Genomic DNA, 72,089 nt, shown 5'->3' with positions numbered 1-72,089 from the left:
ATCCCGACATGGGTACAATGTGTGAAGCCCATTTATGGTGTCCCCCGCCGTGATATTGCTGGAATATTGCTAAAAGCGGCGTAAAACTATACTCACTCACTCAATGTTTCTGACGGTGGACAGAAGTCCCCGAGTTCCACTCTAAAATCAGTGTTATGTATCAATTATACGAGTCAACAACAGAAGAAATGTTTTCCTTTACATATAAGCAGCACAACTGCTGTATTTGCACACAAAATTGACATATCGTTTTTAGTTTCAATAAATTAGTAGGATGCGTTATCATGTGACTCGAGTTCTGGTCCATCACTTGATTGTCTGGTATGTTTTCAGAAAAAGAAGAACAAAATGGAGTGAGTGAGTATGGTTTTACTCCGCTTTTAGAAATATTCAAGCATACATGTCTGTCACGGCGGGGGACACCAGAAATCGGTTTTACAAGTTGTACCCATGTGGGGAATCGAACCCGGGTCTTCGGCGTGACTCGCCAAGGCTTTGTCCAATGGACTACCCCATCGCCGAAGAAAAAGAAGATTAAGAAGAAGAAGAAGAAGAAGAAGAAGAAGAAGAAGTATGTCTATTTTTGTGTCACACACTACAATTTGGTTTGAACTTAAAACAGTATTAAATACACGTATGCAAAGAGGCTTATGAGACACACAAAAACGTTTATCATCCAGTAAAGTATAATAGTTATACATTACAGAGTATCCGTACAGTAATGGATTGAAGCAGTCATAAAATGCTCAGCCTTTAAATGATCACTATCAGGTGAGGTGAGGTGAAACGGGGTTTAACGTTGCGTTCAAGATTTTTGCACATATATAACGACGTGCGTGCACGTGTGTGTATGTCTACTTGTACTAGTCCGGACTAATGCTGATTTTATAGTTCTAGGTCACTGAGATACCATACCGCACATGTAGTTTAACATGAATATCCCCTTAATTAATGCAGAACGCCAGGCAGAGTAACAAGTACCATCCTTTTATGTCTGTGTAGACATGTGATTACAAATGCACTTTGTGGTCCAGCTACCTGCCGTCAGCATGCCCTCATTGTGTAACAACTAGGATCTACAATTCAATATACATGTTATGTAGGTTTTTCGGAGTTATTACGAGAGTCAGATGAAACAGATGTTCCTTTAATCCATTATGCATTTATTCTTTCCTCAATTTCCAACTATCATGATTCTACCACTTTATCATGTATCTCCTCGACATATACATCAGACTATACATATTTTATTGTGTGCGATCCTAATATGATATAATTCGTCATATAGTCAAACTATTTACATAATTGTACGGATTTATAGGCAACTTGTATGCATTTGTGTATTCGTGTTGTGAAAGTTATCCTGACAAAACCATGAATGAGTCCATTGTACGATTCCGACTATGTCAAATGCATGTGTTTATGAATCACTATCACATAGTGATGACATCAGGTGTTGGCGAATAAGCGTGCGTATCCTGCCCAACCGATGGCACCAGTCACAAACATGCAAAAGCAAGCCAATTTTGAACTTGAAGAAGCACGGGAAAATATGGTTCAAGTCAAAATAGGGAAGTGCATCAAACATTATTATTGTCACTAATGCCTCAAATTTGGAAATGTCCTCTATATGACTACAAGCAAACGTTTTGAAAGTTTAACTTTCGCCTTGAATGTTTTAACCTTGATCAAACAACGTTTAAGCAGAAGTCGTATGACGCCTTTGAAATCTTCGAAGGAAGCGCATGCTTGATTGTACCTCAAACGTTGTGACATATAGACACCAAATTCAAGCTCGACATAGAGTGAAAGTGGACCTTTGGAAAATTGAAGTCATCCCTTTTGCCATACAGAGTTGTGGAGAGATTTTTGTCACGCTGGATCTTTATGAATAGTTCTAAATATGAAACAGGCTAGGCGGTCCACAGACTACGACAGATATGGTATTAAACCATCGCAACTGTGTATGTTGAGCTGCGATTTTAACTTACGACGCAAGACTTGGTCAGTGCTTAGGCTTTCATTGTGCCATTTGAAAAACAAATCTCTTTGCAATTGGATGACGTTGAAACCATGATGCTGAATTAGAAAGTAGATAAGTAGACACGAGTTCTAAAGCATGTCAGACCTGTTTTGACTGACCTTCAAAGAGCAAAGTATTCCAATGGCAACAATCACTTTTGTCTTCTCGACACCATAACTAACCTTGATTAACTCTTTGATCTGCAAAAAAGCATGATGATCCTTTGTTTGTTTTCTACTTATTGAACAAATCGTGCGCAGTATATTTTCATTCAGAACGAATTTTCAGGCACAAACATGATGGCCGATAGTGGTCGTTGCTATGATCATGTCTCACCACAAGCTTTAAAAAGAGAGCGTTTAACAAACACGATATAGAGGGAGTGTGTGAGTGATGAGCATTGATATTATGACCGTATCAAAGAAAATCTCAAAATGGCACTTGCTGTTATAACCAGCGCCAGTAAGTTGTGGTATGTGGTTTATGTACGACCAGAGAAAGCGACATGGCTCAAAACACACAGGGCGCCGAAAGAGTGGTGTCTCACAAAACAGAACTCCTTTTATAATTTGAGACAGAACATTATTTACACCATTTCCCTTGATGCAATATTCACCTAATACTTAGCAGACAGTGCACCACGGTGCAAAAAGACATGCAAATAACCTACAACATGGATTCAACAATGATGTAGAAGACGTCCAACAACGGACCTTAAAGTGAGAAATCTTGAACTTATGCTTGGTCGAATAGCCAACTATTGCCCAATAATATCTGGAATTACAGTGATTAAAAACTCCACATCATTGGTGAGCATTTGGCAATCCATAAGGTTACATTTTGGATTTCAATCATCAGGAGGTCATATTATGATTTTGACGATATTCAGCTCCGACCAGACAGAGACCTTAGGATTTATACAAGAGAGTAAGTCCTTCTCAGACTTGAAGGGGGTATTTCACACCACAGTGAAGCTATGGAAAAAGAAGATGAGGAAGTTTCACCATTCCTGGAAAACATAATTATCTTGACAAAGCTTCGTCTACTACACAAGGACGTACCAAACCTTGTGAAACACCGCTATGGCACAAAGCGTCGGTCGCACACACAACCCGCAATCAAAACTGAAATTTCCCAAACCCTGAAATCTTTGTTGGAGGAGATTACGTCTGCAGAGGATGCTAGGATTTTGTGTACTAATACTTGCCAATACACGCCAGGTACTCAACCACCGGTAAGACATGCCCCATCTGCAAAACAGTGGTATGAACAAACGTCCAACATTTCTCATGTGGTTGTAATCACCTACCCAAAAGCGACTGCAAATATATGATGAAAGCACTCCATATTGCAGGAATAGTTGATGACCCAATGAGTGACAAAGAGCCAAACTTCGACTCTCACTCCATCAGCGACACAGGAGCCATCTTAGTTGGAAAAAACGCGTCGGCCCTGAGAGTTCTATAGTTACCAAAGCACCATTCTTTGATACATTTTACAAACACCATCCAGTCAGATTCACCTTGGACAGTTGAGGCACTGGCAACATGACTGCATGCTGAGCATCCACAGCCCTAGGTGTAAACATAACAAAAACCTCCCAGTCATCCTACCAAGCTAGAGGGCGTCAGCGCTGCAGGTCACTGGTGACACGCGATTCACTGTAAACTGGTCGCAGCTTTTATTTTGAGGGCTTAGTCATAGAATCACTTGATGTCGACGTACTGACAGGCATACCATTCCAGGAACTTCATATCATCACTATTCGCCAAACCAGAAAACAGATCATATGCTGATATACAGCAAAGGTTCCAGTGACATTGAATAAGATTTAATGCAATGTTATTTTTTTACCAAATCTGAAACAATTTCGGTTTGCAACAGATAAAAGACTCATGTAAGTGTTCGAATGGTTTAATTTGCCATACTGCCTTTTTAGAAAATGCGTGATTTCATAAAAAAAACATGAACATGCCAAAATGTCAATTTACAAATCAATAGCGAGTGTGTCCACCTCTGGTTGCGATGCAAGCAACACATCTTCGTCTCACGGAATGGACCAGGCGTCGCACAAAGTCCTGTGGGATATCTGTCCATATCTTCTGGAGCATGTTTCGAACTTCCTGGCCATGGAGTGTCTGTGGAACACGTGCTTGACGTCAAAGGCGCCGATCCATCTCATCCCACATGCGCTCGATTGGTGAGAGATCAGGGGAGCGAGCCGGCCAGGGGATGACATTCACGTTATTTAGTTGAAGAGAATCCTGAACAAGTCGAGAAATATGAGGCCAGGCGTTGTCATGTTGAAAGGTAATGCCTGGGCCATGACGACGCACCAACAGGGCCGATGATCTCGTCGCGGTAGCGCTGTCCATTTAGATTTCCCTCTACCACTATCAAACGAGCGCTCTGTCTTGCTGTAATCCCACCCCATACCATAACTCTGCCGCCCCGAACCAACCTTCTTCAATGACACAATGATTGACGTAACGTTCACCTCGACGTCGGTACACTCGATTCCGTCCATCGCTGTGGCTGAGGTGAAAACGAAGACACTGTCTGCACCACTGAAGACGTGCTTGTCGGTGGTTTCCTGTCGAAATGGGACGTCTGGCGGGTCTTATGGCGACAATCCCTGCACATCTGAGGCGGCGACGTACGGTTTGTGAAGATATTCGTCCAAGGCCAGTGATGCTTCTTGCAGCCACTGTTGCTTGCTGGAATCGATTTCGTAGGTGTGTTGTTCGAATCCAGTTGTCTTGTCGATTATTGGATACGCATGGCCTGCCACACCGAGGATGGTCTCTGACTGCATTCTTCTGTTGCCAACGTTGCCATAAACACCAAATGGTGTTTCTGTGGACGTTGAATTGTCTTGCAACATCACGCTGACCTGATCCTGCTTCAAGCATACCAATGGCTTGCAGACGCTCATTTTCGGACAGGCGTGGCATTTCATAATGTTGAATTATTGCGTAATTTTGTTGTTTTTCTGAGTGGTTATTGTCAGCACGATGCTCAACAATGCATATGGAATCCCGTTAACGCACATGTTTTTATACCCATTCTTGGGTAGTGAAATGCATGGGGCCTGCATAAAAGTTAATTTTTGCATGGAATGCATGCTGTTCTGTAGCAGTTGCGTTTTTGTGACTTGATCCCATACATGTACTACTATATTGAAAACCAAACTTTACTTGTTTGAAAAATACACTAAAATATTGGAGTCACAGGAACTTTTGTTGTTGAGTATATATACATACAACAGTGCTTCATCATTAGCAAAATCATGTCATTCAGTGACACACATTGTTCATTGTTTACATTGATGTGTGCACAACCGGGTTGTGTTGACATGGTCATGTAATTAATTCAGTGACACACATTGTCATTGTTTATATTCATTGGTATACAACCAGGGTGTGTAGCTCACATGTACTATAGATATATAACATATTTTTTCAATATATCATTGGTTGTATTAATCAACATGGCTCAAGGTGTTGAAGATTGGGAGGTCAAGTCTGAAGTTTTATCTGATGAAGATGAATTTAAGATGTTAGCCTACTTGAAGAGCACTGGTAAATATAACATGCATCAAGTTACAACCCAACCAAAACAGCAACATCTGTTCACACCCAACCCAAGCCAGGAACACATGTTCACACCAATCAAACCAGGTTATTCTCCTTTCACTCCCGGTCCAGCAGTAAGTGCGAACCCTTGGTTTTATCCAAAACCTTTCTCGACTTCTCCTTGGCCTATATATCAGCAACCACTTAGGATATCTACCTTTTCAGGTGAAGATCCAGGTAGTAAGGGAGATACATCCTTTGAGATGTGGAAGTTCGAGATCCGATGCATGATTAGAGACGACACTTATCCTACAGCCACTCTGACTCAGGCAGTTAGGAAGTCACTTAAAGGTGATGCTGCTCGTATTCTCCTTTCCTTGGGTGAAGACGCTACAGTAACTGATATTATAAACAGGCTTGAGGGTCCGTATGGTACAGTTGTCACTGCTGAAAATCTATGGCAAGAATTCCACCAAGCTATGCAAGGAGATACAGAGTCAGTAGCGTCTTGGGCTATTCGTCTTGAGGATTTACTTGAGCGAGCACTGGATAGAGGAACATACACAGATAAAGCAGCTAGCACTGCTATGCTAAGGAACCGCTTCTGGACTGGACTTAGGAGTACACATCTGAAGGATGCTACAAGACTTGCATTTTATTCCAACATGGACTTCAGTACACTTATGCAGACTGTTAGAATTATTGAGTAAGAGCTCACTTCCAATTCTCAAGTCAAGCCAAAGTCCACTCGAACACAACACCAGCCACAGAACGTGGATTCATCAACCACCTATTCCAGCAAGGTGACTGAACAGTCATCAGAAGTTATTAGTAGACAGGAGAAACTAGAGAGCTCAGAGGAAACCAACGACCGATAATACGATACTCCAGCAGATCTTGGACAGATTAACGGCGTTGGAATCTCGCCCACCTCCAGAGTATAACCTGAGACGCACCAGGTCTAGAGGTAGAGGCTGAGGTGGAGGAAGAGGCGGGGGGCGGGGGGGGGGGGGGGGGGGGGGTTGGTAATCATGGCCAATCGTTAAACTGTTTTAAGCTACAGCTGTCGGTCGGGCAAGTGGAGGCTGAACACAGTACTAGCCCCTCATTGGACTTACATCAGAGAATTGTCGGCAAGGCGAATATAGGCCCTATCAACATTGATGGTTCCGACTGTTCAGCACTAATAGATGCAGGATCCATGGTTACCACAGTTTCAGAGGGATATTACCTATCCAGTCTTAGTCATCTTCAACTGAAGGACCTCACAGACTTTGAATTGAAACTGGCAGGTGATTATGTGCTTCCATATTCAGGGTACATCGAGGCTAGGATCGACATCCCCTTTGTCAATACAGAGTATCTTGTACCTATACTCGTTACCACCGACACTGAGTTCAACAAGGATGTACCACTCGTACTTGGAACCAACGTAATTGATTTAGTTGAGATGCAAATGAAACCACCAGACACCGACATCCCAGCACCATGGACAACAGCACTGCGCTCTCAAGCTGTGTGAGGAATACTTGGCCAAGTCAAGTCAACCAACAAAGCTCCTATCCGCATTTTTCCCAACCAGATGATGACCATCTGTGGCCTTGTCAGACACGCTCCAGGGAGATCCATGGCTGTCACAGAACATTATGACTTGGACACAGTCTTACAGACTGGATTATCTGTGTGCCCAAGACTGGTATAGATTGGTAAGAGAGGTAGACCAGTCAGAATCTGTAATCTATCAGCTCGAGTCATCATCATTCCTGCCAAAGCAAAACTATGTCAACTTCATCAAGTACATGTGCTCAGCCAGGTACCAATCGATGCACTGCCCATGAGGACTCATCACAAAGAAGATGTCACTCCAGCTCCAACTGTTAACATTGACCTTTGTCACACAGCTCTCACTTTGCTCCAGAAGTGGGATTGTATATATGTCAAAGAGCCTTTTGGACTTCAGACACAGTACTACCATCCGACATGGGATCAAGCTTAGTGATGATACCCCCTTCAAGCAGCCTCACAGACGAATACCTCCTGGGATGTTTGAGGAAGTTAGAGAGCATCTTCATGAAATGATAGCCTGTGGAGCCATTAGGGAATCCCACAGTCCATATTCATCAAACGTTGTCCTTGTGAGGAAAAAGGATAGGTCTCTGACATTCTGTCTAGATTTTCGCCGCTTAGATGAATGGACCATAAAAGATGCCTACGCCATCCAAAGGACAGAAGACACTCTGGATTGTCTTTCTGGTTCTTCCTTGTTCTCAAATTTGAAGTGGAGATGAAGGAAGAGGATAAGCAAAAGACCACAACCACACTTGGATTCTACGAGTGTAATCGGATGCCATTTGGACTGACAAACGCTCCAAACGCTCTTAATCAGAAGGAATGTCTAATATACCTGGACGACATCTTCTCAAGGACTTTTGAAGAACATTTGCAACGTCTGGAAACTGTATTTCAACGTTTGAAAGATAATGGATTGAAGGTAAAACCTTCCAAATGTGAATTTTTCAAGGACTGAGTAAAGTATTTGGGACATGTGGTATCTGTAAACGGAATTGAAACAGACCCGGACAAGATTGCTGCACTCAAGGATTGGCCAATTCCCAAGGATGTTAATGATATCAGAAAATTCCTCAGATTCACTGGGTATTACCGCCGCTTTGTCAAGAATTTTGCCAGAGTTTCTCGACCCTTAAATGATCTTCTGAATGGACAGCCAAAAAAGAAAAAAAAGAATGCTAAGCCAGATCTAAATTGGAAGTGGGAACAAGAACACCAACAAGCCTTTGACAAGCCTTTTTGCACTCAATTAGGCAGTCAACGACAAGTTTCATGAGTACCTTTATGGGAACAAGTTTGAAGTTAAGACTGACAACAATCCTCTGACATTTGTCTTAACCTCTGCGAAACTTGATGCTACAGTACACAGATGGCTTGCTGCTCTCTCAGCATATGATTTTATCATCACCTACCGTGCCGGAAACAATAACAAGGATGCTCATGGATTGTCAAGGCGGCCAGATTATTCAGAGAACAGACAGGAGATAAAACAATCAGTCATCGAGGCCATCTGTCAAATTCACCAGACCTCATGTGTTGCTGCTGAGAGTCTCTCCTGTGATGTGGATGTTGTGTGCCCAGATGAAGTATTCCCACTGGCTCCATCATTGTCTTGGAAGCAAGAGCAACTAAGTGATAAGTTGATCCAGCGGGTATTACACTTCTACTACCTTGGACACAGACCAACAGCTCGTTAGTGCTCTTTGGAGGATCCAACAGTCAGAAGGTATCTTCATGAGTGGGACAAGTTGGTTGTAAAGAAGGACATCTTGTATCGACGGCTGCAGAGTCCAGATGGGACAGGGATCCAACTACTATTGCCAAAAGAGAGAATACCAATGATTCTTAGGTCTCTTCACAATGACTCTTCACAATGACTCTGGACACCAAGGACCGGATCAACCTCAATCTTATTCGATCAAGATTCTTCTGGTCTGGAATATCCGACGACGTGGGGAAGTATGTGAAGAGCTGTGGAAACTGCATTAGTCGCAAATCTAAGACCACTGTGAAAGCTGCTGGACTCGTGAATATCCAATCAGCACAGTCATTGGAACTTGTGTGTCTAGACTACCTAAAGCTCGAGGAATCCAAGGGAGGTTGTGAAAACATCCCTGTCATAACAGACCACTTTACCCGTTATGCCATTGCCATCCCAACTCGCAACCAATCAGCCAAGACCAAAGCAAGAGTACTATTTGACAATTTCCTAATACACTACGGATTCCCAGCTAAACTATAGCGACCAAGGAAGAAACGTTGAGGGGAATATCATCAAAGAGTTGTGCCAACTAACTGGAATCAAGAAGACAAGACCGACGCCATATAATCCCCAAGGAAATGGTATGACGGAACGTTTCAATCAGACTCTAATGAACATGTTGGGCACTCTGGATGAAGAAAAGAAATCAGAGTCTCGACTCTTGTACACTCGTACAATGCAACCCGGCATGAGACCACATGATTCACCCAATTCTATCTAATGTTTGGACGACATCCACGTCTCCCTATAGATGCTTTCCTGGGAACCATAGTGGGAGAAGGACTAGTGAATCACACCCAGTATGCTCAGAATCTAAGGAAACGACTGCGATTCGCCTACAACATTGCCCCCAAGGAAGCTCGGAAAGGAGGCCATCGCCACAAGCACCAGTATGACAAGAAGGCCAAGGAGTCCTGTCTTCAATCTGGTGACAGAGTGTTAATACGACTGGTTGGACTGACAGGAAGGAACAAACTCTTTGAAAATGGGCCAGGGATTTTTACACGATTGTGAAACAGCCACATTTGGATATCCCTGTCTACGGTGTGAAGCAAGAGAGTGGACAAGGGACAATGAAAACTCTTCATCACAATATGCTTCTGCCACTTCACTTTGTTTCCCCTCCAGCAGTCCAACCAGGAACCACCCACAACAGAACTCTAGACGCAGCCTAAAGTCAACTTCCCTTCAAGTGAAGGAATACCTTGCTGCTGAAGGAGCTTGTACTGAAATTGTACTGTTACCAAGACTTAGGAGTGAAGCAAGATCTAGAGCCCAGTCTGACATACACGTGTCAGGCAACGATCACACTTCCAGTGATCATCCCACTGAGCACATTTCTTCCTACAGTCTCACCAAGGATTCTCTTGCGTCCCCAGTGTCGGGTGGATCCACAGAGGACCATCAGACCCAGCCAAAGATTCAAGACTCGGGTCCCTTGTACTCATCACCCGATGTTTTGCAAGATCCATCAGTAGCAGCTATACACCTGATAGCATTTCTCATACAGGTTCTGCTCCAGATGATTCGACCTACCAGTCGTATCCTAGTACATCTGAAGAACCTGTGGATGTTGCGGCCTCTCCTGTTAACATTGTTGGATCTCCTCCAGCTCCATCCACAACTGACAGTCCAAAGTCGGGGAGGCCTACCCGATGGAGAACATGTCCTGCCTGGATGAGGAGCGAAGAGTGGGTTACCAACTTTGTGATAACAACGAACAAGCCAGTCACAACAGACGAAGTCTTTGTATAGCATCATTTGTAAGATGGTATATAGTTGTATTCAGCAGTTGTAGTTTGTATGCGTTGCTCAAGTTCTGTGTTTTGCCTGTGTTTTCATTCAATTGGAATAGCATCATTCAAACCAATGTTGTTCACTGTGTAAGTTAGTGTGCATCAGTTCCTCCGATGACTTCTCGTCTTCGGATCATTACCTAGCAACCCTTTTCCCAATGACTTCTTCTCATTGGTTCATTCTTTTCAATCTTGGGGACAACATTTTCTAAAAGGGGGAAATATGTCGCCGGCAGCCTTATTTCTACTTTTATCCACCGTAAGGCCGCTCCTCAACTGTCTGCATGTAATGAGTTGTGCGTGCTTGCCGTACCTGGCTTAACGCCTAATTCACGGGCTTCTACCTGTGACGTCACGGCAATTGGAACGCACATTTAATTGTCATCTGTCAGCCTGGTAGGATTGGCCGACAGTACTCAACACTTTTCTCATCAAGTCGACGTTTCATGTTACAGACAAATAAATACATTTTAAAGGAAACTCTCTCTTCAATATTTGTCTGGGACGACTGTAAGCCTGAACCTACTACTCCAAATATTGTCCAGTATTTGAAAGAGAATGCACAATTATCCAAATAACGTGTACCAACAACATTTTTTTTCTGATGCCAAGACATTAGCTCCTAATACTCCTTCCTCTTAGTGGTACTCTGTTGCAGTTTCTTCTCCAATACAAAAGGTGAATAGTGCATGTCAAACAGCAATTGGCTGGGTCAAAGATCAACAAACAATGCTCTTCTCTCTTTCTGAGATGACTGAAACCTCTGAAACACAGACTGACATACCATCTACCCCCATCTACCCCTCAGTCTCGTCTAGCTGACCTTACAACACCAGACCCCGAGCCAGATACTGAACCTGTGCTAGATGTTAACACTGATCACAACATTGAAACGGAAAGAATGTATGTTTTACCAAAAAAGAAAGAAAACAGCAAAAACGAAAAGCTAATGCCCATAAGCATATTGAGAAGTCTTTACCAATCCCTGTAGATGTTCATAACAGTTTTGAACCTCTCGATAATAGGGAAATCTCTAAATCGCTGCCATTCCCCTCATTCGCGATCTCCAATTGAGCCTCCATGAGTTGCTCTCACAATTTAATACAAAGGAACTGCAGAGGACTTCTTTGGAATTTTAATGAGATACAAGTATTAGTTCAAGATTTTAAGCCATCAGCTATATATCTCCAAGAGATATATCTCTTAAACATACAGATACATCTGACCTGAGGCAGTATTATTGTCATCATTCTTTTTCTCCTCCAGGTGACAAGGTCACTGGAGGCTCTACTATTTCAGTCATGCAGGACATCATTCATAGTGCTGTTTCTTTAAATACTAATCCTCAAGCTGTTGCTATCCGTCTTACCTTGCATTTACTCTGTGCTCCTAGTATATTCCACCTTTATCTGCACTTCGACAGTCTGATTTTCAGCATTTATATGATCAGCTCCCAGCCATGCATCATCATCGGCGAATTAAATGGGCATAACCCTCTATGGGGAAGTACAACTACAAACAATAAGGGGAAGGTTAGTGAAGATTTTATTTCTTATAATATACTCTTCAAAAAAAGAAACTTGACAGATGTGAAACCACTTTTTGCCAATATCTAAAATAGTTACATTAAATGAGAACCAAATAAGTCAAACAGAAAGATGATGTGTCTATAATTCGCGAAAACACATGCAAAGCACATAAACGTAGCGTTTGGGGATCAATTTTACAGCTTCATCCAAACGCAACCGCCTGTAAAAAACGTGCAGCAAAGGATCCTGCATTTAGGCATGCAGGCCCCCCGCTGAATGGGTATAAAAATCCACATCAACGGCTGTTCATACAGTCCTTTTAACGGCAGTAGAGGCGGTGACAGAATGCCAAGACTGAATGCAGCTCAACGGAACAACGCTATTGGGAGATTACAAGCTGGAGCAACTCAGCAAGAAGTGGCCAGGCACTTTGGCGTATCCAGACAGACAATCTCCGCACTGTGGACCCGATACAACAACACCAACAGAGTTGACGACAGACCAAGGTCAGGAAGACCAAGGGTGACAACCCAAGCACAAGACCGATACATCCGGCTGCGACACCTCCGAGACCGCACTACCACAGCCACGTCTACAACCACACAGATCCCTGGGGTACGCAGAATATCAAATCAAACGGTACGCAACAAACTGAGGGAGGCTGGACTTTTTGCACGAAGACCTGTTCGACGTCATGTATTGACCCCACGTCATCTGGCGGACCGTCTGCTGTGGTGCCAACAGAGGGTTAGATGGGCACGTGCAAGGTGGAGAAATGTACTGTTCACTGACGAGTCCCGTTTACTACTCACACGTGCTGATGGGCGCGCACGTGTCTACAGACGTCGGGGTGAACGTCACGCCCCCAACTGTGTGCAGCAGGTTGTCCCATTTGACGGCGGGAGTGTCATGGTATGGGCCGGAATTCATCATGGTGGTAGGACGCCTCCCGTGCATGTGGCAGGTGCATTGACAGGTGTGCGTCACAGATACTTGATCCTACAGCCTTACGTTCTTCCTCACGTCAACGTTCATGGCGGACAGTTCCAGCAGGATAACGCTCGACCGCATATTGCACGTGTTTGTCAGGACTTCTTACAGCACAACAACATCCAGACATTACCTTGGCCAGCCCGGTCACCAGATTTGTCCCCGATTGAGCATCTGTGGGACGAGTTGGATCGACGCGTTCGCAGAACGAATCCACCGCCCCAAACACTTCCGGCGCGTCTTGATGCATTTCAGCGTGAATGGCAGCACATCCAACAGCGTGTTATTGACAAGTTGATTGCATCTATGGGTCGTCGGTGTCAAGCGGTGATTGATGCACGTGGTGGGCACAACCGATACTGACATTTTCTGTACCCCTTGACATTAACTGTATCGTGTACGTGTGTCTGTCTAGGTGACACGATTAATGTTTTGAACATTGTGTACATTGATCTTCAAACAGTGTTTCAATGGTTTCTGTTTCCTATTTTGAAACACTCGCATAATATTACATTTTGAAAGTCAGTGTCAAGTTTCTTTTTTGAAGAGTATATTTTTTGTAAACTAATGTCCAAAAGAAACGATACCAAGTGTTCGAAAGGTTATGGAAGAAAAACAAAACCATACAGAAAATTTATATTGGTATATTTCATTAGAGCAATCTTTTAAAATCATGTGTACAAAAGTTCATTTTAATCATATTTTAACATGCAAACGTTTGTGTTGGTGTTGTGTTCCTAACGTGTCGGGTCAACAGTTTTAACAGTAGATCTGCACGTGGATTTCGTGCTACGGCACATGACATCGTTTTTGCAAAGTGTACGTTTTTACACAAATTGTCAAATTTTCCCGCTTTTCCCACCGATCACATTTGGCTTGGTACGTGGGGTATGTTTAAATATGTTTTCATATAAAGTAAATCACTTATAACTCAAAATGAATTAAAAATAGTTGGTATCGTTATTTTTGGACATTAGTTTATATTTAATAATAATGACGATTCAAGCACCTAATTATATTCTGCCACAGTAACTTACTCTGCACACTATTTATCCCTCACTGATTCTAATATTTACAATGAGTTTGTACATGAAGAACTTTTTGGAAGTGATCACTTCCCAACTGTCCTAAAATCTATGAAACCGAAAGATGACCCACCTTCATCACGCTGGAATTTTAACAAGGCCAACTGGTCCTTGCATGAAATATTATGTGCTGAAAAATTAAAACCTGACATTTAAAAAATTGTACACGATCCCATCCAGTTGTGTTCGAGTGAACTCAATGATATTACTGACCAAACAATTCCTAAGTCAACTGCAAATCCTCATATTCGTAAACCATGGTTTTCTAATGACTGCAAAGTGAAAGAAGAAAGCGGAAAACTATTTCCGCAAACATCCTACAGTTGACAACTTGAATATTGTCAAAATTACTCGTGCCATGGCACGACGTGCTTATAAACATAATAAGCGTCAATCATGGAGGAACTATGTCTCCAAATTTAATTCACGCACACTCATGTCCAAGGTGTGGAACATGATTAGCTAAATAAAAGGTAAAGGTTACAAATAATCTGTACACCATCTTAAAGACGGTGACAAATTAATATCCTATAAATCTGCCATTGCAAATAAACTTGCTGAAATTCTTGCCAAACATTCTTCATCGTCAAATTATGTTTTCGAGTTTCAGAGATATCACAAACAACAGGAAAACACAACAGCAAATTTTGATTAACAAAATGGTAAAGATTACAATGAAGTATTTCATTGCATGAGCTACATACCACTCTTTAGCAAGCTCATGATACTGCAGCAGGTGATGATAATATCCATTATCAGCTACTCAAGCAATTGCCTGAATCATGTCTTGAGATACTTTTAGATATATTTGACCAAATATTGACATCGGGGAATTTTTCTCCTTCATAGCGTAACGCCGTTGTAGTCCCCATACCAAAACCTGGACAGGACCATACATATCCCTCAAATTATCGCCCTATATCGTTAACCAGTTGTGTTTGCAAAACCATGGAACGAATAGCAAAAAATGGATTAGTATGTTTTCTGGAAACCAACAATCTTCTTACGAATATTCAATGTGGTTTCCGGAAAAATAGTAGAACTATTGATTATTTAGTACGATTAGAATCCTCTGTCAAAAATGAGGAAAAAATAAGCTGCATAAAGACCCTGAATTATTTTTGAATGTTTTGAATGGCCTCAATGTCTGAAGGCACTCGATTTATTGAAAGTGGTTTCTAATTCTCAGAGGGGAGGGAATCAGACAACCCTCTTACACTTGTACAGATCACTGATCCGTTCCAAACTTGATTACAAGCTCCATCGTATATGGTGGAGCAGGTGAAAGTAATTTACAAATACAAGATACTATCCATCATCAGAGGCTTTGCCTTGGACCCTCTTTCCTGGCTGTTCTCATCAGCGGCATAAGTACTTCTCTGCACTGGTTCACCTCATCTGGAAATTGCACCACAACACTGAATGGCTTATCTCGCAACTCTTTCCCCACACCTGCATGCTTCCTTGTGGTAAAACGAAATTTGGCAATTATAGGGTGAGGTGAGGTGAAATGGGGTTTAACGTCGCGTCCAAAATTATTGCACTTATATGGCGACGTGCATGCACGTGTATGTGTGTGTGTGTGTGGCTGCTTGTACTAGCCCAGACTGATACCAATTTATAGTGCTAGCACACTGAGATACCATGCCGCAGTTTAACATGAATACCCCACTCAGACACAGTATACTGACTCCAAGCCGACCAGTCCTTGTTTTAGCCCCTAAGTGTCGAGCGCCAGACTTTAAACGTCTTTTGGTATGACGCGGCTTGGGATCGAACGGGGCGGGCGGACGCTCTACCATGAGACCACGGAGGCGGTCGGCAATTATAGGGCGTAGCCTCGCAACATCTTGAACCTTTGAACGAAAACGTTTTCTACCTATCTTGTGGACTCTTTTAAACTGGATTTAACAACAGTCGGTGTTTATTTCTCTGGATATGATACCTCGGAGTCCTTGTTCACTATCTCTATTCACATTTCCCAGAAACTTGATTAGTGGTAGCAGACGATATCTCTTGAATATAAGTAAATATCAGACTGCTACTCATTGATCGTCATGTCTGATCAATCACTGACCCTCAAAAGCTCAGAGATTCACACTTCCGATCTAAACCATTTCCCATTAGAGAAATTCGAATCATTGTTCTATGCTATGTGTTGTTAAAATGTTAAAACATGTTGAACGTCAAATAATGGCAAATGAATGTATAACACAATATGTATTTCTACGTTTCGAAATAATTATCATTATCATTGTATTGACCTTACTGGAAGCACGAGTACCTAACCAGAGATCGCGACAACTCACTAAAGTAACCGTTTGTTAAAAGTCAAATGTTCACAGTTTCGGGGTTTGAACATGTGCACTGTCTGACATTCAAGCAATCTACGCAAGTAAAGGCAAATTAATTAGATTAATATAACAATATGTATTTTGCGTTGTTGGAAGGTGTTGCAAAATAGGCACAAGGAATGTTTTTAATTGTTGAGTATAAGTGTGTAGAATATGTTCTATAATATATCGGTAAACGCCAATTTAATGGGTTCCATTGGACATGGTTCAATGCAGAGCTCATTTACTTGTCCAAGTTTTAAAAAATGTATACTGAACCACAAAAGAAACGTCACCCCAAGTAACATTGCATAAAAAGTTGTCTTTTAAATATCCGGGTATTTTTTGTCAAAGTTACTAAAATTTAACTTTACCTTGTCCGATAAAATAAAATTTGATGATAAAAAACCCAAAGCAGATGACAATAAAACCGATCGCCCAAACGCATCATGACAACGGCCATGGTAACCCGATGCACGTGAGTTCCGTGCAAATTGAAATGCACATGCTTTCCCACATTTTTTGCCCTATAAAAATCCACCCATATCGGATAACATTCATTCGTTATTGAATTGCTACCACATGCCAAGATTGACAAGAAATCAGCGACACCAAACCCTTGGACGATTGCAAGCTGGATAAGCCGCCCGGCAAGTAGCCAATGCATTTCAAGTCCACGTAAGGACCATATACAGGCTCCAGCAACGGTACCAGACCACCAACACTACATATGACCGACCATGTAGTGGAGGACCAAGGGTCACCACCCGACGTCAGGATCGTCAGATTGTGTGACAGCATCTTCAAGATCGCTTTGTTATTGCTGCGGAAACTGCTCGACAGACCATGTTGACACACACGCGACACATTAGTGCGGACACCGTGCGTCGACGATTGACGAGCAGACACCTCCACTGTCACAGGCCACGCCGAGGACCAATCCTGACACCACCTCATCGCCGGGACCGGGCAACACAGCACCAGCATTGGCGCCACCAGCAGTGGAGAAGAGTCCTCTTCTCAGACGAGAGCCGTTACTGTGTCTCAACAGCAGATGGCAGAGAAAAGGGACTCTGGCGACGCCGTGGGGAACGTTATTCGGATGCTTATGTTGTTGAGAGAGACTCTTGTGGTGGTCCGAGCATCATGGTATGGGGTGGAATTGATCTTGCACAGAGGGTCGGCCCTGTTGTCTTCTGGAACATTGGTCCAGGGAGAGGCAATGGTGTCACAGCAGCTCGGTACATTGATCAAGCCTAGAGACCACACGCCATTCCTCATTTGGCACGTCGCCGCAACCACGAATTTCAGCATGATAACGCCCGTGCCCACACTGCGAGAGCACCAAGAGACTTCCACCAGCAGAATGGCATCAGAGCCATGCAGTGGCCTGCTCCCTGTCCCGATTTAAATCCCCTTTAGAACCTGTGGGACGAGAATCAAAGACGGCTGAATGACTTCCGACCAAGGCCGACAACTGCAGCTGAACTGCGTCAGGCGTTCCTCAGAGTGTGGGCTCAAGTGCCTATGGCCTTCATCGACCGCATCATCCATTAAAGTATACACGAATTGTTTATCAGGGCTCCAGTAACTTAAACTAAATGTCTGACGACGAATGTCATACGGGTCAACAGGATAACTCCAAATTTTGCTTGGTTTGTTGTTTTACGCAGCTAAATGACGGCGGTCTGTAAATAATCGAGTCTGGACCAGATAATCCAGTGATTAATATCATGAGCATCGATTGACGCAATTGGGATCGATGACATGCTTCAAGCAAGTTAGCGAGCCTGACATCCCAATCCCAGAACTAGTATGGATTTACGTCATATTGCTTTTTGGTTTAGGGAAAATGTATCTCATTATCATGACTTCGGTGATCGCCATATGACGCTTTGGTCGGGTTTACAGAATTTTGGGCCATGGTGGGGCTTTCAGAAGGTTATATGGTGGACATGAGGACGACGTTTCCAGATTTCACATATCAGTGACCAAAATGTTGTCCGATGCAATGCCCTAATTTGACTTGTACCGTGTTTCCCCCCGTTTCAGGTGAACATTTGGCTTACCTTTGCTTGTGTATATCGCGAGTTCTATCGATGGGGCGAGCACCTGTAGACGTCACTGGATAGTGATTCATAAAGGAACAAACGACTTTGCTTTGAGCAGCGATGTTTTATGAATCTGGAAAGGGTTTTGTTGCTTTTAAAAAAATTGCGGTAGTCGACTTCTATCCCAAGGATACTCTTGTTCTTGGGAGTATGAATTTCCAAAATAGCCCCCACTTTGGCCTGTTCATGCCCTGCCACGTGACCTAGGTAGGTTTATCGGAGATATCTTTGTTCATCAAGCGTTGGAATAATTAGCCTCGTCCAAGTGTTCACCTCTTCCTTGACTAATTGCAACTTTCTCCCAGTCTGTCGCACACCTCTAACTTTCCAATCCTTTCTCAACCCACCCATTGGTGGATTATATATGATATGAGCTTGCAGATAGTTCCGTCTCTCGAAACAGCGATATTCAAACTGTACAAGCTCCAATTTGCAACTGTCAAATTGATCTGCCCTTTCAATTTGACTCTCAGTCTCTTGACTTGAAAATAGCTATCTTACTTTTTTTTGTCAAATATTTCTTTCTGATTGCACTTGAATTTGTTTTGCGAAGTTTTAAGGAAACCCCAGGACAAATTTGCCGGACATGTTGTGTTTGTTAACTCTGTATTGACATATGAGTGATCTTGATGTGTACTATTTACCTGTTCCAGCTCTTTTATGAATTGGTTTGAAACTTTAATGTTTCTACACTTGGAATTATATCTTTATTAACGACAAGTCTTATACATTTTTTTACGACCGACAAATACAGCACATGGTGACAGACAGATATAATTTCATAGTGTCCTATTTAGCATATAAGCAATCAAGAAAACACGATTATCGCATTATTTTATTGAATCAATACTTACATACATAGGTATCTAACACCATGATACCATGATGAGTACCATTCTTCTTGAACACATCACTTCTGCGAGTTGTCTTAAATATGCCTGCAAAAACATGAAGTTAAGCGATCTGCCATCATGTTTCCAACACTTCAAATGACCATTGAGTCTTTTTTTAAGTCAAGCTATGAAAAAAAAACTTGAGACAAAAGACATTTTCTATCGGGCATTTTATTAACACGAATCGCTGATACATAGCCTTCAGTATTGTAAAAAATGTAGATCTGTTCGTGTGTATGCATACACGATTTAAAACATTGAATGTATTTATGTATAACAGTTATCGGCGTTACGAACAAAATACATCATGTGTACACTGCATGTCATTTCATATTTAGTAGTTTTTCTATTATATGTAATATTTGTACCATTTAGAAACATTCATTTTGCCTCACATAAACATCACTAAACCAAATTGTCAGTTGCGATTCTGTGTCTGCGCACCATAACCGTGCTTGTGGATTTTACCTTGTTGTGTGACAAACGTAGTGGAACCTGCAGCACTTTGGGCTTTCCCCTTCATAAAAAGTTGACTCGGCATGAGACAACCAACATGATATTGAAGACGGTGATCATGAATACTCATCAACTCAGTTCAATATTATTACATGTAGAGTGAGTGTAGATTCTTGAATATGTTATTTCCTTATGATTTGGACTTTGTTTGGTGGTAGATATGTAACTTATTTGGACCACCAGTATCTCGCCAAAACAACTGTCTAATATGAAACAACGGTGATAGGGACTATAATTTCTAGTGACATCGTCTAGATTAACGTGTTTCCGGAGAAACGTATAGTCACAAACACGCGCTCTTATATGTAAACAGGGGACCCCGGTAAAGACCGCCAATATGTACATGTGCAGCTTGATTCTACAGAAACGATCTAGGAAAATATCTAACCGTGTGTCACTGTAATTCAAAGTTGTCCATCTGTCAATGCACGAAGTTAAAGAGCTTTCTCGTTCAATTCTCTGATTACAATGAAATGGTGATGTGGTCCGCTCCCTCATTGATATAACAGGAGCCCATAGCGCCTGCATTCAGCGAAACACAATATTGAGTACAGAAATTTGTCAAATCTCCAATGAGCTTTTTCTAACAGTCTTCTCTTCACTGACTTCTTCAACATCTTTATCAAGTGTGTAATCTCTTCTCGAAATCTCTACTGTCGTGTCCGCCAGCGGGGTTTTATTTGTCTCGGGCAACAATACTGTTAACAGTGTACAGACTGCCATGGTCGATCCGACAATAACAAAAGGGGGTAATAGATCTTCACCTCCCTGAAAAGTCAATCAAATGTTAACATTTCAGGAGAGAAACATGTATCTCATATTACCACCTGTAGAAATGTTTTGAGAGTGGGTTATTTAAAGGGTCGGTGGACTGTTTCATATACCACCAGAACAGAATCGTGCTTTGGGACAAATCGAGAATTAACATCAATAACCATATTATACATACAACAACCAATACACGTACAGTTGCGATATCGATTTTGAAAATCCTCATTGAGAGACGAAGAGAAACTTGCAATACAGCAAAGCACAGGGGCGTGAGTAGGAAGAATGTCATCCGTAGCATCGAGGCTGTAAATACGATGTACTACTTACAACGGATATCCATATTAATCTATTTTATTTATAACTGCGCAGCCTCCTGTTTCACACATAGGGGCAACGGAGTCTCGTGTACATTTCACTTTGTTTGGGACACAGAAAACATAATGATTCCTCAAGTTACATTGTGTCCATTCTTAGTGCCCGCAGGCATGAAAGCATTCAACTCCCTCGATCTTGGTACCCACTCACCATGGCAAATGCATAAGGAGACACGATACTCCCTACACGGGCAGCAGTGTTGGCAGCACCATAACCCAGATTCCTGGAAGATGAAAACACTGATATTCCATTTCTAACTGAGAGCTACATTATGGTTACTATCATGATACTGGCATGTTACAGTTACTTAGAAGGGACACTGGGACCCATGAGTCAAACACGCCATATAGACATCGCCTCTTAGCCGTCCAATGGTTGTCTTGTCATGGTATGAGCCCAAGAATTGACGGATTATTATCATTGTTCTGTCAGAGCCATACCCGTGATCATGGGTTACACCCGACCATCAAAACTTTAGGTTACATTAAGCTCTCAATCTGTGAAATAATAAAATCCCTCTTACTCAAAGGGGGTACGGGTGGCCCAGTCGTCTAAGGCGCCGCGATTCGCTGTGCAGAGTTGCGTCACTTAGGCCTATGAAACCTATGATTGTGGGTTCGAATCCCGGTTCGCCCCGATTATGTTTCTATGTTTGCCAGCACCATACCCGTGCTCGTGGGTTTCACCGAAGTTTTAAACGTCTGAGACCTGCATCACTTCGGGCTTTCCTCCCACATTAAACTGACACGCCGTGATATGACTGGAATACTGTTAAAAGCGACGTAAAACCCAACTCACTCACTCACTCCCCTCTTACTCAAACGGAAGTCACTCACTTAGGAGATAAACATACTGTGTTTTCAATGTAGGGCTGGGTTACCTGTAGATTTAACCGCGCTAAATTGAATTTGGAACCGAACGCGCAGCAGTATGTTTATCTCCATTCTACCATGACTAAATAAAACGCGTACTCTTTGGTGTTAGCAAATATACTGAGTGAAGCGGCATGGGTCCAGTGTTTTGAGTTGGTTATCGATCTGAATTACGGAATCACCGAACAAAATATGGCGTTGTAAAAACTCAAGCAGTTTGTTTACACCGTTATACTTCACTCGAACATATGACAGGCATTTTAATCATATAAGCACGGCAACTTGTAAGCTAACATGAGGTGGGAATCCCTACAGAAAACAAAGCAAGCTTTGCAAGGCTTTCGCTCGACATCGCACGTCACCATTATGACATTATATCGCTCATTGTGACGTCATATATGCACGAAATGTATTGCCACACATCCTTTGAATATTGTAGTAACCGCATCTGTGCATTTTGTAACCTGTAATTGTAGATATAATTATTTAAATATGACTACCGACAATGACTGAAAATAGTACTATTCTATGACTATTAGCTTTCGCGGTGATGCGGCCGTCAAACTAGCTGTTTCAATCAGAGGGGGTTTATTGTGATTTAATAGCCTCTGATTGACCAATCAGAATCGAATAAATTCCAAATTCATGGTAGAATTCTAGGTATACCTAGTACCTGATAACTGTTGGGTATTGCTCACTGGTGGTCGTCTGAAAAGAGTTCCAAGCGGACCCTACTCCAAACCTACAGATCAGAGCCATCGTCGTTGTTGCTGGTCCACGGATGCTTTCACTGGAAACTACATTTCGCATTCATGGCGCCTTACAATTCGGTTTAAAAGATTCATGTAGTTAATATGTTCCCAAATTACAATGATAACCTTCGATCTCAAGAAATAGTAACAACGGAGCTCTAAACATCTATCTTTGTCCACTGTCAGGAAATGGTTATAACATAAAAAGTGTTAAGTATTCATATATATGCGCATTTGTATTAAGGGTAGAAATCCTGTAGTTACTCCTGTGGATATTCATTGACAGAAAAAACCGGGCCAAACAAATACATAGTTAACGACGACAAGAATGTAACTTGCCAATTCTATTGCAAATGATCTAATGTGAGATACACTTCAAATATAGAATGCATACCGACTCTGGATACAATAACCACGCCAAATGCCCCAATGGTAGCCACAGAGAAAAAGATGAATGTTGTCCATCTCCTTCCGATTCTGAAAGATAAAGAATTGCATCCTGTGTAAACAGTTGATATTTTAAAGAAAAAGTGGTGTTTTGTGTTCGTACATTTATATTCGGTTTGTCGTTAACGTCACACTCAGCAACAATCCAGATTTGCCACCGAGCCTGACCATCCCATGCATAGTCGTCTCTTACAACATATATACATGTAGGTTGCTGGGAAACTCTTTTCTTAGCCGGAATCACCACGGATCTGGTATGTGTATGACAGAATTATTAACATTTAATACTTTATAAAGAAACAATACATTTTCCTGCATTTTCATAAACACTTTTGCTTTAAGTTTATAAAATGTTTATATATTTACATCATATACAGGTAAAGCTTTGTCGGAGTTCAATAATTTTAAATGTTGAAAACTCCAAAGGTATTATTTTTTACAACAATTTTCCTTCAAGTGTTTGACATAAATTCAAACCAGCATTTATTTACGACATGGCATATAGTAAATGTACATACAAACCTGCTACTTAGAAAGAATACCATCGTTGTTCCGGGTAATGCTATGATAGAAACAAGGAACATGTTGAGGTAGAGGTTCCCCGCCAAGTTTCCAACGCCGAATGAAATTCCATAATACGAAAAGGACATGCACATCCTGTGGGGAAGAATGAACATGAAAATACATTCGTGCTGTATTATATGCCTAAGGTAAGAATGCGTACTTTTCTAAATGTTAACTTACCAGATCACCTGAATAACCAGAGATTTCCAACAGATATCCCAGTGACGATAAATGTCACGATAGTTGTATTTGTGATCGGAATTTCTCCTTTTCTTCTCCTCTTCTGACAGTTTCTTCAGGAGAATGGCAGTGTTGGCTGGCTTCTTTCTTTTGTTGTAGCGAGCCATCTGATCCACCACATTCTCTGCCTCCTCCAGCTTACCATGAACTGCCAGCCACCGCAAACTTTCTGGCGCAACACTGTGCAAGGTTAAATTTATTGACAACCAATTCACAAATAGTTTCGTTTGTAGATGGACGATCAAAACCTATGTCAACTTGTAGCATTTCAAACATATATATTTTGATCAATGATCGCATCTCCCTGTTTCTACAGTACAATCATATTTATTTTTAACAATTACCGATCATATACTAGAGAGTATATATTTAAACCAACGGATATAACTCACAACCAACAAGCCAAGAAAGGGATATGTAGGGCAGCTAGTATGATATGTTGATCAGACCAATCCGGGCGCAGCCAACACGACATGGCAAACAGGGCTGATCCAAATTGCCAGAACGTAATTGCAGATGTGATCTGACGCCAACCCTTTCCTATGAACTCCATGGTGTAGGGAAAACTAACCACTAAGTGTGAACCAACCATAGCTCCAATAAGAAACCTGTAAAATATAATACCTGTTAGTGTAATAAAATACAGATTGTATCATATCATGTTCGTAGCCAAACAACAAAAAGCACAAACCAAATGTGTCTTACAACGTAAACTTGTTTACTCGTTTCGTTTATTTGTGTATTATAATGTAAACTGGTTATATTCTGTTTATAGCCTACCTTAGCACTATAAACATCTGCCATGACACTGAAAACGCAGCCACCAAGTTCAGTCCTCCATGTAACAATAGAGCGATAAATAATGTCTTCTTTCTGCCAATAACGTCAGCAGACTGGCCACTGAAGAGGGCTCCTATCAAAACACCTCCCATTTGTACCGATGTGATTAACAGCCTGATTCCTGCCCTGTCACAGACAAAGTCCCACTGAAACGGAAGTTTGAATAGCATTATGGAGCAAACTCTTATTTCATAGAATATGGTTCAATAATATTAGTCATACTTACAACATCAATTCACAGAATGTGTATAACTTATAAAATCGTATCCCTAGTCTAATGAATAGGGCGCCTGCTCAGTCTGTGGTTCGATATCCTGGTCGCGTCATACTCCGTGACAAAAGATCGCTCTTGTCTTAATTCAATCTTTATTTCACGTACTGAAGAGGCCACAGGCATATAGTACAATTTGAAGAATATAAAATTTTATACAATTTATGTACATATCTCACCAAATCACCTCACGTCATTCCACATCGCATCCCAACACAGTCACATAATTTCACACATACATGGCTCTTGTTGTTACCCTGCCTGACGTTCGGCATTACGGGGATAAAAGTTTGGGTAGACACGGCATATCGGTGGGCTAGCACTCCAGACAAGTACAATCAGCCACACGCACTCTTGCATGCACATCGTTATGTAACCACAATGATCTTGAATGTGACGTTTAATCTCACCTCACATCACTGACACTTCTCGACAATCTATGACCTAAATCTATTACCCACGTGGTACTACGTAAACAGGCAACACAAACAAACTCCTATATTATACGCCTACCATGCCCCTTGTGAGGAATTGGAATAGCTGAATGCGGACTTTTCCTGTGCTAATTTTGTTTTTTTTCTTTTACTTATTCGTAAGTTTGATTAATCATGAATATGGATACCAAAAGATTACAAATACCTATGATTTCCTCACATGTAATTCAGCGGTCTCTATACGTGGTTCCCATGAGTGTGATGTAATGAACCTCTATGTTAACCTTTTTGCACACGTATTCATACGCACTTTTCTCTCAGGGTATACATTTGTCAATATCTAGTATGTCAACAAATAGGATACAAAACCCTTGAAATATTTTTTCTGAGGTAAGTAATATTATAATCGGACCATAACTACCATTACTGTTGGAACAAAACTTTAAAAATGATAATGTAATGTTCTCACCTCATTTACAACAGTACTTTTCTCCGTGCTGTACACAAAGGCACACGTGGTGCTATTGTCCCCAACTGAGCACTGTTTCAATCCTGTGTTATTACTGGCGTCGTTGTTAATTACATTAACACACCACCATAGTTGTGGCGTCACCCCCGCGAAAGACATCATCAACATTCCCCAAGACGTAATCAGCTTCGGCCCATTAAACACAAATATTACCAAGGCCTGGAACTTGGACATTCCTCCCACTCCATCTATAATCTCATCAGAATACATGTTCACATGTGCTGCTCAAACTGAAACAAAGAAACATGCATAGAATTATGCATTTATCGTCCATTGTCTACCGTCGTGTCCACACTATTGTTATTAGTGATACATTAGATTCACAAACTTAAGCATTAACAGGAGAATCTGTATCACATTCAGTTGATATACAGTTTACTACTGGCAAGTTATGCCATAAAATTTAGAAAGAAACTTATATATCTGTACCACAGTAAGGTCACATACAGTTTGGGGCGGTCGGGTAGACGAGCGGTTAAAGCGTTCGCTCGACACGCCGAAGACCCGGGTTCGATTCCCGACATGGGTACAATGTGTGAAGCCCATTTTTGGTGCCCCCCGCCGTGATGTTGCTGGAATATTGCTTAAATCGGCGTAAAACCACACTAACACACTCATATTCAGTTTACTACTGAAGAATTAAGCCAGAAAATGAGACACATTTTAGATAAGCGCCCTAAACTGTTCACATATCCAATACAATAGTGTATGTAAGAGCCAGTCTGTTAATGCGACATTATATACTTACGCGTCCACTGAGAAAGTTATCAATGATCATTTAATCAACGTGTTATCGGATAATCCTGTTGATCACTGATTAAGCAGCACGTACACGTCACGCATGGCCACGTCACACCAATGGCGCTGTAATACTGTAACGTACGTATATACAGTTACAGTACGACTGTGTCAGTTGACATGACTTTAATCGAACGGAAAGTCTAAAGGGAAAGCTCTTTATTATGTCCAAAATAGCTCAAAATGTATATGACTTCTTCATTACTACGTATACGTAATAAATCACTGAAAAAGATGCCTTTTGAAACAAGTTGTCCAAAACCTTATTCCAATAGTAACAATGGTTGTGAAAGTTTTGTATATTGTTGTGTGATGTTAAACCGTTCGCACCTATGCAAATAATTATATATAATGTGCACGTGGAAGAGTTTCAAGGTTGGTAAAGTGCTGAATAGCATATAAACTTTAATCAGTTGCAACGCAACTGACCGTTCCACTCTTGCTGATGTATTTCATTCACAACAATACACCTGGATGTAAAACCCAAAATGGATTGAAAAGTTACCCTGGCAACTTGAATGATTTGGGGAATTTCTACAAACGATGCGACACGTGTCAGACAGCGTTGAAGATGCCACAGCCTACACTATTAAACCACATTAAATGGAAAATGGCCGTCAATGTCAATGTGTTCAGTCTGTTCAGAGCGTGTGTGTGTGTGTGTGTGTGTGTGTGTGTGTGTGTGTGTGTGTGTTTTCATTGTTTATCGTAATTCTATATGCAAAAAAATAATATCAAGTTCATTCAAATATTTGTATGACATGTTTCCACAAAAACTGGAGTGAGACATGTCTTTTACCTACAGCCATTTCTTGTACGGGATCGTTGAGAAAACTTTCGTGAAATATACCACTTCCTACAACATGTGATATATTTATACGACCAATTTTACGATTTTGTGAAATTATTTGGCAATGTTGGCATTCATTGATTTGAAGTGTAACGTTGACTGGACATCACTTTTACAGTGTGAATATATTATTTTAAATTTTTGTCATATAAATGATGTGATGTGAATCATTTAAAAAAAAAACTCGAATAGGTGACGTGAATGTATCCATTTCGGAAGGTCCTTTATAAGAAGCGGGCGTTGTTGTATATCAAATATGTGTCGATATTGCTTCAAATGTATGCCTTCGATGTCTCTTTGATCCGTTGCATTGGTTGAACAAGCGTTTATTCTAAAATTACTGTATGTCATAGAAAGGTAGCTAGGTACGCTGTCATAGCATAGCGTGAAACCTTGTATAAACACCAGAGAAGTACACGTGTTTTTATACATTTAGGATGCTCTAATGTATACATTTCTAGGGTATGTCGACATTATGGTATATTTGCAGATTATAACACACAATAAGCTGTTCAGAAAGTAATTGTGAAATTTTGCATACAGATCAGACAAGTGCTAAATTGGTACCTTTCGCTTTTCAAATTTTGTTTACATTTTGCCTTTCCATGGCAACATGACTGGACTTCGTGCAAATATAGGTAAGGTTCCTTTCAGGAACATTACTCATTACTTTGTATATACGTTAGACATCTACTGCATGCTTTATCATGTTTTTACAACACCCGTGGTGTGCACTGCTCAATCGAGACGCCAGTCGATACATTTATGATATGTTCAAAAACAAAGAATCGAAATGTCATTGGTAACGACGTCGTGATCTTTGCAGAGACAAAGACCCAGGCCACCTGCTTATCAGGGACGAATGAAAAACGCTTATGATGTCAATCACTGGATTATCTCGTCCAGACAATTATTTACTGACCGCCATTAGAATATTGCTGAATGCGGCCTTAAACAAAGTAAAGAAAATCGCTAAATGGCAAATCACAATAATATTTCCCAGAGCAATGTTTCACTTCACAACGTCTCAAACCAGTGAACACATTACATCTCATAAACACTTCAAACGATTTAGCGCAATTAATTTCTTTTTGTTCGCTGTTCAAATTTTGTTATTTTTACATTTTGCCTTTCCATGGCAACAAGACTGAAATGTCATTGATAACGACGTCGTGATCTTTGCAGAGACAAAGACCCAGGCCACCTGCTTATCAGGGACGAATGAAAAACGCCAGTAACATGAACGCTCGCCTCATTTATGTTAGTGACTATTCCAATTGCATATATCGATGCTTATGATGTCACTCACTGAATTATCACGTCCAGACAATTAATTACTGTCCGCCACTGGAATATTACTGAATGCGGCGTTAAACAAAGAAAAAAAATCGCTTCTGCAAATCACAAGAATATTTCCAAGAGCAATGTTTCTGTGAACAACGTCACAAACCAGTTAACACATTACATCTCACAAACACTTCAAACGATTTAGCGCAATTGATTCTATTTCCTTTCACTGATTGTAATAACAAAGAACCAAAATAAGACATATTAGACTCCTAGTAACAAGAAGCAAGCAATATAAACACATAACGAAGCGCTTCATTACCTGTTTGTGGTAAACTTGAATTCCGAATCTTGACTAAACTGGATGTTACATTCTGTTTGTGCAACGAAAGAACCCAATTCTCTTAACGGAATGATATATCAGGGTTATAACAGGACACCTCCTCACTCAACTCCTCCAATTGAAGAAGGCTATATATGCGAAGGAGGTCATGAGAAGGGTACAAGAGAGTGAGTACACATTGCCGGATCATGTTGCACGGAATCATACCGACAACACACACAGGATAGGTTACATTACTGGGACGGACCCTTCACTGTAAGGTGCTGACTCACCCAAATAATTTAGAGTTGATATTTGAACTATAGAAAACATACAACTCAATCCGGTCTGCCACATCCCCCGCACGATTCTAACTGTTGCTGATCACGTGACACAGAATACTCTACCCGGTTGGAGACATCGCCGCCCGTCTGCGCAAACAAACCGCTCGACTCCCTGTTTTCTGTCAGTAGCCAGCTTGTGATCGTATACTTCAAAATATTTACCACGATATGCTTGTATAGGAAACTTTAGGTTGTCTCATATTATCAAATATTGTACACGTGTCCCAATAAAGGTACTTTATAACCTGTCCTATTAATGGAAAATATAAAACACCAATGCCAGAGAATAACCAGACCTCGATTATCCGACGAGACGAAACGAAACTGATTCCATTTAGTGTAAAATGCAAAACAGCCGTGACAATCAGAAGAATGGACCACTGAAAATCAGTGATGACACCAGGTGTTTGAAAACACTTTCGTTCTGTAGAGACGTGTTATTAATACACGAACATCGCTATGAAGAAGAATATAGGCGATGGGATACTGTGTTTCAATTCTATCATGTACACTGTGTTGCCACTTGTTTGTTTTATTGACGTTCTTGTACAAACCTTTGAACATTTATGCTGATATGTTTCGTCTCTCCATCGTTATTTGCTTTTCGCACAAGGCTCTTCTTTTTTGTTGACATGAAATAGATTTGCTTTCAGAAGCATGTTCATGCGACATTGGACGTTATAATTATTACCTTACATGTACTCTCGATCATACACTCTGTTATACATGTAATTCTAGACCGGTGTGAAGGGAAATGATACGTAGGACTCAGATGGAGAAGTACATATAAACGTAGTATAACTTTAGTTGTACCCATCTACAAGAAACACTTTTTGACCCAGCAAACAATTCTACGTTGTGACAACGTTGACTTTTCGTTGCCACAACGTTGTGATGTTACGTTGTCACAACGTAAATCTGTAGACTCCCAGATTGGTTGCTACTACGTTGTGCGTAAACCAAAATACAACCAAATCAAGACGTTGTCACAACGTCCATTTTTTACATTGCTACAACTTTTGATCAAAACGTCGCGACAACGTGTCTCGCATACATATGGGCGATACTACAACCAATGCAGGACGTTGTTGCAATGTCCTGGTAGATTAACGCCTGTTTTATTCTTCAATACCTCCCAGGCAGCCTGAAATGTTGGTACCAATCTAGTTAAAACATCAGGTACCAAGCAGTACATTCTGCAATCTGAATTCCCTTTAACCCTATCCATGAAACAGCAAGTCAATGAAATGCACTCTCTTTTGGCAGAGTACATCGGCATAGTTTGAAAAACGGCCACGAAAAAAACCTAAATGTTTTTAATGACATGTACAATTTGGTTGTATAATTTATTTTCCAAAACAATTTTCAAGGCTATGTGCAAATTGTTCACAAATGTTTCAACACAGTTAAAAGACATTTGATTTTCCCACGTATTTGCAAAATTTTAATTAAAAACCATCAGACAATAAGCCCTGCACAAATTGAAACATTTATATTTTCTTGGCCTTACCCATACATTCAGCATTGAGAGCAACACTGAGGCAAGCTGAATTGTCTTTGTATCTGATGTCTTTAGATCCATTTCTTTGATCCATTACAAAATATGATGACAGCAACGAAATGACAACAGAATCCTGGTTGAGGTCACCTTTATTTATTTGTTAAATGACAAGTCAGAACTTGGGCTTAGTAGCTGAGGAGCCTTTTCAGTCCTCAAATGAAGAGTCAGAAGAACTTATCACAAGGATGATCATCAAGTGTATCCTTTGTCTCTCCTTATGCCTTGGTAACTGTATAAAACAATGACACAAATGTAATAAAATGACAAGGCAAGGGACATATTTTTGACATAGATATCAAACAAAATAATGGGTCAATAATGGTTGCATTCCCCCAAATAATATTTTGATGTCTGATGTCAGTCATTAAACTGTTAAAAACTTCTGAAAGTGCGAAGAAGACATTGACAGTAATACCATGATGCTCTTGGATCATACATAGGCGGAAAAACTTTTAGCATTGAATTGAACAAGGCAAAATGTGAGCACAGTTCACTAATACCCCAACTCCATCCACTCAAAAGGCAATATTTTCTCAGATAATCCACTTATCGAAATCACACTTTGCACTGTACCTCTCCTAATAGTATAGAAAGGGTTCCTTAAATTTGAAAAATAATCCATACAGTAGTTCTCAAGTTATAGGTCGCACAAATGTTGAATTAAAAAATATTTTAAGTTCAAAACATGAACAAAAGCTATATTTTCTCATAAAATACGCTGATCGAAATCAAACTTGTTTGTATATATTATTGCACCATACATACCTTTCTGTCAGTGATGTACTTCAAATAAATATGCTTCCTCAATACTGTTTATTACACCTGAAAGAAAAACAGAAATCACAATGTATCACATTCTCAATAAACCAGTACTGTATAGATAAATCCAATTAACTAACAGTACTAGTATGATGTAACTGGTGTTAATATTGGCAAATAGTTTTATCAGTCAATAGATCAACTGTAATTATTCAAAAGCAGTAACTTTACCTTTCTTCTGTACATCAAAAACTAGTGATTCCAGTGACACTGAATATGTTGGCCAATTTTCTAAAAAAACTTATTTGAAAAATATATAGATAGATCTAAATGATAAATATATATATTGCCAAATGAAATAAATAGTTCCCATATTTGAAGCATGGATGTTGAATATGAATAATGAGAATTGACCCACCAAATAGTGATAGAAGTGTTAACTCTTCAGGTTTTTTATCCAAATTAAAATTGTGAAATTTTTTTTTTTAATACTGACATTAATATTTGCTATATTAATATGCCAGGATATTTATATAGATTCTATGTTCTAACATTTACAAAGATAGTAACATTGGAAAATTAACAAAATACAATAGCTTAGACAATACCAGACGAAGTTGAAACAGCTCTGTAAATATTTATTGAAATAAATTATTCACAATCGGACATGATTTCATGACCATATCGTACCCAATCTAATCCAATACGTACCCTTAGTTTTAACCATAACTCCCCGCAGTAGTTGATAATTCCTATATATACACAAATAAATAAGAGGCTATGTCATCATCTATCCCTCTTTACAACAAAAAATATAATCCCACGGCCACTGTTTGGTGATCGAAAACTGAACTCGCGATGTTGCCGACAACAGTGAAAAGCACTGAACATCGATCAGCAGGAATCAGCATACGCTTATTATATCATGTACACGGAATCTTTAGAGTTTCGGAAAGGTTCGTTCTGAATTATTCCGTTTGGTTGATATTTTTTACCATAAAATTGCCACAAGCGAAAACGAAGTTGATCTTTTCAGTTGAGTTTCCATTTTCAGCCATACACGAGAATAGAAACAATCAGTATTCATTTACAAATACGACAGTCAGATTTTTTTAAGGTATTCATGTGGTCACTCGCTGTCCGGTGACCTCCCAACTGTTGGAACTATCTAAGATGGACACCGCACCTTATGCGATACGGTGCACATTACTCTGCACTAACTTTTCCTCACGATCACTACAAACTTTATGATACGGACTATCTCGACACTTCTTTGGATGCCACTAATAGTATGCTAGTATATTATGGTTATGCAAGCAATCAGAGTGACATATTATGAAGTTAGTGTACATGGTGTTTTTAATTTCTGAAAAATAATTACTCGTGTTGATTTTTCTGAATGAACAATGGTTGTTTCTTCTCTGGTACTGTTTGAACATAATAATAAGACATTAATTAAACACTTACCTCTATATATTCTAGGAAAACAGAACTCCGATGACTGAGTGAGTGAGTGAGTGAATTTGGTTTTACGCCGCTTTTAGCAATATTCCAGCAATTTCACGGCGGGGAACACCAGAAATGGACTTCACACATTGTACACATGTCGGGATTCGAACCCGGGTCTTCGGCGTGACGAGCGAACGCTTTAACCACTAGGATATCCCACTGCCCCCATCCATCGATGTGGAGTTATCTCAGTTGATATTTGTACTGGTGTAAACTACACATATGGAAATACATACTAATTAGTGTGGCCACATAGTCAACACTAGGCTACCCGACCGCCCATCCGATGACTGAGCTTCTGCTTGATTAATATTTACCACAGTAACGTAAAACGTTGTTATGGGGGGGGGGGGGGGGGGCAATTGCTTTCAGGTAGTTTTATAATATGGATTAAAATCCTTATGTCGAATATATAGAATAGTAATGATTTGTTTTTCTGACAAAATCAAGTTGATTTTGATGAAAGATTCCAATTTCTATGACCATCGCGCCCAAACTGTATGACGTCGCAACAACGTTCTAGAAACGTAGTTACTAAAACGTTGTGTGATATCACATACACAACGTTTACACAACGTAAATATGCAACGTTTGTACTGCGTTGTGAAATAATGTTAAACAGAGACGTAATAATAACGTTGTGACAACGTTATATCACAACGTTACCAATCTAAAACCTTACCACAACGTTGTGAAGACGTAGTGTGTTAGCTGGGGAGGTACCATATGTGCCCATACGGATATACAGGAGATAAACAACATATGATTTCACAATTATTTTTAAAGAATGCCACAAGTACAAGATGAAAATGACAACATTAACTGGGCTGCTCATGTTAGAATGCTTCTGTTTTTGTATATGCATACCTACCACAGGGTCATTGTATGCATCTAATTAGGAGCAGGTGTGTTAATATTGATTTACAAAACTGGAACGAAAACACAAGCAAATCTGTAATTTTAAGTCACTATGCGTCTAACAAATTATTATTGGAAACTGAAGTTTACGGAGTCGTACATTGTGTCTTTGGATAAGGATCTTGTCAGAGTACTGGATAAATTCCGTTGCCTGATACATGGTTCTAAAACAGCATTTTAACAAACATGTTGATCCATTACGAGGGCTAGTAGAAAAGTTCTAAGTCTGACTAACTTTCGACTGTCAGACAAAACAAAGTGAAAATGGAAAAGAACGAGTACCGAACACTCATCAGGCTTCTGACTAAAGAGAAAATAACTTCCCAAGAAATTCATGACCGCCTGTCACAAGCGTATGGGGATAAGTGCTCTAGCTATTACATTGTTAAACGTTCATCAGGTATGTTTAAGGCTGGGAGAACAAGCCTTGATGTTGACCCTAGGTCTGGACTTCCCCAAACTTCCGTCAATGAAGATTCAACCAAGAAGAACTGCATTGACATGAAAAAATCCTATGTGAGAGAGGTTCTAATTTATAAAGATGGTAACTATGCGAAGTTAAATGAACTGATTGAATCAAGTGATTGGATGTGCATGTTAAATAGCTGCGAGTCTATTGATGAAATATGTGATATTTTTCTGTCCACATTTAAAAATTATATAAGCTTATGCATACCAAGCCGTGCTGTCACAATAACGCTAAAAGATAAACCATGGTTTGATAGTGAACTAAGATTTATCTAAATATAGAAAACAGAGAAATAAAGTTAACAATTTGAAGAAAGCTGCCAAGGAAAACTTTTATCTTAACTTAGATGAATTATTATCTACACAAATCAAGGAAATCAGTTCTAATTATTGGAACTTTTACGTCACTTGATCAAAGAGTCTGGAGCCAGCACCGTGATCCCACCTCTGGTCACTAACAACAACACTGTACCTGAAGCATTTTCTGATTTTGATAAAGCTGAAGCTCTCAACGATTATTTTACGTCAGTTTCCAATGTTGACGATGAAGGCCCCTCACTACCACCATTTGTTAAACTATGTGAACATGAATTGGATTATACCGTTATTGAAAGTCAAGAAATAACAGATCTCATAAAGTCCCTACCGGTAAATAAAGCAAGCGGTCCCGACAACCTGAAGCACAGATTACTTAATATATATCACTATCCATAGCTAATCCTTTACGCTTGTTATTTAATTTGTCTCTTGAACATATAATAATAGCACATTCCCATCACAGTGGAAACTTGCTAATGTAATGCCTTTGTACAAAAAAGGGAGATAAATCCAACCCTTCCAACTACAGGCCTATTTCACTGTTATCTTGTCTTGGGAAATTATTTGAAAGACTCATTTTTAAAAGAATGTATAATTACTTTCTGGAGAATAAACTACTTTCCAAATATCAATCGGGATTCATGCCAAACAATTGTACTACATATCATTAATTGAAATTTACCGTCACATTTGTAATTTACTTGATGATCATAAATATTTTTGTATGATATTCTGTGATATATCTAAGGCATTCGACAGGGTATGGCACAAAGGTATATTGCATAAACTTCAACAATATGGTATAACTGGTAAATTGTTAGCTTGGTGTCGTAGTTATCTGTGAGCCCGTTGCCAAAGAGTATTTATTAATGGTAGTTTATCAAGTAAAAAAATCACTAAAGCAGTTGTCCCACAGGGCTCTGTACTGGGGCCGTTCCTATTTCTAGTTTACATAAATTATATTACTGATCAGCTTCAAAATATTACAAGGTTATTCGCCGACGATACATGTATCTACTGATATGGTCGTAATTGAAGACAGACTAAATCAAGACCTTCTCTCTCACCACCAGTGGGCAAGCACATGGCTTGTAAACTTTAATCCACCCAAGACAAAATACATGCTTTTATAGTCACAAACAGGTACAGGATTATTCAACTATTTGCTATGCTAACAGTGCCATTGAACATGTTGAAACCCACAAAGATCTGGGGGTCACGTTTTCTAAAGATACGAAATGGACTGCACATGTTTCAATTATTGCTAGGACAACAGCGAAAATGGTTTCAGCCATGCGTAAACTTAAATATAAATTAAATAGATATTATCTGTCAAAAGTCTATCTGACATTTATAAGATCTATTCTGGAATACTCATCGGAAGTATGGGACAACTGTTCTGCTTATAACGAAAATAAACTTGAATTAATACAACTTGACGCTGCCAGAATTGTGACAGGCTTGACCAAATTTGCCTTGAGAGAAAGTTTATATTTCGAAACCGGTTGGCTACCACTAAGTGAGAGACGAAAAATTAAAAAAACTTTCGACAGTGCACAACATAATAATAAATGAATGTCCCTCATATCTAAATGATTTGTTACCCCACAATAGATCAGCTGCTTCAAATTATAACCTACGTAACAAACAGAACATGACTGTACCTTTTGCCAGAACAAGTACATTTCACAAATCATTTATAATAGACTCTTTAAAACAATGGAATTCACAAAATAAAAATATTAAAAATAGTATCTCTGTAGCTGAATTAAAAACTAAAATTTATTCAATTGTTATTAAATCTCCAAATTATTTGAGTTATGGAAAGCGTCAAATTAATATTATCCACACAAGACTTAGACATAGATGTAGCAATCTAAATGATGATTTGTTTAGGGTTAATTTGTCAGACACTATTTCTTGCCTTTGCGGTTCCCCATGCGAAAATGCTTTTCACTATTTTCTTGAATATAAAAATATTCTTTATTAAGACAATCTTTGTTTATCAACATTAGGAATATAGGGACTCAGCCAAATTTAGAAACAATTCTTTGTGGTAAGAAAAATCTATCTGAAGAACAAAATAACTTAATTTTTAAATATGTCCATAAATTTATTGTAGAAACAAACAGGTATGAAATTGTATCCTAATACAACAAGAATTATAACAAGAATTATATTTCATGAGCTACTTTCAAATTATCTGGATTTTACAAGTGACTGGCACATATAATACATGGTTGTTTCAACACTCCGATTTTGATGTAAAACAAAAGCATTCCCTGTAACTATCACAGCTTAGTTACATTCTAGATTAATTTTCCTGCCCTTCATATAAATTTAAAATGTCTATTACATGTAGTTTATTAACTACTGTGTTATTTTATAAATATATCATGTACCATTGTATACCAAAAATGTAAATTCATCATATGTATATATGTAGATGTATGTGTGAGTGTATGTAGGTATATGTGTTTGTGTGTAATACTGTATATATGAATATGTGTGTTATTATATGTTCTCATTACTTGTAATTCCTATGCAATGTACATTTATTCTGCACCATAGAATTCACATACCACAATGTAATGAAATGTATATAGGAGAAGGCCTCGTAGGTGTGTCAATTTTGCCTAATCCATTTGGTTTTCCGCAATTAAATATGTTTAAATCAAAACCAAGATGAGAGAAACACTTACACTGTCAGATAGATGTATTACCATTGCTAAACTTGAAGAAGACACAGGTCTAAGCCAAGGATTCATTGAAACTAATATTCGTGAACGTTTTCGGATGAATAAGATATCTGCTCGTTGGGTGTTTAAGTTCTGATCTTTAGGAAAAAAGAACTGACATTGCCAGAGAAAATTTAGAGCTAATTGAGAAGGATTTCGTCAAATTAAAAAAAGAGATACGTAACCGCTATGATCCCGAGTCAAAACATCAATTCATGAAATGACACCATTCCAGTTCTCCGGCACCAAAGACATTCAAATCTTCAAGATATGTGAAAAAAAATATTTATGGACACTGTATTCTGGGATGCAAAGGGTGTGATCCTTGCTGATTACCGGTGCAGGATGATTACCGGTGCCTTCTATGCTGACTCGCTTCATCGCCTAAGAGATTCTATCAAAGAAAAGCGGCGAGGAATACTGACTGCTGGAGTTCTATTACTACTTCTAGACAATGCCTCTTCTCACACCTCTCAACTTGCAAAGGCTGCTATGCGACAATGTTGGTTCGTATAAATTCTCACCCTCTATACTCGCCAGACCTGGCACCAAATGATTTCCACCTGTTTTCTGAATTGAAAGAACACCTTCCTGGAAAGTGAATGTTTTTTTCAGAAAACTTCTTCCTGACTGGTAATGAAAAGCTTCACTAGTGACATGAGAAGTGTATTAAAAAGCAGGGAGATTATATTGATTAATATAATTAAAAGTGCTTTCAAAATTGTTGGTTTTGTTTGTGAGCCTCAGAACGTTTTTACCAGCCCTCGCATCACTGCTCTGCAAAACTGTGATGTACTAGAAATCAAAGACGAATAATTATCGTTTTGCACTTCGCAGTTGTATATCCATAGTACTTGAACAATCGGGAAACGTTCATTCCATGTCTTGTCCATGTCAATATTAAAGATAAAAAACTTGTGTGTGATCTGATAAGTTTTGCGCTTTATTTAAAAATACATTTGCCAGGAACTCGTTAAGCACCAATGTATTCATAATTGGTCATCAGTTATATTCATGTAACATGAAGATGTTTGTGCTCGTGGCGACGAGGCCTTCAATTTGGAAATAAACATACAATGTTTTCAATGTAGAGCCAGGTTACCTGTAGATGTAACCGAATTGAAATTGAATTTGGAACCGAACGCGCAGCACTAACCTACACTGAAAACACAGTATGTTTATCTCCATTCTACCATTCTAAATAAAACGCGAACTCTTTAATGTTTGTAAATATATTGAGTGAAGCAGCATTGGTTAGTCCAGTGTTTTGAGTGTATTGATCATGACGATCACAATTTACGAAATCACCGACAACAGCCTTTAAAAAACAATGGAGCTCTTTATGGTCAAGCAGCTTCTTTAGACCGGAATACTTCACACGAACTAATGGCAGGCACTGTAAGTATGTAGCAACGGCAACATCGTAAGCTGACATGAAGTGGGCACCCTAAACAAAAATAAGCAAGCCTTGCCAAGGTTTTAATCTTCACCGCGCGTCACTATCATGATGTCATACGTTCATTGTGAAGCATAAGATATGACCTCACCGTGGTATATAGCGCCAAATAGCAAGCTATTTTCTGTTCACAAAACTTGAAATACAGTCTCTTTGTAGATGTATATCGTATTTTCTGCACGAAATACATTGGCACAAATCCTCTGAATATAGTAGTAACCTCAACTTTGCATTTTGTAGTCTATAATTGTACACATAATTATGTAAATACGCCTACTGACAATGACTTTAAATAAGTACTATTCTAAATATAGTAGCTTCCGTTGTGAATCGGCTGTTTCAATCAGTGGCCAGGGGGAATATTTTGATTTGATACCTCTGATCAATCACAATCGAATATATTCCAAATTCATAGTAGAATGCTGAATAAACTATTTCTGTTCAAAATATTATAATAATTATAAGAATGCATAAAGCGTTTGCTATTGTGAGGAAAATAGTTTTAGAAGTATAATGCTAAGGGTTGAGTGCGTTGGGTTTAATGCCTGTATGAACGGTATTTTAGTTACATTGCGGCATGTTAAGTTAATGTTGGACAGACTGTGGTACGTCAGACGTCTTTAGGCTTTGGTGAAAACCACGGCATAACCATGCTGCTGACAAACCATGCATCATAATCAACGCGAACCTGGGATTAGTACCCTTGATAATAGGGACGCAAGTCTGCTCAGGGATTATTTCGGCGCATTACACAACTGAAATTACTAAAATCAATATATCAGAAGAGTTATGCTTATGTTTTACCAAGGTTGAATTATATACATCTGTCATTCCTGATCATTTTCGCAGTAAAGCTGATTCTTCGTATTACAAACGATATAGGTTACACAGGTTGTGCGACTGTTTGTGAATGACATTCAGGAACAGATCTTCTGATGCAATTTGATGTCTTTCGAATTTGTTATATCTGCATCAGCTGGCTCAGTTTTCGCTGAAGCGTCCACAGTTGTGTCGGCCAGGGGGGCGCCCTTAGTTTCCCGAGTCAGCAGTGACAGTAAGGTGCAGACAACCATCGCTGATCCCACAATGACAAAAGGTGGCAGAAGATCATCACCTCCCTGAAAGTAACGGCCATGTTCTTATTGTGCTTTCATGTATGGCTCTTGCAGGTATATACATGTTACAGGAAATATGTATAATCAGTCAACAAAAACTAAATTGTTCTTGTTTGTTAAGTCTATCCTATGTTTGATGTAGCATTGTTTTGATTACAGTGAAGACTAATTGTTAAGTTAAGTGAAAGGTATTTGTTATCATGTCAAATATATTTGTCTTCTCATAAATAATTTGTTTGTTTTTTTATCAAGTTTGACCACATAAGAGCCTCAAAAGTAATTTCAGGGAATGTGTCTAAAAAACGTGATGTTAAATCAGGGAATATGTATCATACCTGAACATTTTAGTGATTATATATATTCCCTGAGTGAATCAGACATATATTCCCTGAAAATTTCAGGGATTATAGATATTCCCTTGTCATACATATTCCCTGTAACATATACGTGTGATATGCTTACACCCGTTGATATTACATTTTTATTATGATAATCGTTCAGCCTAGACTCTGGATGTACCACGTTTTTTCTATGATTACTTGCCTTAGAAAGCACTTCTGAAATATGTTTCTAGTATGTTTACCGGCGGTGCAGTGTCCTCAATAGTGAGGTATATGTTAACCCGCTACCGCAAATCCTGCTTCAGTGATATGATAGTGAATGTTTTTGTTATTATTTGAGTTTAATTATCGCATTTAGCTTGTTGAGGTATCAGGGAATGAATTACCCTAATCTATTACATAACTAAAGTCAGTTGTCCACATTTTAAATTTCCCGAAAGTGCAGGGGACTAGCAATGACTCACCATGGCAAATACATATGGAGAAACGATACCCCCAAGACGAGATGCAATGTTAGCACCGCCATAGCCCAAGTTCCTGGAAGAGATGATTTAAAAGAATCACTGAAAATAATGTCACATCAGTGACCAAACGTACAACACATCTGTGAATAATATGTTAAAAGACTAAACTCGTTAGGTTGGGGTAAACAATACAGCATCTCACATATCCCGTATTTTCAGTGTTATCGTGCTTCTAAAGTAGAACGATTATTACCAGATAATACCTACGCTGATATCGGTGACATAGTATTCAGTAATTCGCTTACAACACTAGAGACAGATAATCCGTACTTCCTCGTGACGAATGTTATTCTTTAGATGGCCAACGCTTGAGGGATACTATCCCTGCCTATTTATACCTGATCACGGTGGGGTAGGATTCACTGGTGAAAACAAGGTAGCAGCTCCAGGCTGATGATGCACCAAGCCTACATATCAAGGCCAGTGTTGTTGTTGCTACTCCTCGGATACTTTCAGACATATCTATAATAAACACAGAGGCGATATACAGGTATGAGCCTAATTGTGACAGAACAATAACCCTGGTTGTTATGTTCAACAAATTTCATTATCATACTGTAAAGCAGTAAACCTTTAATGTGTATCGATCGATGTCACTGATTGGATTCAGAATAGAAAAGGTCACTAGCATATCAAGAAATTAGATCGTGTGTTGACAATATGTAATCTGGTTGATGGTTAACGTACATGGCCAGTTAGTTGTTAATGCCAACAGTCACTGACTGGTGTGGTCCAGATTGGTTTCTTTCTAATATTGATGTCTTTTGCGGACAACACTCACTCACTCACTCAGTATTTCGTACAGCACATACCAACTCTAGTTGCAATGACGACACCGAATGCTCCACAAGTAGCCAACACGAAGAATGAGAATCCCGTCCATCTCCGCCCAATCCTGGTGATTAGGATTGTCCGGTCTTAATTCCATTTACGAAAATACCAATGATCGATTTAAAATTTATATAAAATGTTGTACATTTGATATTGACTTACAGACTTATACAATTAAAATATAAATGAAAGTAAATCGTGATTTCGATCAATCTTGGTCTTTATTTATTTCTAAATATGTGTATATTGTTGTACTGTGACACATGAGATAAAAAAATTTGAAAAATAAGTCGATCATTTCAACGTATCCAGTAATGCTGACCTGTTGTTCAAGAAAAACACGGCTACTTCACTGGGTAAAGAAATCACTGATACGAGGAACATGTTGACATATAGGTTCCCAGTCAAGCGCCCCACCCCGAATGAGATGCCATAGTAAACGAAGGACACGAGCAACCTGCAGGAAACAGCGCACACAGATCATGATCAAATGCAGGACATTAAACAGCGAACACATGACATTGAATACTTGGCCAAGTAAAATGATCCTGAAACCATTTCATTCCCTGTTTCAGAATATTTTTTGGCTGTTGAATATTTTTTGGTTGTGTGTGCAAGTACAATGCTACCTCTTTAGTCCGGAAAGCAACTTGTTTGGATTACAGGCCGCTTTATTCCACCGATAGGACATGTAAATAATCAAGTCAAGACCAGGCAATCTTGTGGTTGATATTATGAGCAACGATACACGGTATCGGGGTACGATGACACGCAATCAACTAGTCATCGAACAGCATCATCCGATCCATTCGGTCACATCTGACATCAATCATGCGTGTAGGACGCTGGTGACTTATTTGCTAACCCGGAATCAACATGCGCTCCTGAAATCCTATATCAAGGACGTTGTTGCGATCATCCTTGTCGTAAAAGGCGACTAACGGGATCAAGTGGACAGGCTCGCTGACTTTGTTGATGCATGTCATCGTATCCAAATTACTTAGATCGAGATCCGTGAAGATTCCGGGGTAGAATAGGTCTTCAGCAACCTATACTTGCCGTAAAAGGCGACTATGCTTGTCGTAAAATGCGACTAACGGGATCGGGTGGTCAGGCTCGCTGAGTTGGTTGATACATGTCCTCGTATCCCAATTGCGTGGATCAATGTTCATGCTGTCAATCACTGGATTGTCTGGTCCAGACTCGATTATTTACAGACCGCCGTCATATAGCCGGAATATTGTTGAGTGCGGCGTTAAACAACAAACAAACAAAAACAAACAAAACTTAGATCGATGCTTAAGATGTCAATTACTGAAATGTCTGGTCCATTCGGCATTAAACAAACAAACAAGTCATTAACCAGTTTTAAAATATTTACACTCATGAAGATCAAAAGAATATCACTTTATATTTATGATTTATTAATCTGAAAACAAACGGTTTGTTTTTGTAAAGTTCTCTTGTATCGTTTGTATTACAGCAGTTTCAATACTGAATCCTATTGTGGCCGAGAGGGGACATCGCTTTCTCGCTTTATCGCGGAAAACAAATATCCCTTCTTGACCACTATAGGGGCTGCATGTGCTACCTGTTTCTATTGGGAAGGAAAGTTAAACTTTTCTCACTATTTAATTAAAACATAATTCAACTGTACAGACGAAGGTGATTTTAAAACAATCCACAGAGTTTTGCGTAAAATGTAATTGATTGATTTATGGCCCTATTTGGTTGTGACCATCACGCCGAACGCGCGTGGCAGATCATGGCAATGCGCTCTAAATAAATCACGTTAAAATCTAAATATATACTTTTCAAAAGAGTGAGTGAGTTGGGTTTAACGCCGCTTTTAACACTAATCCAGTTATATCACGGCGTGTCAGCTTAATGTGGGAGGAAAGCCCGAAGTGATGAAGGTCTAAGACGTTTACCACTTCGGTGAAACCCACGATCACGGGTATGGTGCTGACAAACCTAGAAAAATAATTGGGGTGAACCGGGATTCGAACCCACAATCATAGGTTTCTGGCGTGCCCAAGGGAAGCAACTCTGCACAGCGAATCGTTGCGCCTTAGACGACTGGGCCACCCGTGCCCCCACTTTTCAAAAGAAGTTAAGAATACATTGTACCATGGTTAATTAGTCATGGCTGATTGTATTGCAAAATACAATCTTATAATTGTGGGTGTTCTATAAACTGTTTTCGGTAGTATATGATGTTACAAATATATTCTTTTTGACATTTGATGTATGATCAACTTGTATTGTGTCTCTTGTCTTGTGCAAAGCTACAAGTACATGTACTTGCATATCGTAATTTGATAAACACCGCCATGAGTGAGTGAGAATGGTTTTACGTCGGTTTTAACGACAATCCAGCAATGGGCTTCACACATTGTACACATGTGGGGATTCAAACTGGGTCTTCGGCTAGACGAGTGAACGCTTTAACCACTAGGATATCCCACTGCCCCCATCCATCGATGTGGAGTTATCACAGTTGAAATGTGTACTGGTGTAAACCTACACATATGGAGATACATACTAATTAGTGTGGCCACATAGTCAACGTTGATAATAATCTGAAGTGCATTACTATGATTATCTATAATATATGTTAAATCAGCTATCATTGCAATATTCTTATGTATATCTTAAGTATAGTTTTGTCAAAATTATGTATGTGTGTGTGTTTGTGTGTGTGTGTGTTTTGTGTGTGTGAGTGTGTTTTTGTGTGTGTGTGTGTGTTTTTTTGTGTGTGTGTGTGTGTGTGTGTTTTTGTGTGTGTGTGTGTGTGTGTGTGTGTGTGTGTGTGTGTGTGTGTGTGTGTGTGTGTCTCATTGTCTGTGTAACAATGTAGTAGATAACTACATAACCCACATCTGAACGCACAATTGTTCACAATATGGTTTAATAGATGGATAATTTTTACATAAACATGTATATTCCTGCTTCAGCCTATACTATTATCTGATATCTAGTCTCCCCTGGCGAGAAAGTTAAACTCTATTTTATAAGCACTTTAGCATTAATTTAATTCCCGAAGACAGTTTGATCGAAAGGCATTATAAGAAACGAGTTGTTTTAAAATAATATGTACAACACATTTCATTTATATTGTCCAAGGAATGAGGTTACGGGTAAATGACGCTCGCAAAAGTTGTATAGGTGACTTAAGGTAGAGACATATACTAGTATCTAATCGATCTGTAACATAACTGTGTACATGTATAACTTTTGTCTGCATAATGTACAGACAATTGTTCCAGTTCAATTTATCCTTTCAAGTTTCAGTTTTAAGATTGATGGAAGAATGTGTGTGTGTGTGTGTGTGTGTGTGTGTGTGTGTGTGTGTGTGTGTGTATTATGAAAATATGAACAATGACTATTCTGTTGTAGTCTGTCAATCTTGCTTATTTACTACACTACAAGAAAATAAACACGTGTGAAAACAAAGTAAACGAGATAACATTATGTACCTGTATGTATATGTAACGTATTTATCTACTACAGGATGTTGAAAAAATCCAATTATGAGAGGCAAAATAGCGGTGGTATTTATAAGAATGAATCACTGAATATCAGCAAAAACCGTTTTAATGGACGGCTTTATGGGAAATATAGCTCTCTCGCTCTGTCGCCTTCTCGCTTTCTCGCTCTATCGCTTTTTCTAATGACAAAACATCGTCATATGAAAGAATCGGGTGCTCTTTAACTTCTTTTGAATCACTCGTCTTACTTCTTTTGAATAGTACGTACTGTAAATCTTGAAATAAACCTTAGACTTAATTCAAATGCAAAAAATGAGAGTAGACTTTATTAATTAAACTTTGCATTTATGACTCAGAAATGACTGTTGATAAGACGTCCGCACACTTTGCATAGCGGGAATACCAACTTGAATATAAAACCAATCAAATATTTCCACATTACGGTTTACTGAGAACAATATGTCATTCAAACATTAGAAATTACATAATGGACATCCGGTAGTATTACCATTGGTATGGTTTGATGATATCTACTCCGCAAACAGAATAAACATTGATATAACCTACATGTAAGTGTTGTTTTTAGGAAAACACTGTTGTTTTTTTAGGAAGTTCTCTACTCAGCGCAAATAAGCGGTGTTATTTGCTGTTTGTTTTGATAACTAGGCCTGGGGATGGGGGATCCAATAAAACTCCTAAATTGGGCCATAAATCAATCAAATACTTTTTTACGCAGAAATCCAAGGATTGTTATAAAAGCACATACGTCTGTACTGTTAAAATTATGTTTAACTAAGTAGATCTAAATAAATAACTGAAATGTGACTGGAAAAATCTCAGCTCTCTTTTATGATTAAAACCCACCTCAGCTTCCGCCCACTGATGTCATGTTTAACAATTCATTAATGTTGTTTTACGTATATACTTTTTATCGTATAGAAACACATAACACATGCGACCCCTATAGTGGCCAAGAGGGAATATTGCTATACCGCGAGACAGCGAGAAAGCGAGAAAGCGATAGAGCGATAGAGCGATAGAGCGATAAAGCGAGAAAGCGATAGAGCGAGAAAGCGAGAAAGTGATGTCCCCTCTCGGCCACCATAGAATCCCGAGTGTACGCGTTACTTCATTAATTCTTCATAAAGGTATATGACTTCAGTTCTACTTGAATTTGTCTGCTTGCAATAAACGGTACAAGATTTTTATATAAAAAATCTCACCAAATAACTTGGTGGACAATAGATTTCCTGAACATACTCCAGCCTCGATAGATGTCCAAATAGGTGTATTTGCGATCAGAGTCGCTACCTCTTCTTTCTTCCTCTGACAGTTTCTTCAGAAGGATCTCAGTGTTCGCTGGCTTCTCTCTTTTGTTGTAGCGCGCCATCTGATCCACCACCTCCTCTGCCTCCTCCAGCTTACCATGAACTGCCAGGTACCGCAAACTTTCTGGCACAACGCTGCAGAGTCAGCAAATAGAAGTTGTTGTCACCATTGCTATTGAAGTTTGTTCTGTTTAACTACTATAGACTATAAACTAACCCCAAAATCTAATGAATTGAACAAGACATGACGTCAGCCTAAGGAGTAAACATACATGGCAAAGTTCAATTTCCCGAAGCTGACAATGTCCGGCGAGAAGACGATGACCGAGCCAAAGAGTATAGTCAAACAAGGTCAAACTTAAACATAGTGAAAGAAAATCAGAACATACGTTCAGCCCCACTACTAACTACACATGTGCCAAATTTGATTTCAATCTGAACATGGGCAACTGAGCAATGGCCATGAGTTGCATTTTCAATATGGCTGACGAGGTGACCATTTTGAAAAACGGATTCAAATCTGATGAACAAATTTGAATATTATAATTTGTGGAAACAATCAAGTGAAGTTTCAGCTTTTTTCCACTGGCTTCTGGGGAGATGATGTTTATAATAGTGCAAAGACACTGAGAGAATTTAGGAGAATAGTGCTAAGGTCAGTGGAAGGCGAACTTTGAAATATCGTGAAAACCGGAACATATGTTATGAATCCCACTGCTAACTACACACATCCCAAATTTAATTCCATTTTGAAAAGGAATGGCCATAAATAGGATTTTTAATATTGCTGACGTATTATGTTATGAAGTTGATCACTCTCATATCCAATTTCAAAATGCCACTCATGGGTCTTGTCGTAAAAACAATAACACTACATGAAATTTCAAAATACAATTCTTTTGATGTCGGGTGTGTGTCACAGGTAAAACACCATTTCAAACACATGACATATACAATATACAATATACATAATTTTCTCTGCAGTAAATAGAAAATGGATATACTAACAGGTATCCGAATAAAAAGGGGACTTGAATGGCTGCCAATATAATGTGTAGATCAGACCAGTTCGGTCGCAACCAACAAGTAAGAGAAAGCAGAGCTGATCCGACTGGCCAGAAGGGAATAGCGGCGATGATTGGACGCCAACGGGTCCCTATGAACTCCATTGTGTAGGTAAAACTCACCACCAGGAAGGAACCAACCATCAAACCAATACAAAATCTGAAAAAAAGATAGGCACACACAATGAGTGAATATTAGCTTAACCTGCTTTCAGTCTTTATCAAGCTTTTTACATGTATATTCAGCGGGGAACAATAACGGACTTTATACTTTTTACAAATGTGGAGATTTAATTGATAATAAAAATAATAATATGTAAATTTCTCATTCATTGCAATAGCAGGTCGTAATGGTACCATCTTGTTTCAACATAAGGAATGATTTCATACATGCCTCAACGCAATAAACATCTGCCATGATGTTGAAAATGCTGCCACCAAGTTAAACACTGCGTGGAGGAACAGCGAGATGTAATAGGTCTTCTTTCTCCCAATGACGTCAGCAGATTGACCACTGATGAACGCCCCTAGCAGCACTCCCGTCATCTGTATTGCTGTTATCAATGGCTTTATCCCTTCCATATCACACAACAGGTTCCACTGGAGAAAACATGTGATTCTGCATTCACCAACGTGCTTCAGTGTTTACCATGTTAATTTAAAAATGCTCCGACAACTACATTAAAGCAGGACACGTGACTTGGGATACAAACAAACATAACTGTGTATACAATGGTTGTTGGTGTCCTTCAATTACACCTGGAACACCGTGCTATGATAATATATACCCGGAGCACCGTACTATGATAATATATACCTGGAGCACCGTGCCATGATAATATATACCCGGAGCACTGTGCTATGATAATATATACCTGGAACACCGTCCTATGATAACATATACCTGGAGCACCGTGCTATGATAATATATACCCGGAGCACCGCCCTATGATAATATATACATGGAGCACTGTCCTGAGATAACATATACCTGTAGCACCGTGCTCTGATAATATAAACCTGGAGCACCGTGCTATGATAATATATACATGGAGCACCGCGCTATGATAATGTATACCTGGAGCACCGTCCTGAGATAACATATACCTGTAGCACCGTGCTCTGATAATATAAACCTGGAGCACCGTGCTATGATAATATATACATGGAGCACCGCGCTATGATAATGTATACCTGGAGCACCGTCCTGAGATAACATATACCTGTAGCACCGTGCTCTGATAACATAAACCTGGAGCACCGTGCTATGATAATATATACATGGAGCACCGCTATGATAATATATACCTGGAGCACCGCGCAATGATAATATACACCTGGAGCACCGTCCTATAATAATATATACCTGGAGTACCGTCCTGATCATGAGATAACATATACCTGGAGCACCGGACCCGTCCTATGATAATATATACCTGGAGTACCGTCCTGAGATAACATATACCTGGAGCACCGGACCCGTCCTATGATAATATATACCTGGAGCACTGTGCTATGATAATATATACATGGAGCACCGTCCAATGATAATATATACCTGGAGCACCGTGCTATGAAAATATATACCCGGAGCACCGTCCAATAATAATATATACCTGGAGCACCGTGCTATGATAATATATACATGGAGCACCGTCCAATAATAATATATACCTGGAGCACCGTGTTATGATAATATGTACCTGGAGCACCATCCTATGATAATATATACCTGGAGCACCGTGCTATGACAATATATATCTGGAGCACCGCACTATGATAATATAAACCTGGAGCACCATGTTAAGATAATATATACCTGGAGCACCGTCCTATGATAACATATACCTGGAGCACCGTCCTATGATAATATATACGTGGAGTACCGTCCTGAGATAATATATACCTGGAGCACCGTCCTATCATAATATATACCTTGAGCACCGTCCTATGGTAATATATACCTGGAGCACCGTACTATGATAATCTATGCTTGGAGCACCGTCCTTTCATAATATATACCTTGAGCACCGTCTTATGATAATATGTACCTTGAGCACCGTGCTATGATAATATATATATATGGAGCACAGCGCTATGATAATATATACCTGGAGCACCGTCCTGAGATAACATATACCTGGAGCACCGTGCTATGATAATATATACCTGGAGCACCGTCCTATGATAATATATACCTGGAGCACCGTGCTATGATAATATATACCCGGAGCACCGTCCAATAATAATATATACCTGGAGCACCGTGCTATGATAATATGTACCTGGAGCACCGTCTTATGATGATATACACCTGGAGTACCGTCCTGTGATAATATGTACCTGGAGCACCATCCTGCAGTGATATATACCTGGAGCACCGTACTATGATGATATATACCTCGAGCCCCATCCTGTTATGATATATATCTGGAGCACCGTACTATGATAATATATACCCGGAGCACTGTGCTATGATAATATATACCTGGAGCATCGTGCTATGATAATATATACCTGGAGCACCATCCTATGATAATATATACCTGGAGCACCGCGTTATGATAATATATACCTGGGGCACCACGCTGTGATCATCTATACCTGGAGCACCATCCTGCAATGATATATACCTTGAGCACCGTCCTATGATAATATATGCCTGGAGCCCCATCCTGTATATATATATATATATCTCGAGCACCGTCCTATGACTATATACACCGGGAGCACCGTGCTATGACAATATACACCCGGAGCACCGTGTTATGATAATATATACCTGGAGCACCGTGCTATGACAATATACACCCGTAGCACCGTGCTATGATGATATATACCTGGAGCACCATGCTATCATAATATATACCTGGAGCACCGTGCTATCATAATATATACCTGGAGCACCGTGCTATGGTAATATATACCTGGAGCACTGTGCTATGATAATATATACCTGGAGCACCGCGCAATGATAATATATACCTGGAGCACCGTCTTATGATAATGTATACCTTGTGCACCGTGCTATGATGATATATACCTGGAGCACCGTCCAATAATAATATATACCTGGAGCACCGCGCTATGATAATATATACATGGAGCACCGTCCTATGATAAATTATATCTGGAGCACATATTCATTCTCTAATGATATATACCTGGAGCACCGTCCTGTAATGATATATACCTTAAGCCCCATCCTGTAATGATATATACCTGAAGCCCCATTCTGTGATGACATATACCTGAAGCCCCATCCTATGATGATATATACCCGGAGCACCATCCTGTAATTATATATACCTTAAGCCCCATCCTGTAATGATATATACCTGGAGCACCATCCTATGATGATATATATACCTGGATCTGCATCCTATAATGATATATACCTGGAGCACCATCCTATGATGATATATACCTGGATCTGCATCCTATAATGATATATACCTGAAACAGTATTCTGCAATGATATATACCTCGAGCACCAATACACATTTTTGGACAGAAGGTATTTCCAAGCGTATACTCCTGCATGTGGCAATAGTAATACTGCTATATTCATAACATTCACAACCATCCCAGCACATATGCAGACTAGCTAAAAATACCAAAACTGCTCATCTGCACTAACAATGGTTGTGTCTTACCTCATTGATGACCGTGTCCTTCTCTTGACTGTACACAAAGGTGCAGGAGCTTTCGTTGCCTGCTACCGGACATTTCTTCAGACCAGTGTAGTTGTTGATGCCGACATTTTCACCAACGACGTCCGTACACCACCATTTGTCAGGGAATACTCCCGCGAACGACATCATCAACATTCCCCATGCTATCATACCCTTCGGAACCATGATTAGCAGCATGATCGTGATCTGGAACCGGGACATTCCACCCACGCCGTCTATAATCTCGTCAGAGTACATCCTTGTGTCTGCTCACGGATCTGGAGATGCAAATACACGTTCCACTGTTTTATGTGCCTTTTCGGTATTACGTTTTCTAATTAGATCATGACGGATTGTGTAAATTACCTTACATAAAGTTCACTTTAAAAAATATACTGTTTCTCCTTCGACAACAGTTAAACATATCAGCAGGTAAGACCACAACTCTTTGTTCCAGACCACGCAAACGAAACGGCGTAAAGCGTCAACCAAAGAAATCATGCATAATTCAATTATGCATGACTTTGACATGCGGAGTTGTAAATTATGATAATGTGTGGAACATTGTAAAGGTTACATTGTGTGTGGAGCGTTCGGCAACATGGGATATATACGAGACGCTTTATTAACCACTTGACGTCGGGTACTGCCATTGTATATGTCCTTCCTTTTCAAGTGAGTGAGTGAGTGAGTTGGATTTAACGCCGCTTTTAAAAGTATTCCAGTTATATCACGGCGTGTCAGCTTGATGATGGAGGAAAGCCCGAAGTGATGCTGGTCTCAGACGCTTACCACTTCGGTGAAACCCATCACTCACGAAATACATTTTACAGTTGTGGTTTCTGCAAGTACTGATTTATTTTTGACCATTTCAGGTAAAAGGAAAGTACACATATGGACGAAAATAAGGTACATATAGTAAATAGTGTGGGCAACTTTCAATTATATAAATATCACATAAGTGATCTTAGTATCCCTCCTTTATCAGAACCTCAAAAATCATTCTGAAAAACCCCGCAAATAACGAAAGAATGTGTTGAGAGAAACACGAACTCCGAACTTTCCGTAATTTTGAATGGTGTTAAATTAACTACATTTCGCGAATGCCGATAATGAGACGCTGATTACAGCACACATATTTTACACTCAGTTGCGACACATACATCCGTCATTTCATTATATATATCTGTATCCCCTGGATACGTCCTATCAAACGACGATAATAGTTTGTACTTGTTTACCCTGCCTGGCGCTCGGCATTGCGGAGCTAAAACAAGCACTGGTCGGCTCGGAGTCAGTATGATATGTGTCTGAGTTGCGTGTCCATGTTAATCTGAAGCATGGTCTAACACTATGAAACCGACCATGTCCGGACAAGTACAATCAGCCACACACACACGCGCGCATAAATTATATGAGTGAAACATCAATAAACGCGACGTCAAACTCTATTCACCCACACCCACCTAATTCATGTTTGAATGAAATGACACCCTATCTCTGTCACTTATATATCCGACGGAAGTTAATTCAAGCAAACTTAATAAGTTTCCTCTGAAAACCGTACTATATTGAAAATGTAAAGAAGGCATAACATCGTTTTACCTTTGGACTGTGAGCATTCCCTTACCTCACACTCATGGTGTTAACAAACATTTATCTCAACATTTAAGCTTTCAGAAACAAATGTTTGTGACGTACCTTCGGGGCAGTTCGAGTATTTTAAGAATGGTATCTGTAGACAATATATGCTCCACCCCAAGATGGTGCTTAATTGCACGTTGTGACGGTCGTGACGACCTCTGCTTTTATCGGAGGGCGCCTTGTATGTAACTATGTCAAGTGAATGCGAACTTCAAGTACTTGTAATCATGTTTGCATAAGAACGCCACAGAAGTGTGTTAGACAAGCATGACATGAGGGCAGATGGGGAGACTACGTTCTGCTGTCTGCTTTGTTTACAATATATCAAGCTCAAAGTTACACGTACAAAGAATGAATTTGTGCCACGCTCGTAAACTGTATCTGACCCGGAATAGCCAACAGGGCCCGTAGACAAACCACGCTGTGCTTGATTCATGAGGATCATGTACTACGGGAACTACCAGTTTACTCATGTTAGCATCCTGAAACTATTTACATACAGAAAAGGTTGAGCCCAGTCCTACACATTATTAAATACATGACCTTAAAAATGTATTTACAATTTTTGAATATTTTACTTCAATAAATGTCAACCATTACTCACATTATATATATATGTCTGTTACATTATGTAGTCGGGCAGTTAATGGAAGACCTCAGGCTTCTGCAAATGATAATGCCCTGAAGAATAGCGTGATCCTTATATCAACATGGGTCACCGCAACATTTCCCATCATCAATCATATATTTGTACCTGTACAACATAACCCTCCAACCTCAATTCTTATCACTGTATTTCAGTTCTCGTCCCTTTATATTCAGCACGTTGTATAAGAATGCGATGCACTGTCCTCCTAGCTTGTATATTATTGTTTATTTGTTTTCTTTTATGTACACGCCCATAGCGAACAAAGCTTTTAATGGTCCACGCAATATTTACAACGTCCCCTTTTGACAGCGCGACCTGTAACCTTCTTGTAGATGGAGGTGTTACGCAACGTGAACCAAAGGTTAGAAGAGTTAGGTCAGTAACCCGTGAATATGAATTGTATTTTCAAGTATAAATCAACACATGGCTGTAAGTAACCTGAGTATTCAAAACATATGACACTAAACAATACAACATATATGCACGATTCTATTTTCCTGCAATCCTTTGCACAAACTGAATCATCAAAAAATGTAATTATACATGATGTGTAGCATGTATAGACATGCGCCTTGCTAAATGCATTCACATGTAGGATCATATAGTTATAAACCTGCAATAAAACACATGCAGATATCAATATTAGACGTCTCCAACACGAAATATGCAAACAAAATAAAACAATTAGTATGAAACAGCAATTGAAATATTTGAGAACATACATATATACTTACTTAATGCTTACGCTTCTTCTTTAACGACTTATGTTTCATGTAACTTCGAATCAATCCTTAAGGGATGCTGGTTTCGGGTCCCCTTGTAGCCTCCTGTATAGTATAATGTTCCAAGTGAACCTTGTAGTATTTCTCTCAAATGGCTATTTTATGCGCTAATATCCTTATGCTGTGTAAACGCCATCGCCCTTTAAATGCAAGGTGATAGTTTGTGCCTGTTCGGGGTTAACTGTTGTTAAGTATGGGTTGTCATGCCCATATCAGATTTGTCCAGTTGAAACGGAGTAGCTTGATTGTCCGAGCGACAACTGGAGTTAGTTGGCCCATTTAGTATGGATGGGAACCTTTCTGTGCTCGACGTTGTTTGTACGTAAAATGCTGCAAGTCATCAGCGATGTAATAAGGTTCTTCAAATCGTTTGCCTTACTTTTAACATTGCTCTTCAGCACAGGCTGTTGAGTGGAACCACGCCTCGTCTCCCAGGTGGAAGAAGTATTCGTGTCATAGTAACATTTCGCTCTTTCATGAGACTCCTGTAGATTGGTAAGCGTGATATTTTAGTAACGTCAATATGATGTGAGATAACAGCAACCGTTACAACTGACTGTAAAACCCTCACCACTCACCAAGCGCTGAAACCATCTAACACATCACTTTGATTCGTTAAAAAATATATCAGGGGAGCTCATGTTTGTGTCGTGATCGGAAATTACCGAGAACTTCTTTCCGGTGGGTCAATGATTTTCTAAATGATCTAATGTATTATATATTTCACGATTAATGTATTGTGTCTCTCGTGATTTACTAAACAGGAAACGACAGCATCAAATCTATCAGTATGTTGAACTTGTCAGAATTTCAATAGGTTTGTGGGATGCATTTTATCTTGTAACAATATGTACCCGAAATAGTTGTAAAACATAATTAGCCCCCGATCATTTGGCTTCATGATTTCCGCAAGGAATTGTTCAGGACACGTATAAGTTTCCTGTTTCATGCCGCTACCATTTGTACCCCTTGATTCCACTGTTTGTAGCAGCCCAGCCAGTGCAGCAGAGCAAGACATTTATGAAAGATGGAACGAACCCGCCTTAACTTCGGATGCAATCACATCGAATGGCCCCGATGGCGTTGATCGTTGTTCATGCTTGCAAGCACTGATTTGATTACAGATGGCTGTGTAACATCAACGTTACAAATTGCTACGTAAAACAACGTTCACTCAGTCACTTACAGTACATTTACATGTATGTAGGGCTAGTCAGTCACTGTCATGACCACACAACCCTCCATTATACACCATGTAGTGTATTAACTAGGCCATGTCAATGTAGCAGGAGATAGCTGATGTGTAAACAGAGGGACACATTCTCCCTCTATGAAGGTAAGGGGTCATCCCTGGGTCACCCCGAGGGCTCTTACGTACGATAATGTTTGTACAAAGTATAGTATTCACAAACCACAGACACTATCATGTTGGACCGGCTAGCTCAGTGTACTTCCCAGGTAGTGTGAGGGAGACAAACAGATCAATATCAATATCGCCTATTAAATCTCTCTGAACAGCTAATATACAGGGCAGATATGAACGAAATAAACTGTAAGGTGGCGCCACGTGGTCCTGTTCACAGCGCACAGGTCACTAATCAGGTGAAGTTAAGCAATGTTGGTCACCTTGGATAGGTTGAGTTTCTAGAGCTTTGGTCGAAATGTGTCTCTGTTTACCTAGCACTGAATGGGTACCCGGTAGGATGAGATGACAATACGGTTGTTGCAGCTTGGGTTGTATACTCTTTAGGGAGATGAGAATGATGGTTGAGTGCACACTGATCCATTGACAAGGGTAATACTAGTGAAGACCTTCCACATGCCCCTGTGGTGTGGATATAGCGCAATAGAAATAGTCTCATTATTAATATTATCATTATTATTATAAAGTTGTTGTTTTTATAAGACGTATCGTAGTGGCACGAATTTCCACGAGCAAACATTCAGTTAATGGAACAAAGATTTACACGGAGGGGCATGGATATAACTGCAAACATTTGAGTTCTTCTCTCTGAAGTTGTTTTGTTTATTGATCACCGGCTGGCTCGTTCCAATTGTTCCATCGTTTTAATTGTTAGCGAAAGAGGCTTATAGCAAGGCCATATGTGCTCGCATTGTCGCAATTTATTGAAAATGTAGTCATCCATTGCTCATGGCGTCATAAACGGTCGCATGTGACGTCTTTCTAAAACAGGCCAACAGAATCCATTTGAAATCAGGAACGCCACCTTTGATCTTCTCTTTCTCAGAATAAAAGACAACGGGAAACATGAAAACTAACCTTCTCAGAAGTCGGAATTACGGATCTGTCGATCGTGAAATGATGTTCTTTGGCAAGGGTCGAGACTTACAAACTTTAGTCATGCGGGACAGATAATGTGTTATACATGTAGGTTATTCTTAATTAGATCCTTCTCGATTCTAAATGGCCAGTCAGAGGTTTCAAATCACAGTAACCACCTCATGAAACAGCTGGCTTGACGGCCCCATCACCGCATAATATAAGGAAATATTTAAAGAAAAATGCTTCTTTCTTATTCAGTGAATGTAGGCACTATGAAATCGTAATATGTATACTTGTAGGTGATAATATGGAGAGTTGCCATAACAATAATGTGTGTGTGACATAGACAATAATTCACGAGGATTGACGGATGTCTCTCAGCGACAGATAATCCGCCATTCCTCGTCACGAGTAGTTTATTGTTTGTATTTTACCCATCATCAAATTTAAACATAAAAAGCTAAAAAGGAAACATCTACATTTATCCTTATGAGAGAGTCGAAGTCACATTTTGAAATATTCCTCCGCGTGTGAAACGGCATCAAGTTCCTGGAATCTCACTGAAAAACCATCTGACTACAGTTTGATCCAACGATAGTCAAAACGTTCAATGGAAACATATCTATATCATGGAATGTTAAACCAAATATTCCTTCATTCAGAACTGGGAATAATTTTGTTTTCATTTATTTATATATATTAAGTAATTCACAGAAGGTGACATAGGATACTTTAAACCATTCACCAGTTTCACGGATGTCATTACGCTAACAGCAGGCTTACATCATTACAGAGTGGAAATGAGAAAAAAACACTTGCGATTTCTACAATGTGAACCCCAACAAATTGCTTAAAAAGATTCTTCAAAAAGTGAAGAGTATTCCACAAACATTTTTATGTGAACAAATGTTTTCAAATAACAGTCAGTGTCAAACAAACATTGGAAGCTGCTCAACCCTGACCTCGAAGTGATTAGTGTTTTTGCAGCACGAAGTTACAAAACGGTCTGTGCTGAGAAGAGTTTGCAGTAGTGTACACTTATTCTGAATCGGATGATGAATCTTCGACACAGCGACGCATGGAATAAGTTTTATTTTGAATACACCGCTGTAAGTTGGACGGGAAGAGAGGGAGTGTATCAGATCTGCATTTTGTGTTTTGTGAATTAGATGACAGAACCACGCCATGTTCTTGTCCCGATGTACATATGGGTACCGCGTGAGAGTTACAAAAGGCAGTGGAGAGTGCATTTACGGACATTGGCCTTGCACCGGGTTTAATCAACGCATTTGAACTTGACAGAATATTAGAAAGTACCGCGGTGTTGACTTTCGGTGGTTTGCGAGTATGCGTTGATTGAATTGGATGTTTTTATGACAAGTAATGTGCATTATTTGATTTTAGATCCATATATCTTATCCTTACTTAGTACTCCAACTTCTAAATGCCTTAGGTATTTTTTTATTTGCCGAGATGCCCTTACTTGAAAGTGACTGACTCATGTGTTTTTGCGCACTAAGCCTGATTACTGGTGCGTTTGTCACAGGACAAATTAGAGCCATGGTTTTCATTCAGTGCCCCGAGTATATTTTTGCCCTCGGGCTTTCATTTGAACCAAGCTTCTCCAGATTTTAGACCCCTTCTGGTGTTCATTCCCAGATAAAACATATCATCTATAACAGAAAAATAGCTTGGTGTCAAATCTCGGTACAACGTATACACAGTGGCAGGGCAACAATCGGGATCATCCGGTTAGGATCAGGAATGAGTGATCTAGATCTCTCGGTAATGAGGTATGATTTGACACCGGTCAGCTTTTCCCCCATACCATCATGTCGTGCTTGGGTCTCGGCCTATCAGCATCAATATACTCAAGATACGCATGATTCTCGAAATCGCGTTTCAATGTGACATCCACCCAAGGCATCCTTCTGTGTGAAGTAATTGACCCCAGATTGAAACATATGGTGTTGTTCCACCATAACGTGTTCAGCATCTTTTAGTTGTTTGTTTGTTTGTTTGTTTGTTTGTTTGTTTGTTTGTTGTTTAACTTTAAACAACCTAGGACACTCTAAAAAGATGGCTGAGTTTGGTCCTGAACTGAATATACAGAATAGAAAAAGAAGAATTGGTGAAGGAAAGTTTGTTTGTTTGTTGTTTAATGCCACATATTCCAGCTTTATGACGGCTGTCTGTGTATAATCGAGTCTGGACCAGATTGACATCATTAGCATCGATCCATGTAATTGGGATACGATGACATGCATCAACCACGTCAGCGAGCCTGACCACCCGATCCCGTTAGTCGCCTCTTAAGACACGCATCGGCTGCTGAAAATCAATTCTTGAATTTAAAGTGAGAAAACGCCTCATCTCGATAAGGTAGGTTTAATTTTCCCTGTTTCTTTAATGATTTAGTTTTAGACTTAATGACATCCCTCAATTTTGAAAATTGTGTGGAATCTAAAAGAGATAAGCCATGCTTTTTCCGCTTCGGACGTCGTTCCAAACTTCCCCTAAATCAAATAATTGAGCCTTGCTAGTCATCAGGCCCATCTTGTTTTCTCATCCCTGCATCAAAGAGCAATGTTTTCAACTGGGTGTTGCTCACTTAGTTTAATGTTTAAAGAAATCCTATAAATTTATGTTTAGTGCATTACAATTGTAAACAATTATCCTTATTAGAAAATAAAATTAATATATACATTAAAGTAGTTCCGGTGAACAATCAAATGGCGGCACTTCTGAAACAGCAAATCAGCTATAAGCTAAAACTGTAACGACCCTTGCGACAACCTATGACGGTTCACTCAATTACTTCGTTGACATCAAATACTTCGCGTTTAAGTTTTCCAATATCATGGTAGATGGAATGGAGATGTACATACATGTACTGTATTTACAATGGAGAGGTAGGTAACGTGTAAAAATTACCCGTGCTAAATGTAGCATTTGAAACCTAGGGCTTCATATTTCGTTCAAAATGCAATATAGAAGTGTTAGATGTTGATGTGGAAAAAAGTGATTAACATAATTAAACATCCTGTATCTATCATATTATCTCGCGTATATTTCGAAAGTGGATACATTTAACTAGACGTATATCACTTGGATGCAGATACAGGCGTAATATTAAGAATGGGAGTAACCTGAACTCATTGTAAATATAAGCGATAAAATCCTGTCCATAGTGAAAAACGAAGGGAATCGAGAGACACATGATATCGGCGTGATGGTGTCCACACTGTCGTTGTTATTCAGTTAATCAGCAGAGAGTGAAAACACTTTCATCATGAAAAACTAAACAGGGTGATTCAGAGATGCTCAACTGGACACGAAGACACCGGTTTGTTTCCGATAACGACACATATGAGTTCATGGTCAGATTTTGTTTTAATGAATTAGATTGACATATTTTGAAGTGACAAAGAAAGGCCAGTTCAATCACCTTTTAAAGATACCCGTAACGCAAGCAAAGTAGTGCGGCCTTTGCAGTTGACCGAAGCAAATCGTTACTACTCCGTTTTCCCACTCTGTGACGAGCCTATCCTGTCATGTTCAGAAGTTGTATTTTGAGGATGGACTGAAGCGTTGGTAAAGAATATTGGTATCAACCTTGTGTTGCGTTGGTCATTGTGAGTAAGGGCCGGCACATGAATGCTGATGGAGACATTTCGGAGTCTGGGCCGATAGACCAATTACTCCATGACTTAAGTGACCCGGGGCTGACCAGGCGAGTTGTAGAGGCATGGCGTACATTGGCCATGATGGGGGGAACGACAACACATTAGGGTACTGTAGAAGGGGCAAGTTACGCCGAGAACGCAGTTACGACATTTTGATAACTGAAGCGTCAAATTCTGATATATCTTCCATGTGTCCATATTAAACTTGTTACAAACTTGTCAAGGCCTTAGAATTGGTCTTCATCAATCCATGGTTCCCGTAGGCACTAAAGGCATCGATGGTCGGATTTGACGACTTTGTTGATGCATGTCATCGATCTTAATTGCGTACATCACGACGTCAAGGACTGGATTGTCTTGTTGTCAGGATTATTTACAGATCACCGTCAGGTAAGTAGAAAATTGCAATTGCAGATCGCAGTTTTAAACAATAAATAAACAAACCAAGGCCTGGAATGGTAAAGTTTAACAGACATCGTAGACACGAGGAGAACATTTCCAAACGTGAAACTTCACTGATCAAAGTATGTCTGATAAAATTCCCTATTTTCAGTTTTTCCCCATGTACTTTTAGGTTAACGCTTGACTTGTCCTTGCGCGTGTGTGTGACTGGAACCAGTGCAAGGGCAGGATTCGCTCACTTCTTCGCGAACACCTGGCATCATCACTATTTGATAGAGATTCATATTTACATGTTCATGACATAGCAGAAATACGACAATGGATTCTGCTTTTAGGAGAGCTTTCATATGGCAATGGAAATGGTGTGGGTGGTGCTTTTATTAATATGCTTCTGTTTTATTTATACTCAATACCAAAAGAAACGCACACTAATAAAATGAACGTCGCCACCTAAGATTAGCCACTAACAAGCATGCACTGTGTTTGCCGACATAGGTCTTGGGGAGGGAGTTCCAACTGTCTGCCTGGCAGTAGTGCACGCTTGTACATGGCATTGTCTCAAGAAATAATCATTGCACGTTGACGTCCGCTACTTGGGCTATCCTTCGCACTGTTTGTCTATTCGTGCAACAAGACGGAAGATCGTAGTGTGGTGAACCTGTAGATCTGTCGCCAGACTCGGTCTGGCAAGTTGGTCTCGTGGATATGACCAGTCACCGTTCTGTGTTCGAATCTGAACACGATGCATGGAAGTTCTTAGACACGTTATTCTATCATTGTATTGTTGTGTTGTGAAGATAATCAATGAGATCATGATGCAACATGAGAAGTTTGTTTCGTCTGGAACTTAGTACATATGATGACTTACGCCATGTACACAGTACAACATGACGTTACAATGTAATAACTCGGCATGACATTACATGACGTTATAATGTGCTGATCGGAAGTTAGGAACACCTACATAAGGATCTCCACAGCCGCAACGTTTTGTCATGTCCTAGTCTTGTGCGCGGAACTAATCTTGCTGACCGATGCCCTTTTGGCTTGAGAAGAACCGAGAAGTACCATAACAACATAACTGAAAGCAAAATATTTTTTTCCTCTCTCTTGAGATCTATAATAAAGAAACTTTCAACAAACTGTTAAGCACGGCAAATATATCAACAGCAATCAAACAACATCAAATAATCAAATTTCAAAACATTATTTTGTTCACGTGAATAATTCACTTGCCCTTGCGCTAAAGGTTGTAGTAATATATTTGTTTAAGAAATATAGGACTCGTCGTGGTTGTTTATCGTATAATGAAACAGTGGAGGTAGTATATACAATGAGTAGTTTATTTCTCATGTGAGATATCAACATTATATACAACCTCTTTTTGAATGTTAACAAAATGTACAAGCTTTACACATATTTACTCGTATGTAAATAATGATGACTACTTAAATACAATGTCAGACAAGTCCATTTAATGAACAGGATGGCAAAGTTTGGTACGTTCCGGATATGTTCACAATTTTCAAGTCGATTATCTGTCCCCTCCCCCCATCCCCCCGTACCGATTGTTTTATTTCGTCAACTGTTGGATGCGATCGTTCGTCCATAGCGTGTATTTGCGTTACCCAGCTACAACTATGAAGACCAACTCACGAGACGCTTCCTTCTCACGTTAAATTTACGACGTCATCAGGTTGCCAGCGTATGTTCGATTCTCCACAAATCACGTCATGATAGAACCATTTTTAATCGTGAAACAAACCACGCATCGTTTTCATTGTCCTTTGCGATTACCACTGCCGTTGATGTCATAATGATTTGGTTTTTTTCTACAGTGAAGGTAAACACCAGAATTATTGCCCTGTGCAAATTGAAAGGTGAGGTGACATTTGGGTTCAACTTCATCTTCGAGATTATTGCACTTACATGGAGACGTGCTTGCACCTACATGTATGTGTGTGTGGCCGCTTGGACTAGTCCGGACTAATGCCGACCATGGCGCAGTTTAACATGCGTACCCCACTAAGGCACAGTATACGGACTCTGAGTCGATCAGTCCTTGTTTTAGACCTGTAATGCCGAGCGGGAGGCAGGATAACAACAAGTACCATCTTGTGACGTATTTTGGTATGACGCTGCCGGGGATCGAAGACGGAGACAGTGGCAAATGGAAAGGTTGTATCAGAGAAAACATGATCAATTTATCGCAATCTCACGTTATTTTCATTGCATGACGTCGTACCCTGTCTACATAAAAGTTTTTGATGGACTAGACAATTGTAAACACAGCAGACAGCGAGTCCCATTGCGTCTGCTGAAAATGTCAGTGCTGAATATACCTGTATAAACTACCGCAATATGTACTGTTCGAAATGTTTCTGGGGCAGTTCATCGGTTGTTTCAGTGGATACCTTTTAGGTCGTTTAATGGTCTCATCTAGTCCAGCTGTCTTTGAATTTAAACTTATCGTCTGACTGCCAGCCGTGCCGTCTTTCACACTACATGTCCTGAAATGGTCAAATCTGAGAACAAGCATGTCTCAAGCACCATAGGATGTATCCTTAAAGGGACTTGAGACCTCATATTCTGTGTTTAATGTAAGGTTAGTGATCGTATACATTAGCGCAAAACTTCAGAGATTGGAGTTCGACGCTAGCGCAGATAAGCTATAAGTACCAGCACGACAGTGTAAAAAAACAAGAACTTCAAACAACACGTTGAGGTCCATGGTGCTCTTCATAATATTCCAGGAACGATTTTAATTTGTAATTGGCATTATTGATTTGTCAGATGAAGGGTGCAATTTGAAGCTTCATCTTAAATTCTTCTGTCATCCTAAACAGTCATCCTGAATTTTGTACAATAGTAGATTTATGATTAGATGACATCAGGCGCACAAAAGATTCCAGTGACGGATTTACAAAGTATTTAGAATCAATATATCGATATCTTAAAGCATTAAAAGCTGGGCATACAAGTGCAAAATGATATTTATTTTCCACTAGACTAATATTTAATCGAAGACAATATCTACACATTCTGGATCGATGCCTTTGCGTCTGCACATTTCGATTATCAACTGATGTTATAATCGGATACACGCTGCTTAAACTGAAAAAAGATAAACATTTCCAACATCTTGCATAATCCAGGCGTAGCCAAACCAAACTGGAATAAGATATGTTTTATTGTAGTTGCCCAGGAAGTTCTGTTTACGCAATCCAATCCATACAGCATTAGATACCTTTGCTTCCGAAGTCGGCCATTATTCATAGTGTCTAGTTTATCCCAATATTTTCACATTTTGTTACATAGGTGAGAAATGATAGAGGTCGACCACTTTCTCCAAGAACAACATCATTACAAGCAATCAGAGGCAGATACAGAATGCTAGGTTTAGTTCAGGTTTATACACTAACGTTGCTGAACCTTAAAAAAATATAACACCTTGTGCTGGTCATTAATGCTGGACAATACTACAATATAATTTGATGTGCAGCTGGTGCAAATCAACGTCTAATATATTAAGGGTAATATAATGTATATACATAATGGAAGATAATTTATGGATGTCAACGTCTTTATTATGAGGAACACAACGTTTCGGAGTACATACTTACTTATCAGCTGAATAAATACCATGAGGCAGAGAACATATATATGTGCCTGTAAGAACAAACGTAATAAGAGAAAAAACGTGGAAACTTAATAAGGGGAACCAACAGATAATTGGTGATGATCAGGTGAGCAGTAATGGACAAAGGGAAGCCTACACTTAACTGATCACTGATTGGTACTAGGCAATGGACAATGGGCATACGGAAGGCAAGGGATAATTACTACTAATAAGTAACAGAATGAAAATGACAATGTGAAGTGCATCAGTGTACCGCAAGCCAACACACACAGACCAGTACATCCACTACACCATCTCCAGATAAAACAAGCCATCTTGGCGAAATTCCTCTGTGAATAAACTTCCCGCATCGATGCAATGGCTCTTCCTCTATCAACCTTGTTGAGGTCTGAACATGATGAAATTTTAAGTGAGAATAACAGTGAGTCCCAATTGATCACAGAGAACACTGATTGCAGGTGCATTGACAAAACAAACGCACGATGATCGGGGAACACTGCGTTCCGTCGATGATAACACTTCGTTGACCCTTGTTTTTCAGCTTGAATTGGTGATTTGTCAAAAGATTCTCACAGTCGTTGTGGTTGCATAGCGCATATTATTTGCACACAATGCTGAGCGTTAGGACATATTAAATCAATTTCAACTGGATTTGCGATTAGAAATTTCTAAGTCATATATTTTCATTGTCAAACTAACGATCGTGCAGGAATATACGTTTTACCCTTAACTTGTTTTGAGTAGTATATATTGTATTACAGCCTGAAAACGCTAGTCGTTATCTGCAAAATAAAAGGAATAGAAAACACAAATATTTGTCTACTTCAATAACTCCAAACACTTCCCTCCAAAATGATTTTATTCTTTTATTATGCGGTGCACTATATAGAACACGTGGATACCAACGCTGGAAGAGTATCTAATCAATGTAATGACTTGAACTTGATAACTTCCAATGCATCCATACCTGCATGTGACGCACGTATCATGAGATCTATATTGATTAATATATAGTCAATACTGTTTCACAGTTGCTATAAGAATCATATTTTGCAACATAAGGTGCCCAATTATGAAAGTCGTTTTGTTCACTTGCTTTCTCAAAATAGAAACGCACAACGCTTGTCAGTAAGATTAGTCAAGTGTTTGTAACTTCGTCAGAAGAGCTACAAAGGATGTTCTGTGCAAATCTACTCCATGTAATGGTTGTGTTGGCATGTCCCACAGGTAAGATCTTGTGTTACACTACAACGTAAAAGTTTGGATAGAGACACACGTTTTTTCCGTCATTTTTAGAGGCTGAGATTTTGGAAAGAATGTTAAAATTGTCCCACTGTGCACTAAAACAGATGAATGAAAATAACAATATAATAAAGCATTTATATATAACAAAAGACCATTTCTTACAACACCATGTGTAGCAATAGCTCAATGTGCAGTTTTCTTAAGACTGACAGAAAACTGGTCAAATTGACATGCTTGTTCTCACAACTTCTGGAGGATTGTTCTTTTGAATTAAATAGATGTAGATAATGGCCTTAAATGGTACAACTTTTGATATAAACTACCGGAAAAAAAGTTAACAAATTGAAATTTAGACGCATTTGGTCCATATCCTGAGTAATGAACAGTGCTACAGTATCCAGATCAATGGAATTTGAGTTTGAAGTGAAACTTTGGCTGCACTTACAGCATGCCAACCAACAATGATATATGTATAAAAGAAACGACGTACCATGGACTGTTCATTCACAACCAAACCGTTGGACACTAGCATGCTAAGATTAACGCTACAACCGAGAGAGTAAACTGCTGGTTTGATAAACACATCGAGGAGTAACGCATGAACACGTTGCAAGGAGTTTTAGCTGTATCAGAATGACAGTCAACAGGCGTATGGCCTATTTCAGACAGACTGGGTGGAAGAGAGACTGACATTGGAGTGACAGGCCTCCTGTCACCGACACCCAGGAAAACGCTACATATACGTATCCTCAATCTGAGAAATGATATTTTCACTGCGACGCAATAAGCTGAGAGAGTCATCCTGTCGGTACAATATCAGAATTTGCTGACCACTATGAAACCTATTGCTGACACTGCAACGCTGGTAGAACAAAAACTGATTAAGTCATGTTCACAGGAGACAGCAGATCCCCAGCTTTTCAGATCAGGTGGAAGAATTTGCGTTAATTGCCAATGTGGAGAACGTTATTGCATTCAAGACGTCGAACCGTTTGGAGGTGGCAGCATTTGTTGCCCTGTCAATGCGGTATCATTAGCCCTGTCAATGCGGCATCAATAATTATGTCAATGCGCGTTACGGCATCACTAGTCCTGTTAATGCAGCATCTGTAGTCAAGTCAAGACAGATCTTGTAATTTTGGAAGGAATCATCACTTGACAGCCTTCAATTGACCAATCTCTCTACCCTGATGAACTACCGTTCTTGCAACAGAACGGGACAGACCCTGTTTCAACAAGATAACAAAAAGCCCCATAAAACTTTTCACCTTGTCCAGCAAAGTCACCAAACTTATCAACTATAGAACATTTGTGGGTTCACCTTGACCGTCAAATTACAACACGACTAGGGCCACCTTATAACAACGATCAGTTAGGGCAATCCATCTGAGAAGAATGGCGTTGCATCCTATTTCTTGTGATCAGATGTATCACATCTTCCTTGGCATGGGAACTGTGTTTAGGAACAATGAACAAACGATGCTGGTTGGAAACGTTTCCTTTTTTCATAGATTTATGTAAACATCGCACTAACCTATTTTCTATCTTCAAAAAAGGAAGCGCACAGGTAGATGTTTAGTAAATTGTACCTAATATAAAGTCGATATATTTAATTTAATATCGTCAATACAAACATGAAATTGTGGAGTTCGATAGTCACATGTTGTCGTTGTAAAAAGGCATTGAACACTATTCATTGTCATGTCACATAAGGCCACAAGGTGGCGCTCTGCATCTCCTCGGCACTGACTGAATCAGTGTTCAAAATCTGTCATGCGGAATTCTGCGCCATTCTGCTTTTAACGCGTTGGCCAGTTGTGGGAGTGTCTTCAGTGTGTTCTGACGTTGACTTACACGTCTATCGAGATCATCCCAGAGGTTTTCGATTGGGTTGACATCTGGAGATCTCGACGGCCAGGGAAAGACGTTGATGTTAGCATTATGAAGGTAGTCTTCCGTGACACGACCTGAGTGCGGTGGAGCGTTGCCCTGTTGAAACAGTTATCTCCTGTGGCCACCACACACACCATGACACTACCGACACCGAAATTGTAGAAGTCACGTACACAATGTGGGGCAAAACGTTCATTTCGACGGTGAAGATGAAATCGTGATTCATCGCTAACCAACACTCGTCAGGCCACCACAGGCTGTAATGTATGGCATCAACGCAAGCCTCGCTGTCGATGTATCTGTTACAAGACAGGGACGATAACTGGTCTTCTGGCCTCGCGAAGAAGGTTCCTGACAGTCTGGCTCGGTGTCCTCCGCAAACCAGGGATGCGCCCTGGAGTCTCCGTAGCTGAGGCATTGCGATGACGTAGGTGGATCAGTCGAACGTAGCGATCCTGTGAAGGGGTGGTAACTCTTGGTCGGCCGGTTCTCGGACGGTAAGTAAGTTTGGTTAAGCGACGCTTTTAACAGAATTCCAGTTATATCACGGGATGTCAGCCTAATGTGGGAGGAAAGCCCGATGTGATGCAGCACTTGGACGTTTACCACTTCGGTGAAACCCACGAGCACGGGTATGGTGCTGACAAACCTAGAAACATGATCGGGGCGAACTGGGATTCGAACCCACAATCATAGGTTTCTGGCGTACCAAAGGGACGCAACTCTGTACAGCGAGTCGCGGCGCCTTAGACCACTGGGCCACCCGTGCCCCCGGTTCTCGGACAGTCTGCAGTAGAATTGAACTGTGTGTATCGGTCCAAAAGGCGGCAAATGGCGCTATGGTGGTCGTTGAAGTGGCGTGCAACAGAAGACTGATATTCCCCTCTTTGGATACGTCCTATGACGATGTTCTGATCTGCAGCGCTGAGTCTCGGCATTTTCGAAGTTGAAATATGTTGTCAATTGAATGAGAAATTATTGGCTTATGCTTGCCTTTTTACATCCACTACCACACGTTACAAATGCCATAATATAACTTGCTTGTGCATTATGCTTCACTGTTTCCCTCCATGACATTTTTCAACAAGTTTGAAAACAATGCCGTTTAAGACATTACAAATCGACAATGGCTGCGTTTTGACGCACCGTTTGTCGAATATCAGGACACCAACATTTCCCAATAACATATTTCCAATTTATATACCATAATTTTTGTGTAGTCAGGTTCATTGAACTGCATACAACTTATGCGTTTCTTTGTTTTTTTTTAAGAGTGTATATTTGGTTCTCAACAGTGGAAACTTAATACAATTTCCGAAAGATTCTGTATTCGATCGAACTTCTGATCTCATTTGCTATGGGATGTGAACATAAGGAGATTTCATTTTTGGACGTAAGAATTATAAAGCAAGGAGACCAATTGAAAACAGATATTTACTACGGACATGCATCAGTACCTGCAATTCAATTCATGTCATCCGTGGTACACTAAAATTAATATTCCAAGTTGTGTACAATTGTTTCGGATGTGGACACAAGAAAACCTAAGAATTAAAGACATGTCACCAAGTACATGGATATCCATGTGGAGTGGTTGAAGATGCTGTCAATAAAGCAACTGAAATTACAGGAGAAACATTGATGAAAACTAAAGAAACAAATACTGACACGGACATTCTTCCATTTGTGTTCACCTACAATATCCTTGTGACTGTAAAATTATTTCTTCTTATAAAAGTAAATCTTCCATTTTTAAAGCAAAGTAAAAGTATGAATTTGTTTTATGTAATCGTTAACTTATACGCAGCAACAGACAGCCTAAACTCTTTATTTAAAGACAAATTATTTACTATTAAATAAAAACATGAACTGCCGAAGTAAAGACGACACTTTTTTATTTCTTGGTTTACGGATTTCAAACTCATTTCAAAAGTGAGGTAGGCCAATTTGAAAAAAAATGCCTAAGAGATTTTTTTACTTAAATCTTGTCCTTAAAAAGTTAAGTAGGTATAAAAAATATTCTGGAGTAACAAAAGTAAAACAACTCAATTTTTCAAGACCATTTTATTATATCCCTGGCACTCAGCTTGTGCACAAATGGCAATATAACAATATTCATGTCATCGGTGGTGATGCACGAAAGACATTTTCGCAGCATAGGCAACGTTTAACTCTTTCAACCCCAGCCAGACTCTTGTGTGATAGATGAAGCCAACATTTATCAAGGAAATTATCTGCTTGTAAAGCATCTTTGCAACTACATGTTGGGCTATACATTATTTGAAAGGTCTAATTGATCCTTTTTTTATAAATACGAAAGTTATGTGTATAACATTATTTAAATAATACACAACTTAATTAAGTTCGTTTTGAATTAAACTAATGTAACATTCATAACCTCCAGAATAAGGACTAATGAAGCGAAAATTTAACGATTTTCGGCAAATATAAGATTTCATCCACTCCGATCTACCTATTTCTTTTTTATTTTCATTTGTTTGCGTAGTCGGAACGTTATTTTAAAAAGAATTTAAAATAATATCTGTCACCACCCATTTCACGATGATAGTGGCTGTCCGCTCACTAACATGAGAAAATACCTCCGTTTTTGAAGCTTCGTATTAATAACACGTATGTCGAAGGCTGCCATGTGAGTATATATTAAAAAAAATTATAGTGTGTCACCGACATAATCTGCTACAAGGTTCGTGATTGGTCAAATTTAAGCACGTGGCCTAAGGCAGCATATCAAATTACAGCAACGGTATTGTCCTCGTGTGTGATAATTTTCAGATTTTTGGCGAAAGTTTTTGGTTAAATCACGTTATTCTGAACGTTTTAAGCAGGAAATCGCGAGCTATATTAAAACTTCATGGATGTATAGTGCTAGGTTTCGAGCTGTGACAAAGATTTCTAATGCATATGTTTTAGCATTCAAGACATCATGTGCGAGCCGAGAAATCGAGGCGACTAAAGCCGAGATGTCATTTGGCTTACATTAAAAGCGATAGCACGAAAAGATGAAAATAATAACTTAGATGTCAGTTTGGAAACCTTTAGATATACTCTTGTTGATTTTATTACTTTGTATAATATATTTAAAGATTTGTTTGAAACGTCTTTATATTGCTGTTTGACATGTTCGATGAGGACACGTTGTCTATGTGTGTCCGAGAATTGTATTTTCAATAACATTGCGGGAAATAATGAATATTTTTAAATCTATTGATACAAAATGATAAAATCAAATGGAATACATATTTCAGACATTGCGAAATGTGACAGATTTAATAAATGAATGATATGACAGGTAGGTTAATAAAATTATCAACTAAACAACCACAGTTTGAATGAAATTGTGCAATCACAGGTAATGTAAGATCAAGGTAAACAATGGTGGGGTAAGAAATTTCATTTTCAAAAGTTGTCTGAAATGTCACCAAAAAATTGTCAGACACACTTCAAGTTCATTGTCGACACAGTTGCCTTCAATAGCGATCATGACATCCAGCTGCCTCAATGCATGCTGTGATACGCCGCCTCATCGATGACGTCAGTCTTCTGATGACGTGAACTGGAATCCGTTGCCACTCGTCTCTTAGGGCCTGATGCAATTCTTGTGGGTTGACGGGAGGCTGATGGCGTGCTCTAATATGTCTGTCAAAATGGTCCCATAGATGTTCAATAGGATTCATATCGGGTGAGTGGGCAGGCCAGGGCAAAACGTCAACGTTCTGCTGGTTTAGAAAGTTCCGAGTTAAACCGACTTTCATCAGTAAACAGCACTCGACGCCAATTTCTCACTTGCCAGCGTCGAACCTGCCTCGCCCATCGCAGTCTCAGGCGTCGATGTTGAGCAGTCAGTACCATTCCTCGGAAATGACGATACGC

General features: G+C 39.6%; 2 protein-coding genes across 4 annotated transcripts; both read right to left on the bottom strand.

Moving 5' to 3' along the window:
* Positions 1 to 19,833: 19,833 nt before the first annotated feature.
* On the bottom strand, positions 19,834 to 29,678 carry LOC124141903 (solute carrier family 22 member 5-like). Of its 3 annotated transcripts, XM_048388290.1 has the most exons (11): positions 29,535 to 29,678; positions 27,026 to 27,149; positions 26,218 to 26,507; positions 24,984 to 25,189; positions 24,596 to 24,811; positions 24,144 to 24,383; positions 23,922 to 24,056; positions 23,347 to 23,429; positions 22,874 to 22,997; positions 21,479 to 21,551; positions 19,834 to 20,950 (listed from the first exon to the last, which is right to left on the bottom strand). In XM_048388290.1, the coding sequence occupies exons 3-11, from the start codon at positions 26,485 to 26,487 to the stop codon at positions 20,744 to 20,746; spliced, it is 1,554 nt and encodes a 517-aa protein (XP_048244247.1). In that variant the 5' UTR covers positions 26,488 to 26,507; positions 27,026 to 27,149; positions 29,535 to 29,678; the 3' UTR covers positions 19,834 to 20,743. The 3 variants fall into 3 exon arrangements, with proteins under 3 accessions (XP_048244247.1, XP_048244249.1, XP_048244250.1); XM_048388292.1 differs by lacking the exon at positions 27,026 to 27,149; XM_048388293.1 differs by lacking the exon at positions 22,874 to 22,997 and having other exon boundaries at positions 20,819 to 20,950.
* A 9,391-nt stretch (positions 29,679 to 39,069) lies between these two features.
* LOC124141918 (solute carrier family 22 member 16-like) lies at positions 39,070 to 53,780 on the bottom strand. Its single transcript, XM_048388289.1, has 10 exons — positions 53,675 to 53,780; positions 51,956 to 52,251; positions 48,694 to 48,899; positions 48,244 to 48,459; positions 47,131 to 47,370; positions 42,739 to 42,873; positions 42,398 to 42,480; positions 41,924 to 42,047; positions 41,526 to 41,598; positions 39,070 to 40,723 (listed from the first exon to the last, which is right to left on the bottom strand). Exons 2-10 carry the CDS (start codon positions 52,229 to 52,231, stop codon positions 40,523 to 40,525), a joined length of 1,554 nt encoding a protein of 517 aa, XP_048244246.1. The 5' UTR covers positions 52,232 to 52,251; positions 53,675 to 53,780; the 3' UTR covers positions 39,070 to 40,522.
* Positions 53,781 to 72,089: the final 18,309 nt, after the last annotated feature.

Source organism: Haliotis rufescens, unplaced genomic scaffold (assembly GCF_023055435.1).
Source record: "Haliotis rufescens isolate VD_foot unplaced genomic scaffold, xgHalRufe1.0.p SCAF_7, whole genome shotgun sequence".
In the NCBI taxonomy this organism is placed as follows: Eukaryota; Metazoa; Mollusca; class Gastropoda; order Lepetellida; family Haliotidae; genus Haliotis; species Haliotis rufescens.
The sequence above is the reverse complement of the archived record's forward strand: the minus strand, read 5'-3'. Positions and strand labels throughout refer to the sequence as shown.

Coding starts and splice junctions, on each gene's coding strand:
- LOC124141918 (XM_048388289.1), bottom strand. CDS start 52,231: ATGTACTCTGACGAGATTATAGACGGCGTGGGTGGAATGTCCCGGTTC. Junction 48,460..48,693: donor CAGATGTTTATTGCGTTGAG/GCATGTATGAAA, acceptor TCTTTTTTTCAG/ATTTTGTATTGGTTTGATGG. Junction 40,724..41,525: donor CTCCATATGTATTTGCCATG/GTGAGTCATTGC, acceptor CGTTACTTTCAG/GGAGGTGATGATCTTCTGCC.
- LOC124141903 (XM_048388290.1), bottom strand. CDS start 26,487: ATGTATTCTGATGAGATTATAGATGGAGTGGGAGGAATGTCCAAGTTC. Junction 24,057..24,143: donor CTGGTTATTCAGGTGATCTG/GTAAGTTAACAT, acceptor TCTTCCCCACAG/GATGTGCATGTCCTTTTCGT. Junction 23,430..23,921: donor GTATTCTTTCTAAGTAGCAG/GTTTGTATGTAC, acceptor TTTATCTTTCAG/AATCGGAAGGAGATGGACAA.